A 72,089-nucleotide genomic window follows, 5' to 3' on the forward strand; every position below is an offset into this window, starting at 1 on the left:
TTCACTCCATAGCTCAAAACCCATGGCAAACAACCACCAATCCATCATCCAATCACGTTATTGAGCTTGAATCTCGGTGGGTTAAACTTGGAACGACGTATTTCTGTTGATTCTTGGAGATTTAGGGATTTTAAGTTCTAGGGCTTGATCGATCTCTTTGGGTTTGGCTTTGGTAATCGAGGTAGAGATTTCTTACTCTCTCTACATGTTTATGAGTTGATTATGTGCTTAAATCGTGCTCTAGTTGGTTGAAATTCGAAGTTATGCTCTTTCTCGATTTTCTGCAAATCGCGCACTGTAATGCAGTGGTACCGATACCTACTTTTTGAGGTACCGATACCTACTTTTTGAGGTACCGACACCTTGACTCTGATTGCTCACTGGATTGGTTTGGTACTGATACCTACTTTTTGAGGTATTGGTACCAATGACTCAGAAGACTGTTTTGAACTTTATTGATCATTCGTCGATTGTGTTGATCCCCGATCACTTCTAACACTCTCCAATCACATTCTAATCATCTCTAAACTTGATTGCTCGCATTCCAGTGATTCGTTGCTTGTCCCCACTCTTTCGGCTCTCGTTATAACAAAAAAAGTTGTAAAACTAGACGATTATGGTACTTGTTTCCTTGCCAATGCATTTGGGTCATCATGTGAGCATTGTGATGTGTTTTCATGAATGCTATGGACTTATAAACAACATATGTGATGACAAGGTTGATCGTTGAATAAAATGGTGGGTGAATCGTGAGCAAAAGCAATAAGTTGACACGTAATGCCATATAGTACAAGGAATGGGTCTGGATAACGAGTTTGGGATCGAAATGGAAATACGAGTTGGGACGTAAACCGTTTACTTAACATTAATGTCCCTCATTAACTACATTCTTGCAAACAAGAGTCCTAAAAACACTTATGGCGGAATGCAATACAAATGAACTTGAATCGGATGTAAGAGGTCATGAGCACCTGGAATGTAAAATGGATATACGGGGTCATGAGCACCCGAAAATGTTTTATGGGCATATGGAGCCCTAAGACCCGAAAGAATTTCTTAAGATCACTATTCGGTATGTTAATGGAGGAAGTGCTACTTGAGCTCATATTGGAGATCAATGGGAGATGTACGAGGTCCTTAAGACCTGGAATGTGAGACACTTAATGTAGAAGTGTGCAAAATGAAATCGAGAACACTTGACATAATGAAAGCGGAGAACTTAGAGATTGTTAAGCTTCTTGTATGAAAACGATGTCAGTTATCATGTCATATCTTCTTGCTCCGGTTCATGTGGAAAATCTTATTGTTGACATTGTTCTTTCCAGTGCACAAACCATCTCATATGCATATAGTTTGAGCAAAGATTTCTCTACTGGGCTAGTGTAGCTCAACCTATTATTATTTTCAGGTACTTCTCAAGGGCATTGATGTGGAGTGCTTGATGTGCATACGACTTCATCATTTTGGAAGCTAACATGGAAGAATTACCTTGACATCTTTGTAAAATTCTTTTGGGAGATATAATTGTAATTTTAAGCTAATCTTTTGACTTAAAAATCATATAATATCTAAACTTATCGTCTTTTGCTTAACTATGAAATTTGGGGCCGGAGTGCCATTATTGTAAACTTGATTGTTCTATCGGATGAATTATGGGAAGTATTTTGGGGTATTATGATGTACTATTGCGAAAGATTTTTATTGGAAATGCTATTATTATTATGTTGAAAATTCAGGGCGTGACAGTGTGTATAACAGGTCAGAGAGAGAGAGAGAGAGAGAAGGCATTGCTTGTATATAATAGGTCTGGAGGGTTTACATTTAGGTTAGGACGAGAAGGGACGGAGAACAACAGGTCTAGGGTTTTTTTTTCTTTTTATACTAAAAGTCGGTCAGGTTGGTCGGGTTAGGAAAATAATTAGGTGTTTCCGACACCGGATTGACGTGGTGAAAAATCTTTGATTTGGACCCGAATCCGACCGATCCATTTGATTTGAACCGTCCATTGTGTGTGTTTCGGGTCGGGTCGGGTGGTTGTAGACACCCAATCTGACTTCCCGATCGTTTTCTTTCTTCTTCGGTTTCTTGATTCCCCGATGATGAATCAGGTCGAAAATAGTCTCGAGAACTTGGAATGGCTTGAGTTTGGCATGTGAGGAACCCATCCTTAGCCCTAAAACCCTTGAATCAGAACCTGGACCTTGGGTTTGATAGTCGCGCGACATACTGGGATCCTCGCGCGATGATCCACTTGCCAGGTGGTGGTCAAAGTCAAAGCTTTGACCACTGACCCTCGCGAGGTTGGCTGGACCCTCGCGCGATGCTCTCACTTCATCGCGCGATGGTCAACACCTGTCACTTTCACCCAGATTGCGTGGTGGTCAGGGGGCTACAGGCCTATGTGACCCCGTTTTCGTCGGCTGAACAGCGTTCTGGGGGGCTCCCTTTGCACCACCTCACCCCCCATTCTCCCATCACCTTTGCCACCCCACTTCTCCACCAAGCAATTGTAACCAGCATTGTTGGCTGGTTACAAGGCCTTGGCTAGCCACCAACCAACCCATTCTTCTATAAACCCCCCCCCCCCCCCCCCCCCCCCCCCATGCTTCATTTCAAAGGGTTACAAAATTCTCTCTAAGAAAGAAGAAGCAAAAGCTCAAGCACAAACATCTCATACCACATTCTCTCCTACATAGTCACCTCCCAAGCCTCACCACCTCATTTAAGCCATCTCCAAGGAACTCAAGCAAAGGTATAATATCTTTCTGCTCGCTGTTCGAACCCCTGAGGGGGGCTAGCAGGGTCAAGGCTGGTAATCGATACCAGTTTTGGCCCTAAAGCTAGCAGGGTTTCAAGAGCCGTTACCTGGAACACCCTCGCGCGATGATCCCATACACTCGCGCGACACTTCTGTCTGCGTGAGATTGGACCACGTGGGGAAGGGATCCTAGTCTTTAAGTTCATTGTTGTGTTCATAGTCTTTTTAAAGTCTTTTAAGGAGCTTTAGCTCCCTGCTTTGCAAGTTTGCATGTTAAAAATCATTGTTTAAGCCTAGTTCATAACTCCTCTTGATTTGGAATGCTCTTGGGATGCTCTTGAATATGTCTCAGAGCCCTGAGTATGCAAAGCAATTCCTGGAAATCCAGTCTGAACAATCGCGCGCCTGTATGACTCTGTCGCGCGATGGTTCTGGGTTTTCCAGGGATTGCCCTTGCATGAGCAGCGTGGCCTTGGCCTCTGTTTAGATACCCCCACTGTTTAAGGGTCGTGTTTTCACAATATTTCTATCTGCTTGCTGTAATATTGTTTACTTTCAAGTACTTATAAACTGCTTGGTTTACACCTGGGTGAGCACTGGTCCTTCCAGAGCCCAGAAGGGGGTAAAATCCAAAACATTGGTGGAACGTCAACACTCGCACGAGTGTATGGTAGTGTCGCGCGATGGTTGGCTTGCATGTAGATGGATTCACGCATGCAAGCTGGCTGTTTGTTCGTGCCAAAATCATACACAGCGCTGCTTTGATGTATGATCAATGTTTTGAACTTTATTCCATTTATTATGTGTCATCTCACTAATCCATGCCATATCTTATCACATCCTGCAAGTTGTTACAGTTTTAATCCCCGATTAACTGTTCCCCTGCCCTAATTGGCTAAAAATTGATTAATGAAACAGAATCGCAAACAAACATTTTTCGCAAATGCCTAAGTAGAGACCGATCTCCGGATTGGGCGAGAGGGGTGCCATAAAACCCTTCCCCTCTCTTAACCTGGCTCCCGAACCCAGATATGGTTATGACGGACTGGTTCCTTAAACTTTTTCAAATCGAACAGCGCGACAAGTGCTTCGAAATACGGCTCCTCGGGTGTCGGACCTTCAAAACCCGAGTGGCGACTCTGTATTTTCGCGAGCGCTTGCTTCCCCGCTCGCGCTCCCTCGACCCGGGCCCCTCGCGCCTCGGAATCCGGAAATTCCGAAGGGCACGCATGCCCACAGTGGCGACTCTGTTGGGGATCGAACCAATATTGGTCTATGTTTAGATTTCAATACACTTGAAGAACGATCCCACAAAAGTTTGTCAAAACGGTGAGCTTCGCGCTGCCGAAGGTTGGAATGGTGATTTAACGGGACTTCGTGTCCGGCCAATCCAATCTGGGACTTTTCCGATCGTTCTCTCGTGTAGTTTCTTCTAAGCATTGACTAAATAAAGTGAGCCAAATTTGAAAAGGGCATTTGCGAAATTGTGATTCTATTCCATTAAATCAATCTTTAGCATTCTCATTTGCATCGATGTGGGATAAGCCCCGTTGGATCGTTTTGGCAATCCGGCACGGTTTACTGGAGCTCGGGGACCCCGAATGACCAACAACCTTCGACGATGATGAGTCATTCTACTGTTTGACTGTTGCTCTGCGATTACGCGGGCAGCGGGAGGTATATCTTGGCTCTAGTCCGAGGAACCCGTTACAAGCCAAAACCAGCCTTTGCATATATAAAGCATTAGAACTCTCCAAACTAGGACAGGTACCTGCAGGGTAAGATCTACTTGCATCTAACCCCCATATACTGTCTATGTGTTACTGCTTTCCCTATCGCATGCACTGTACATACATACCGTTTTGCGTAGGGGCATGTTTAGGGCGGCTTCTAGGTTGTCTCTCTTTCGAGTCTGTCTTATGTTTATTAGGACACTGCTAGACCCGATGAAGAGTCACGCATCTTTGCGGTGCGTGTTATCAGATTTTCAAAAGTCCTAGGATCAGCAAGACTTTGGGAAATCAAAACTTTCTAAGTCCTTGTCTATATCCCAATTGAAGTTTCAAACAGAAAACAAGGAACGACGGAGAGGATGCCGTGATGCTCATACCACCCTGGTTATTGTGCGCAGCACGTACACCGCTCAGGCTATGGCACCGTGTCGCCTACGCCGCCCTGGTTAAGGTATCACGTCATCCACCCCGAGTTATTCTGAGTTCAAAGTTGAAACTTCAAGAACGGAAAAGGCAAAGGCTTAGACTATTTTTGACATCCCTTGGTATTATTCGATTCAAACGAGGATACACTCTCGAAAAGAAATCCGAGGATTTTGGCAGCATCCGAACATCATGAGACAGACTCGTCTGTAGTCTTAGAGTCTAAGGGCGACACTAACGACGATGGCTGTGTTATCACTTTAAAGTCTTTTGTTTAGAGTAAGGTTGCTGCAGGGCCCTTATCGAACCTTTTCTTACAGCAAAGCAAAGCAGAATTCTGAACCATTGCGCCACCAAGGAAAGTATCGAGGAAGAAAGCCAAACCCACTTGGGAACGTCTGCATCAGAATTTCGTTCAAAGGCTAGTCAGGTTGCAAGCTCAGTCAGTCACATTGGAAGACTCTCCGTGCTCCCTGTTGGCCGCTTTACGATCAGGATCACCGTCAGTCATCCAGGAAATTGAATTTCCGGCGTCACCAACCTCCCCGTCCTCGTCGAGTTCATCCGGAACCTCCATTATGGCAGATCATCCGCAACCACTGAGTCTCGAAACCATGCTCATGAACATCCAGAACAGCATCGCCACCATGCAGCAAAGGGGTGCTCAGACTGATGCGAATCTCACTAGGCTCAATGACCTTATCAACACTCGTCTTCCGCCAGCTGCAGAAGTGGGAGGCGAGGTCGATGAGGACGACCATGCGGAACCAATCTTTGTTGAAGACCCTAACCATGCAGGGCGGATCATAATTCAGGCCAACCCGAGAGAGGCTCACCCGGAGGCTGCGAATCTGAATCTCGCTGTGGCAAGACCCGTTCTGGATCCTAACATGACTGCTCTCATGGCAAAGATCGTCAAGCTGGAGGAATCTGTGTCCAAATCCGAGAAGATCAGCGTTGGGGGAATTGACCTAGATCGCCTCTGCTTGTATCCCAATGCTAAGCTCCCCGACAAGTTCAAGATGCCTGACCTCGCCAAGTTTGATGGGAGTGGTGACCCAAAGACTCATCTCTATGGCTATCATGCCGCCATGAAACTCTTGGCTGTTGAACCCGAGGCTATGTCCCAGCTGTTCCCTCGGACTCTCTCAGGACCCACTTTTCACTGGTTTTTGTCGCTTGACATTGCTAAAAGGAGGACGTGGGAGGACATCGGTGCTGCATTTATTTCGCAGTATAGTTACAATTCCCAGCTCAAGATGACAACCCGAGAGCTTGAGTCCACGAAAATGGAAGCTAAGGAATCCTTCGCGAATTTTGTCAAAAGATGGAGGACGAAGGCTGCTCAAATGACCGATCGCCCGAGTGAGAGAGATCAGCTCCAAATCATCTCTCGCAATCTTCAGCCTGATTATGCTAGGCATTTGGTTCTTGTCCAAGCCTCCTCGAACTTTGATACTTTCTTCGAATCTGGTATGGCTATCGAGGATGCGCTACAAAGTGGGATTCTGTCCAGAGGGGAGTCCTCTAACCCTTCGAAACCAAAGCCCCGGGTCTACTCAGGAAACACCAATGCGTTGTTTGGCAGTGGGACATCTTCCAACACGGCAACCAGAGGCAATAACGCCTCCTCTTCCAATGCAACCAATCGCGTCGCTGAGATTAACCAGGTGCAAACCCCTCAAAATAACCGGCCCCGCAGTCAGCCCCGCAGTTTCTCCGCGTTTGAAGCTCCACTGTCATCTGTTATGGAAAAGTTAATCCAGTCAGGGCATCTGAAACCCCTTGACCCAACTCCTCTACCTAAGAACCCTTCACCTAACTTCAAAGCCAATCTTTATTGCGCCTACCACCAAGGGGCTGGACATCTTACGGACTCCTGTTTCCGTCTCCGACATGCGATTCAGGATCTTATAGATGAAGGGACTCTCCACGCTCCACCTCCACCAACCCAAAAACCAAACATCCTTTCCAACTCCCTACCAAAGCACAATGTTGCTCCCCGTATCAACCAAATATCCATCAGCTCCACTTATATCAACCCTAGCTCCACTATATTCAACCCCACTGACCATATAACCTCAACAGACCAACCCAAGCCGGTCGTGCCCATGCCTTCTCAGCCCGAAGCCGAGATCTTCTATATCCATCTTGAAGAAGGACAATCGTCCAATCCCGATGTGCCCCACGCACGCCGACAGAATGGAATGTTTGTGTTCAACGCCTCCATCAGCGACCTGTTTCACCAATCCATCCCTTCCGTGCAGCTCAACTCTGCTTCTTCCTTGGACAGCCCGTATTTTGATGTGACGGATCCAAACTCCTCTCCGAATTTGATAAGCCGTTTTAGGCCTGCTGTCCCTCTTCTACCGGAACGGCAGGTTGATATGCAAGCGGTGGGGTGGGCTATTGCCGATAATGATGACTATGCAGCCCCCATAATCAATGAGTGGACGGAGCTAGAATTAGACGGCTTCCCCCAGAACCCTGAATACGTCCCATTTAACCATGCTTGGTATGACGCCTGGATGGCTAATTATGAAGCAGACATGCTTGACCCTTTGGATGGATTCTCTTCGGGCATGCTATTTCAACAGCCTGAACCTGTTCTGCCCGAGGAGGAGTACTATTGGGATCCCGAGCCCGCGTGGCAGTTTCCATTGGAGTTTGACCTCAATCCTCTCCAAGGATACGCTCTACCCAATCATGAGATTCAATTCATAGAAGAGGAACTCGTTCAGGGGGAAACTCGCCTCTTGGGGGAATGCTTTCTCCCTTCTACTCTTGACAGGCTGGTTGGCTCTGTAACTAACACTGAGTACGACCCTACATTCTACATCATTAGCGAGGAACTCTCACGCCCCGCACCGCCTTATCCGACCGAGGAAGATCGTAGCATTATGGTTACAGACCTTATTCTGCCGGCTGACCTCTGGGACGTTGATGATGTGGTTAATATCCAAGTTGGGTCCGAGGTCTGGACTGTCAACCGCTCTCTTGCCGATGGGGGACTCTGGGACGTCCCATTTATTGCTAACACGGAGCCTGTTGAGGAGGCTGTAACTGTTAAGGATCCAGATTTCTGGGAGTCGTTGCTGTTCAACGATTTGGCTCAAGACCTCGATCTAGGCATGGAAGCACCTATAACCCCATCGCCTTCTGACAAAGGAAAACGCAAATTGGGGGAAGTCCCTGCTGATCTTTGGAATGACAGTCAAGGCCTTCAAGTGATACCCTCTCTAGAGAACGTTCTCAACGTTACGAGGAGTGGACGAATTTTTCAGCCTTCCAATCTGCAGGCCGGGAGCTCATCCAACTCTTCTAACAAAAGGAACGAACCTTCTGCATTCTCAAGGTCTGCACCGTTTGAGGTACCTCCTAGCTCCCCGAATGATGACATGATTCAGAGGCAGTTGGAGCGAATCCCTGCCGCTATATCACTCTGGGGACTAATCTGTTCCTCCCGCGAGCATGGTCAGAAGTTCTGCCACACCCTCTTCCGCCTTCAGATTCAACCGAATGTCACGCCTGAAGCAATGATATCTATAATTCTCCCGCCTACTTCTAAACACACCGTGGTCTTCACTGACAAGGATCTACCGATCGAAGGGGTTGATCACAATCGCCCCTTGCACATCACTGTTAAGTGTAAGGGACTCTGGATTCCAACTATTCTGATCGACAACGGATCGGTAATCAATGTTTGCCCGTTGAGAGTGGCTTACCGTTTGGGGCTAGCCAAGAAGGACTTTGCACCTTCCAATCTGGCTATTAAGGCATACGACAGCACTCGTCGCGTGGTCGAGGGCACGCTTGTGCTTAAGCTTGACGCTGAAGGTTTTGAGATGGACGTCGAGTTTCATGTGGTTGATATCCTGGCCACCTTTAATCTCCTGCTAGGAAGGCCATGGCTTCACCGATCTGACATCATGGCTGTACCGTCTACTCTTCACCAAAAGGTTATGTTGGGACTCCCTACTGGAACTTTGACTATCTGCGGGGACTCGGGCATTCGCCCGCTTAAGGAAGATGGCACGCCTGTTTTGGGGATTGCGCACGGCGATGAAGATGTTGATCTCGGAGGTTTCTCTTTCGACACTTCTGGGTCGGTTTTGGCTATCAACGTGGATGGGGACTTCATCATAAGCTCTGTTGCTTTAGACATCATGAGGAGGATGTCCTATCTACCTGGTCTTGGCCTTGGGATTCACCAACAAGGGATCCCGGAGTTCCCTGCCTTTCCTTCCTGCGAGGGCCGCTTTGGTCTGGGGTACTCCTCCTCTACCAAGGATGCCAAAAGAAGGAAATGCGCGGGAAAACCTCGATCTCTTTATGGTGAGCCCGACAGCTACTTTATGCGCGAAGTGGGGAATGACGTCTACACCGGGCAGCCTGAGCCTTTTATCGATTCAGTCACTGGGGAATTGCTGCCAGGGTTCGAGGTTTTCGCTGATGACACTTGGTCCTCTAGTGATGAAGAGCCAGCAAGGGCGGAGTTCAAAAGGAAGCTTAGCTAGCCTAAGCTGAAGACTGATTGGCTGATGTCTTTTGATCAAGGGAGCTTGGATCAGCTGTTTTATGAGTTCTCCCAAGTGGGTTTGGCCAAGGAAGCTGAAGAGGCCGAGGTGTTCATGCTTGGTTCCGACGACCTCAAGGATCCCATCTCCCTCATCACAGAAGCAAAGGGTAGCCTTAAAAATTGCATTTTCAAACCACGCCTTACTTGCATTGATGATGTATCGGAGCCTGACACTGAGTCTGTTGAGTCGTCTGAGTCTAAGTCTAGCTCTGAGTCGGAGTTTGTGCCTCTTGGCCCTCCATGTCATGGCTTTTACTTTGAGTTTGATTCCCTTGCACTTGGCGACCCTGCAGGGTCTTATGAAATGAAGGAATCCTCTTCTGACTACTTGAATGATCTTTATATAAACTGTGTCGACCCCGACGATGAAGGGATAGATTTCGATGGGGACATTCCCAAGGAAATCCGTGCCCTCATCGAAAGGGAAGATGAAAGGCATGCTCAGCCGCTAAAAGAAGAAATAGTCTTAATAAACTTGAAAGACGAGAATGATCCCCGAATGGTTCAGGTGGGCTCCACTTTATCCCCAGAGGAACATCATGATTTCAAAGAGCTGCTCTCAGAATTCAGTGACATATTTGCGTGGTCTCATCAAGACATGCCCGGCATCGACCTAGAAATAGTGGACCTTACTACCAAATGCCAAACCTGTGAAGCAGAAGTTGAGGCGAATGAGGCCAGATTGGGTGTAGAGGATCAAGGAAGAGGTCATTAAGCAGATCGACGTCGGTTTTCTCATGGTTTCTCAATACCCCACATGGGTTGCCAACATTGTTCCAGTTCCTAAAAAGAATGGGCAAATTCGAGTGTGCGTGGATTTCAGGGATTTGAACAAGGCAAGCCCCAAGGACGATTTTCCCCTGCCACATATCGATGTACTGGTTGACAATACGGCGGGCCATGCCCTACTTTCATTCATGGATGGTTTCTTTGGATATAACCAGATTCTTATGGCACCAGAAGACCGTGAGAAAACGACTTTCATCACTGAATGGGGGACTTATTGTTACTTGGTCATGCCGTTTGGTTTGAAAAATGCTTGTCCTACCTACCAGAGAGCCGTTACGACCATTCTGCACGACATGATGCACAAAGAAGTTGAGGTCTACGTGGACGACATGATTGCTAAGTTAAAAACTCGGGAAGGGCATGTTCCTGTATTGAGGAAGTTTTTCGAGAGGCTCCGAAAGTTCCGCATGCGTCTCAATCCACAGAAATGCACCTTTGGGGTCACGGCAGGCAAGATGCTCGGTTTCATGATCACTTCGCGTGGAATTGAGGTCGATCCATCAAAGATCAAAGCGGTGCTTGAAATGAAACCACCGGAGACTGAAAAGGGAGTGCGAAGCTTTTTGGGGAAGGTTCAGTTCATCAGCAGATTCATCGCCAAGTTAACCTTAACTTACGAGCCGATGTTTCGTCTACTCAAGAAGGACACCCAGTTCGTATGGTCGGACAGATGTCAGGCGGCCTTCATGTCCATTCAGAGCTATCTGCAAAACCCGCCTGTCTTGATGCCACCGGTGCCCGGAAAGCCCTTGATTCTATACTTATCTGTGAGTTCTACATCCATGGGATGCTTGCTAGCTCAAGAGGGTGACCAGGGAGTGGAGAAGGCCATTTACTACTTAAGTAAGAAAATGGTTGGGTCCGAAGAACGCTACACCGCCTTGGAAAAAACGTGTTAGGCTTTGGTTTGGGCCTCTAAGAAGTTGAGACACTACATGCTGGCTTACCCAGTGAAGTTGATTTCTCGAATGGATCCACTCAAGTATCTGTTTGAGAAACCGGCTCTCACTGGTAAGTTAGCACGCTGGTTGCTCCTTCTGGCAGAATTCGATCTCGAATACGTCACGAGGAAGTCGGTGAAGGGACGAGCAATTGCTGAATTTTTGGCTGATCACCCTGTGGATGGACCGGAAGATGCAGATTTTGTGTTCCCAGATGAAGAAGTGCTAATAGTTGTCGAGGACGTCTGGACTCTGTACTTCGATGGGGCGGCCAACCAGAAAGGATTTGGGATCGGGGTCTTGCTAGTCGCCCCCGATGGTTCTCATATTCCGCTTGCATTCAAACTCAACTTCAATGTTACAAACAACCAAGCTGAATATGAGGCCTGTATCGTGGGTATGGAGGCTGCACTCACGCTCGGCGTTGAATGACTCGAAGTCATCGGGGACTCCAATCTCGTTGTATCTCAAGCCAATGGGGACTGGAAGGTGCGTAAAGAGGGGTTGAAACCTTATCATCAGGATTTGGAGGGGCTAATTCCTCGCTTTAACAAAGTGACTTTCACCCACATCACCCGTTTGAAGAACCGGTTTGCCGATGCCCTCGCAACCTTGGCTTCCATGGTCGAATTACCCTTCGGAGTCAAACTCCGCCCAGTCTTAATTGAACAACGGGACCGCCCCGCTTATCAATATGTCAACACCATCGATGATGTCGATGATGGCCTACCCTGGTACCATGACATATGGAACTTCGTCGAGAATGGCACGTATTCGGCTGAGGCCTCTAAGAAGGATCAGACTGCATTGCGGAGGATAGCCGCCCAGTACATCATTTGTGGGGGAAAGTTATATAGGAGGTCTCATTGCGGAATGCACAAGCTCTGTGTCAACGGGACCGAGGCCGTCAGAATCATGGAGTAGATCCACGAGGGGGTCTGTGACCCTCACATGAGCGGCGTCATGCTGGCTAGGAAAATCTTGCGCCAAGGCTATTTCTGGTCTACTATGGAATCTCAGTGTGTGGATTATGTACGGCGATGTCACAAATGCCAAATTCATGCTAATCTAATGCATGTTCCACCCTCTAACCTGTTTGGCATGGCTTCGCCTTGGCCTTTCTCTGTATAGGGCATCGATGTCATCGGCATGGTCATAGGTTCATCCTCGTGGCCATAGATTATTTTACCAAATGGGTGGAGGCCGAATCTTATAAAACCCTAACGGCGGTTCAAGTCGCTCACTTCATCAGGAAAAACATCATCTACCGATATGGGGTTCCGCAAGCGTTCGTATCAGACAATGGGAGTCATTTCAAAGGCAGGGTCCTGGAGCTCTTCGAAGAATTCAAGATCCAAGTCCATCACTCAACGGTCTATCGTCCCCAAACAAATGGTGCGGTTGAAGCAGCCAACAAAAATGTCGAGACAATCATCAAGAAGCCTGCAGAGTCCGCCAGGGACTGGCACGAGCAACTGCCTTTAGCTCTTTGGGGTTATCGAACGTCGATTCGAACATCAACGGGGGCAACCCCCTATTCCTTGGTCTACGGGATGGAAGTAGTTCTCCCTATAGAGCTTGAGGTGCCATCTTTGAAAATCATGGTGGAATCGGAACTCTCAGAATCTGAATGGCTCAGTGGGAGATTTGTTGAACTCATGCTTTTTGATGAGAGGAGGCTCCGGGCTTTATATCATGTTCAGGGGTATCAGCGGAGAATCGCATGGGCATTCAACAAAAAGGTGAAGTCTAGAGACTTAGTCGAAGGAGACATGGTCACAAAAGAGATTCGGCCGCCAGTCTTTGACCCCCATGGCAAGTTTCGACCCAAGCGTTCCGGACCTTACATCATCAAGACCATCCTTTCTGGGGGTGCGGCTCAGCTCATCGATCTCAACGGCAACGAATTCAGCTCTCTGGTTAACCTGGATCAACTCAAACGATACTATCCCTGAGAGAAGCTCGTTGGGCCGAAAACCACAAGGGTGGGCGGTTCCAAGCAAAAATTAAAGCAAGCCTGCTAGACCGAAAACCTGAGAAGGCGGTTTAGGCAAAAATAAATAGGCATCAATCAAAGCTCGCTAGGCTGAAAACCCGAAGTGGCAGCACTAGGCAAAATTTAGAGCGTAAAAGGAGAGCTAAAATACTCGAGTAAACCCTAGCCTGAACTACGTGCTGACCTGATTCCCTGAAAAGGGATACGTAGGCAATCTCTCTGTGAGATTCGGTCACAATCCATCAACTTGATCCACGGTTTCCCGTTACCAAAAGTTGACTTGATACTTGGGTGACACGGCGGTTCAACATTTGGATCAAAATGGGAAAACTCTCGAACTTTCATTTTTATTCAAATTATAACTTATATTACACAGGCTGAGCAGTCTTAAAAAGAGTAAAGCATAAAAACAGAATAAAGTGCTCGAGGCCTTAACAGGCTCACGGTTTATTCTAGATCATCAGGGTTCGTCAGAAGTCAATTGTTGTTTTGCCTGCTTATGATTTCCCTTCTTAGCCATGTTTGATATCGGTGCGTAAGTTCCGTACTGAAGTCTGGGTCAGCTCCTCCGAGTTGCCACAGGCCCCAGTTGTGCTCATATCCTCTCAGATTCTGGGCAGTGAAAGCAGGGACTTGAAAATCTTCAGTCCCAGCTCGGTGGAGTCCTTGGCTCATACCTAGCTGACGAAGGATACGTCCGGGGATGTAGAACGTGAAAGCGGTCAGCCCGGCTATCACTACTCTCTCGAAACCTGCAGAACTTAGGGCCATGTCTGGAATGTTTAAGGCTTCGTGCCGCCATGTGATCTCGTTCGGTAGCATTTCTCTCATAAACGTGCGCCATTGATGCACAGACATTTCCGGATAGATCATACCCCGCTGATGCATTCGGCCGGGCAAATGAAGCCAATTTGCTTCCGGTGCGGTAAGCAATCCCAACTTGTCAGATAGCCAGAGCTGCATGAGTGGAAAAACAAGTGAAAAGTTACATAAAGCTTGAGAGAAAAGACAAGTAAGAAGCTTCGATATAGCCTTAGCTGAGACATGAAGTAAAAACAGAACGTGCGAAAGCCCGAAAAAGGTGAGCTAAGTGAGAACTAAGCTAACCTGCAGTAGTAGTGGACTACCGCCGAACACGTCTGTTTGGCCGGAAGAAACCAAATCCAAACCTATGAGTGTCTCTGCCAGAACCAGTGGTATCACATTTCTTCGGGCACCCATTTGAGCGGCAACGCTCACCAGCATGGGGTTGACTTGCCCATTTGGAGATACCAACAAATAGGCAGCCAGCACGCCGATTGCCAAGGCAAATCGACGTCGAGCCTGCACGACTATATTCTCTACGTCCCCTTCTGGCCCATACCACTCCATTAGGCGCATGATGTTGATTTCCCTCCAGTTAGCAAACTTTCGGCCGCTCCTCTAGTAATATCAAGACTTGACTGTAAGAGCTTCGGCATGCTTTTCCTATAAGGCGGCACGACAATCACGCTCGAGGCGACTCCTTGGAGGTATGCTTGGAATTCCTCCACGGTCGGGCACAGCTCATTAACCCCAAACCTGAACACGTGAACCTCTGGGTCCCAGAATTGTAGGGCTGCCCTCAGAAACTCGGGACGGACCCTCACGTTGCGAAGGAAACGAAATGCGGCCAGCCCGTGAAACCGGAATGACAGCCAATCTCCAGCAACAAAGGCCATGAGCCACAGGCTAATTAAGGCCGGAAGATTATTTGCCATTCTGCTTTCTCGTGGGACTCTCAAACTGTGGGAGGAATGCCTTTCATTTGCAGAATATTGGCCTCTTTATAGGCAGAATGCATAGAGTGTCGTCCTTTCCCAGTACAAACATCCATGCCATGTGGCATTCACTCCTCCAAAGTGAAGGCGTCCCTGCACTGCGCCCCCCCCCCCCCCCCCCCCCCCCCCTCCCCCTCTGAAGTACTCTGAGCAGTTAAAGGTTGATGACGAGGCTTGGTCGTCCAAAAAATCTGAGATGGTCAAATAAAGGTGGCCTGGCACGGCCCAACCATCGCGCGATGGTCTCATTCCATCGCGCGAGTGTGAAACATCCACTCCATCGCGTGACATACTCACTCCCTCGCGCGACGGTTCAACCTGCATTTTGACAGATTCCACCACTTACTGTCCAATTTTGGTCGCTTCCTATTCCAAGGGTACTTTTGCAACTTTTATGGTTCCGGCAAGTCACTATGAGCTTATGCAACCATATCCGAGCATCGGATTCGAGATATTGCGTTTAACGAGGTTTTTGAACCCTCGGTGGCTCGTTTCAAGGCCAAATGAGCATTTCGGGAGGTCGAAACTCGGTCCCGAGGGTCGTGTCCTTTTCTCTCAGGCCGTACGGGTCATAGTGACCTAATGTGACCGTACGGAGGTGTCGGTTTCAGTCCGGGACATAATAGAGTCATGTTTTTCCATCTCGTGTCCCTTTTGTGTCCTTCGTAAGGTTTTTGGGCAATTTTGCGTTTCGGGAGGTGTTTCTCGAATCCATCGGCTCTCGTAGGTCATTTTGTATATGCATGACCTCACGGAAGCGTCCCTTTTATCCGAGTTCGGGTATTTTGGGTTTTGGCTTTTAAATGTCCAATATTCCATTCCCTCGTTTCCTGACCGTATCCTGGGGTACATTTTCGTTTTTCTCTGAGATTAGTACTGTCTATACGTATGTGTGCGTTTGTGAACAGTCTCGGTACATTAGCAATGCAAGCATGGTATTAGTGGCGAGCGTTTATTTATTCTAAGATCATTGCAAGAGTAAAATGAACTGAAAATGCAAATTTTATAGCTAATCCATATCTATCCATGTCAAAGTAAAGAAGACTACTGTGCATGCGGCGCTTCGGCCAGTCAAAAGTCATCATGTCAGCTCGGGCACACTCGCCCATCAAGTCAAAAAGGCACACAGGCCCCAAAAACATGTATCAAGTATCAACTAAGGCACTCCGGCCTTCCATCTATCTACGTGGGCGCGCAGGCCCAGAAGCAAAAAAAAAAATCAAAGATGTGGAAAGAGAAATGAAGCTTCTTAGTAGCCCTCACTCCTCTCCGAACCAATCACCATCTCCGTCGTCGTCGTTGTCGTCATCGTCTCTCTCTCTTGGATCCTGTCTAAAACCAGGGTCGTCCGCTGAGTCGTCAGAACCACTGCTGCCGGACGCCTCCTCGTCTTCTTCTTCTTCTTCTCCCTCCTCTTCCTCTTCCTCCTCAGAATCCTCGGGCAGGATCAGCCGCTTCTTGCGGACCGGCTCGTCTTGCGAGGGCCTTTGGCGCATCTTCAGTTGATACCTCTCCTCTACGCGTGCCACGGCCTCTCGGGCTGCCTCCTCACTCGCAGCGGGTGGCTGTACGCCCCGTGTCTGTGGTCTAGTAGTAGGTGGAGGAGCAGGGGTCCTGCTGGCTAGCTTCTTTTGTGGAGGCTCTCTCGCGCTTTTCCTCCTAGGAGCCGCCCGTCCCTGTGTCTGCATTGTAAAATTTTGCACATTTAGTATACATTCTATGCATTATATGTTTGCAAGCAGGTACAATCAATTTCAAAGTTGACGGCAATTATAGTATACTCTGAATCGAGCAAAGCATGCATATGTCAAGTATCGAATGCAGGAATGTATCGTTTCTCTGAAGGATATACCTGAGATCTCTGAGCTGCCGGTGATGGATAGCGCAAGTCCAAAGGCAGGCCATTTGCCGCCCGCCTTATCACGTTCTCCAGTGCAAGCATACGCCGAACGGCCTCGTTCGCCCACTCATTGGGCACCTGCAAGAATAATTTGAATATGAGCAATGGAGCAATGTTTCAAGGTTTTATGGAAGTACAATAATGAAAGCTATAATGTCTTACCGGCACGGTGACGGGCGCTGGCTCAACTCTCGCAGGAACAAGGTGTAGCTCGGCCGGATTGCCCTGAGAATCCACCACAGCTATATGCCATGTCAACTCTGGCGGCCCACCTCTCACAGGTCCACTCGGACCCCGCCTCGCGCGACTTTCACCACTGCTCTGCCTCGCAGTGACAGCTCTCCTCTCCTCAGCAGCTCCACGGGCCTAACTCCGGACTTCCCTGAACTCTCGTACTCTCAATGGCCCCGCCAAACGCTCCCTCTGGTAGACTGCATAGTCCATGCCGGGACGCACGTAGCGTGTCAAGTCGGTGTCAGGCCGCGTGAAGACCTCTAGCTCGGCCAACGTGTACTCCCCTGTGTGTGAGGCCCGTGGTGGAAGCGGCCCGGGCACCTGAACCCTGCATGGCCAAGTGATTGGCGTGTCACTCGGTCGCCCAAGTACCACTGCCAACCAAAAGCCGACTTCAGCAGCACTCTGCTCGCCGTCACGGCCCTGCTCCTGGCCAAGTACTCAGGCTCTGACTCTGCCACCCTCCAGGGATCCCACTCTACCTGCACGAGCAAGCAATGCAAACGTCGGTCAGCGACAGCATTAAAGCAATAAAAGGGATGCATATTTCTATTTGATAAAGTCATGTCATACCTGTGAGGGTCGGAGCTCGTCTAGGTATATCCTGAAGCCGTTCAGGTCCCCTCTCCCTCTTTTCTCTCCCATGTTCTTCTTGCTCCAGATATGAGCACGCGGGAGGATTCCCAAGTCCAAGCTCTTCGTCAATGGACGGCACATGTTCAAAACCTCATAGGCCCAGAGCTGCACAGTTATTAAAGTTCAAATCATTAGTACAATGCAGGAATATTTTTGAGCAGTTCGTGTATTCAAACAGATAAGTATATAATGAAAATGTACTTTACTCTATTATGATCTTACCTCCCAAATCCGCCAGTAGCCAGCAGTGCTCATCTCAGTCCTCGACGAGTCCTCCATAAAGCCATAAGCCCCTCCCCAATCAAAGCGCGAGGCCGTCCTCAGATCCCTCAGTGCAGGTAAGTACGATAGGTGGACCTTGCTACGCTTGTTCGGATACAGGGTAGCACCAAAAAGATACAGCAAGTACGCCCGGGCCATCTGCTCCGCCTCTTGCTCCGTCGCCACCTCCTTTGCAAGGTATCTTGTGAACTGGCCATATCTCGCCATCCCCTCCTCAACCTTGGGCACCTCTCCCAAGAACCACTCCAGGGCCGCCTCGTCCTCCTGGATGCCCGAGTCAAACGGGATGGGGTCGCCTCCAACCCTCAAACCAGTGATCGCTGCAAAGTCCGTGGGCGTCACTGTCATCTCCCCGAGCGGCAGGTGGAAGGTGTTGGTGGTATCCCTCCACCTCTCTGCAAGCGCAACCAAGACCGCGTGGTCATTCCTGGCCCGAGTCAGGGTCTGTATGAACTCCCCAAAACCTGCCATATCCACCAACTGCCTCACCCTCTCCGGCAAACCCTGGTACAACGCCAAGGAGCTACAGGCGCCCCCGAAACCCCGGATGTCCCTCTGTCTCGCTCTCTCCTGCATTAGACACGGAAACAAGCAACAGGGGATATATCAGCATGTGAGGCTTTCATTCTCAAGTTCTAGGTAATCAATACAACTTGGCAGTAGATGGTTGGTTTAAGTTATTATGTCTCATGCATGGCATTCAACGTGAACTATAGTGTCACTATTTGGATCTGCTTCAAAGGATTACACTACGTTCCTCGGCACTTAAGCACATGCATTGTATTGAATTTGCAATCACGAAAGGAAATGAAGGAATTTCAGAAATTTACCTCAGCCCAGCTGCTCGAAATGTGGGTATCGGGGTCTAGCAGAACAAGCTCGGGGTCATACTTCGCTTGCCGTGGCCTGTACGCCGCGAGACCTGATGGTACGAACAGGTGTGGAACCGGTGGCCTGTATTCCTCTGCTGAAAATGGAGCACGAGTCAAGCTCTCTGCCTCGGACACCGCTATCACCCTGGGTCCCTGCCCCCTCGCTCCAACCCGCTCCTCGGCCTCCGCATCCCTCAAAACCTCCTCCTCAGCGGCCCTCGCCCTCTCGGCCCTCGCCGTAGCCTCTGAAGCGACTATCTCCCGCTCTCGCTCCTCTCGAGCCTCCAACACGGCGGCCCCAATCATGGGATCCTCTTCCAGAAGTCGGGCTAATCTCTCGTCACTCAGGAACTCCGCAAGATCCTGTCTTGTGATCGGCCTGTGGCCCGATGACGTGGCCCCCGGTCGAAACAGTACCTCCTCCTCAGGAACCTCCGTGGCCTCCTCCTCCTCAGTTGCCACGCCCTTGCCTTTCGCCGGGTCCCTCGGCGGGGTCTCACTCGGCCCGGTGCCATCACCACTACCGCCGGCGTCTCTGCCAAAACCACCACCAATCACCACCGAGCCTTCTACTGCCATGCTCAGATCCAATGGCTGAACAACAGGCCCCGTCGCCCCGGCCTCCTCCGTCGCGCGATGATCTGACACCGTCGCGCGATGGTCACCTTCGCCACCCACCTCTTGCTCGTGACCCTGTTCGCCATCGCCGCCGCTAGTTGGCTCTGCACTGGCGTCCGCAGCGACCCCCGCTCGCGGCCGATTCTCTGTTTCGACCTCCATTGGTCCTCCCTCGTCCTCCGGACGATCAACCACTTGTTCACTACCTCGGATATCGCTATGATCCACCATGGATGATGATACGCACGTGGGTTTGCTTGGTTTTTGGATGAAATCAAGGGTTTGGAGAGGAAGAGTTTGAGAGAGAATAGTGTTGGAGGGAGTTCGAAACTGCTGTGAGCGGTTTTCGAACGTCCCCGTCGATTGTATGGAAGAAAACAGGTCCGGGCCGGGTCTGGGCTCTTAACAGACCCAGGCCTGAACGGATAACCCTCGCGCGACGATGTGACTATGTCGCGCGATGGTTGGGTTGGGCCTCCAGGCCCAATGCAGCTTCTGGACAGGCCCAATCATGCTTATCCACCCTCAAGAGCCCATAGGTTCTCACTTAGGCGCCGCAACAATTTTGAGGTTTATTGTGAGTTGATGGCTTTTAAAATCCAAGGCGCATTTATATCCCCAGCAGTGTTCTGCCCGTGTAAAGTCCAATTGCAAAACAGCGACGATCTATCCGTCCGATTATCAAATCAACGACGATCCATCCGTTCGATTTCAATCAGCGACGATCCATCCGTCCGATAATCAGTCAACGACGATCCATCCGTCCAATTTCAACAGCGACAATCCATCCGTCCAATTATCAATCAGCGACGATCCATCCGTCCGATAATCAGTCAACGACGATCCATCCGTCCAATTTCAACAGCGACGATCCATCCGTCCAATTATCAATCAGCGACGATCCATCCGTCCAATTTCAATAGCGACGATCCATCCGTCCAATTTCAAGTCAGCGACGATCCATCCGTCCAATTATCAATCAACGACGATCCATCCGTCCAATTTCAACAGCGACGATCCATCCGTCCAATTTCAAGTCAGCGACGATCTATCCGTCCAATTATCAATCAGCGACGATCCATCCGTCCAATTTCAACAGCGACGATCCATCCGTCCAATTTCAAGTCAGCGATGATCTATCCGTCCAATTATCAATCAGCGACGATCTATCCGTCCGGTTATCAAATCAGCGACGATCTATCCGTCCGATTATCAAATCAACGACGATCCATCCGTCCGATTTCAATCAGCGACGATCCATCCGTCCGATAATCAGTCAACGACGATCCATCCGTCCGATTATCAATCAGCGACGATCCATCCGTCCAATTATCAATCGGCGACGATCTATCCGTCCAATTTCGAATCAGCAACGATCTATCCGTCCGATTTCGAGTCAGCGACGATCTATCCGTCCGATTTCGGATCAGCAATCAATTTGCTCACCGATCCGTTGGTGCATGGTATTTGTATATACTTGCTAGCACTTTTCGTTTAAATCAGCTTTTGGTTGGATTGGATTGGTGTCTAGAAATCTTTGACGTTACCCGTACCAGCCAATGGTGCTCCGCGTGCCGTCAAAGAGGGACTACTGTAGACACCCCAATCTGACTTCCCGATCGTTTTACTTTCTTCTTCGGTTTCTTGATTCCCCGATGATGAATCAGGTCGAAAACAGTCTCGAGAACTTGGAATGGCTTGAGTTTGGCATGTGAGGAACCCATCCTTAGCCCTAAAACCCTTGAATCAGAACCTGGACCTTGGGTTTGATAGTCGTGCGACATACTGGGATCCTCGCGCGATGGTCCACTTGCCAGGTGGTGGTCAAAGTCAAAGCTTTGACCACTGACCCTTGCGGGGTTGGCTGGACCCTCGCGCGATGCTCTCACTTCATCGCGCGATGGTCAACACCTGTCACTTTCACCCAGATTGCATGGTGGTCAGGGGGCTACAGGCCTATGTGACCCCGTTTTCGTCGGCTGAACAGCGTTCTGGGGGGCTCCCCTTGCACCACCTCACCCCCCATTCTCCCATCACCTTTGCCACCCCACTTCTCCACCAAGCAATTGTAACCAGCATTGTTGGCTGGTTACAAGGCCTTGGCTAGCCACCAACCAACCCATTCTTCTATAAAACCCCCCCATGCTTCATTTCAAAGGGTTACAAAATTCTCTCTAAGAAAGAAGAAGCAAAAGCTCAAGCACAAACATCTCATACCACACTCTCTCCTACATAGTCACCTCCCAAGCCTCACCACCTCATTTAAGCCATCTCCAAGGAACTCAAGCAAAGGTATAATATCTTTCTGCTCGCTGTTCGAACCCCTGAGGGGGGCTGGCAGGGTCAAGGCTGGTAATCGATACCAGTTCTGGCCCTAAAGCTAGTAGGGTTTCAAGAGCCGTTACCTGGAACACCCTCGCGCGATGGTCCCATACACTCGCGCGACACTTCTGTCTGCGTGAGATTGGACCACGTGGGGAAGGGATCCTGGTCTTTAAGTTCATTGTTGTGTTCATAGTCTTTTTAAAGTCTTTTAAGGAGCTTTAGCTCCCTGCTTTGCAAGTTTGCATGTTAAAAATCATTGTTTAAGCCTAGTTCATAACTCCTCTTGATTTGGAATGCTCTTGGGATGCTCTTGAATATGTCTCAGAGCCCTGAGTATGCAAAGCAATTCCTGAAAATCCAGTCTGAACAATTGCGCGCCTGTATGACTCTGTCGCGCGATGGTTCTGGGTTTTCCAGGGATTGCCCTTGCATGAGCAGCGTGGCCTTGGCCTCTGTTTAGATATCCCCACTGTTTAGGGGTCGTGTTTTCACAATATTTCTATTTGCTTGTTGTAATATTGTTTACTTTCAAGTACTTATAAATTGCTTGGTTTACACCTGGGTGAGCACTGGTCCTTCCAGAGCCCAGAAGGGGGTAAAATCCAAAACATTGGTGGAACGTCAACACTCGCGCGAGTGTATGGTAGTGTCGCGCGATGGTTGGCTTGCATGTAGATGGATTCACGCATGCAAGCTGGCTGTTTGTTCGTGCCAAAATCATACACAGCGCTGCTTTGATGTATGATCAATGTTTTGAACTTTATTCCATTTATTATGTGTCATCTCACTAATCCATGCCATATCTTATCACATCTTGCAAGTTGTTACAGTTTTAATCCCCGATTAACTGTTCCCCTGCCCTAATTGGCTAAAAATTGATTAATGAAACAGAATCGCAAACAAACATTTTTCGCAAATGCCTAAGTAGAGACCGATCTCCGGATTGGGCGAGAGGGGTGCCATAAAACCCTTCCCCTCTCGTAACCTGGCTCCCGAACCCAGATATGGTTATGACGGACTGGTTCCTTAAACTTTTTCAAATCGAACAACGCGACAAGTGCTTCGAAATACGGTTCCTCGGGTGTCGGACCTTCAAAACCTGAGTGGCGACTCTGTATTTTTGCGAGCGCTTGCTTCCCCGCTCGCGCTCCCTCGACCCGGGCCCCTCGCGTCTCGGAATCCGGAAATTCCGAAGGGCACGCATGCCCACAGTGGTCAGGTGAGTCGGTTTGGTGGATAGCCCTACAAGTAAGTTTATTTGTTATGAATGCCTTTAACTATTATTTATCGTTGAGTTTGTGTTCATTTTTACATCTATTTATATTTTCTTTGCGCTTTATACTATAATGCCCTAACGCTCTTAGAGGTTGCCATGTTGGCGTATCGAACACGGAGACATGTGGGGGACACAGAATGCCGAGTGACGTGTCCAACAATTTAATTTAATTTTCGGAGGGGGACGCAGAATGCTGAGTTGGAACACGGATGGGGTGTCCAATAACACAGTTCGGGACACGGGATGACCGGGGGGGTCTGTCATTTCTTTATTTTTTTGGAGGTAAATATGGTATCACTCAAAATGTTGGGTCAAAATGTAATTATGTACCCATACAAAAACATACTATCTCGACCGAAAAAGCCCTAATCGGCATCCTAAGATATATATACATCGACAGCTCCTCTCTCACGATCGAAATCTCTCTCACGATCGCCACTCTCGGTCTCTCTCTCTCGCGGTATGTATGTCTTTCTCTCTCTTTCGGTAGTATACTGTATATGGTGGATAAAATAAAGTAGAAGTATCTGTGCGAAGTTTGAAATTTCATGAAAAATGCCCACCTGCAGTTTCGAATCATCCTGTGATGGAATAGAGATCACTGATTCACCTAACTTTTCAGCTATTACAGTAGTTAGAAGGAAATTTAGAAGAAAATAGTAGATATTAGCCTCTGGAGATTAGTTACTCAGTTTGTTTCTTTGGCTTATCATTATGGAACTATGGATGTTTTCTTTTCAAATTGGGTTGTATTGAATTTAGATGTTTTGTTTGTTTGAATGGTATTGGTACTCATCAATTTTGTTTTGTTCACATTTGGCAATTTAAACTTGGGATTTTATTTATTTATTAATATCTAGAATCTCTAGATACATGCATGTGGCGTGTCCCCGCCGTGTCTGATACGCTTTTTTTTAGCATTCCCATGTCTCTGTGTGTGTCTGTGTCCCTGCAACATAGGCTTCACATATGTCAATGTTCTACATTCTTTCCTTTTTTTCCCCTATTCATTGTTTAATTGTCTAATCATATTTATGTTGAATGAGTTAAGGGAGAGAACATGCCTCCACTTACCGTGGATGATGTAGTCCGAAGATGTCTGATGTTTGTAAGTACCTTAAAAAAACTGCTTGATAGGCAGTTTGTTATGTATTTGTGGAGCTGATTATTTCCTCATAACTTATACTGGAGATTCTATTGGCTTTGGTTCATCTACTTCGAGGTGTTCTAATAGAGATTTCATCATACGTTATTCTGGTTTGTTTGAATTGGCACTATAAACCAACTGCTGTCTTTGTTCACCTGGAAGATATACCGAAGGAAAGCAATTTTGAACCTGTACCAAAAAAAAAAAAAAAAAGTGGAGGAATACAGTGATATACTACTTTATTGGCATTTAGTATTATTCATGTCTGCATTGTTCCATTTTGAATTTTAATTTCTCGTTTGTTAATTCATTATCTTTTGATTAGATCAATGACGCCGAGGGGTGGATGAGACCGGGTGACCAACCTACTTAAGTTTTAAAATTTCTTTAGAATTATAGTTATTTTTGTCTTGAAATTGTAAAATTAAATTAGTTCGCGTGCCCAATGGTTTTAAAAGAAAATCTATCATCCGTCATTTCAGGGTTTTTTTCAAAAGTTTCATAAGCTTCCTAAGATTGTATGCATCTATAAATTTTTTTTATTACTGTTCATGTTTGATAAGTGTGTTGGATTAGATGGGATTAGTAAGGAGATGAGATTGGTAAGAATATGGGATTAGTAATCTCGAGTGTAATCCCAAGTGGGTGTTTGATTGTGTAAGGATTAAATCATGAGATTGTGATTACCAATCCCAATCCCTTGTTTGATTGGAATACCAAGGATAGGATAACACGAGAGAATCCTAGACTGTTATAGAATAGTTTAGACTATTCTCCATTTTGGAAGGTTCTAGAAGGAAGTTAGAGTTTCAAACAATTCTAGATGATTTTGGAATGTTCTAAAAGATTGTAGAAAACTCTACCATATGCTAGACTTGTGTGGAGAGTTATGAAATATTGTGGAGATGTGAAGAAGGAAAGATATCTTCTAGGAGGATTTTAGGAGAATGTAGGCCGTTGGAATGAAAATAATCCTAGCCGTTCAATGAGGAGGTGGATGGCTATAAAAAGAAATATTGTGCTCCTTTGTGATTGTCCATCCTTGGTTGGAATTTTAATGTTATAGGCTTATAGCTCTAGGTCTGGTTTTCTGATGTCAGGACTAAGGAGAAAATGATTGTTTTTTGTTTGGAAAACATCTATATACGTATTGCGGAATGACATTCTGTGAGGGGAGCCCTCAATGCGACAAGTGGCTACAATTGATTGGGCAAAAAATTCTTTTTTCCAATTCTTTTTGAATGTTTGAAAGATTTATTTTGGGTTAACAAATCCTTAATTTGTGAGATAATTGTTTGAAACATGGAGAACATTTAGAAGGATCGTATTTGATTTGTCAATGAAGGAAATGTAATTATACTTATGGTATCAGTTTATTCTTCCTATCCGGTACCCCATTTGATTTTACCTAAGAAGTTCAAATCTAAATTTCTCAACTTAGGAGATTTTATTTATAAGATTACAGATCCTCTTGTGTTTGTGTATTCCAAAATAAGGTTATTTACGTATCTTATGATGTTCATGTCTCTCTACTCTTATTATTATCTCCTAATTTTATTTCATTGCCACCAAATATCTCTTTAAGATTTATCTCATGCATGCAATTTCTTTATTATTCTTAGAAATTTAATGAAAATCGGCCTGTATGTAGGAAGTTATGAGCGGTGAATGAAGAATAAAGAGGATAATGGTACTTGCATTGGGTATTATGTGCCCACTAAATTAATGAATCTGCAGATGCAAACTACTTGAATCACCCGTCATATCGAACAACAGTGATTCTACCGGTACTTTTTCTGTTTCTCCCTCATGTTAGCATCTACATAATTGAGACATTTTTTTTTTTTTTTCCCCTTACATCAAAATGTTTGGTGACACTACTAGAGGTGATTGGACAAGGCCCAGGTTTGAGTCTTCATAGCCCTTTATTGATTGGGGCTAAACATATTCCAAATACCACTCACACATGGTGAGACTTTAGCTTCATTCATGACATTAGTGCAGTGGGATCCCTAACGTAAAAGTTAATAGTGTGGTGTGCGTGGTAATACCGTAATACTCCCGGGAGAAGGTGACATGGTATCATACATGCACTTTCATTTGTTGCACCAAATAAAGATAATGACACTCCACAACGTGATAATTACTCACATTATTTTCTTAACTATTTCATCTTATATATGTCAAAAGTCAGAGTCATGCATGATGGATTAGCATTGGAGTCATAATGATGACAAATTGGCGAATGATATTTGATTGATTCCGTGAATTATGTATATTTTGACAATTTAGAATACAAATATATTTTTTCGTTTTGGATTTAATTTAACCGAGTATATTTTAAATCATTCCATGCATAGCACGGGTTAATGCTGGTATACATACATTGGAAATTCAATTTTCCATGTTCTTCAGAAGTCTGCAATAGAGATGCTTAAACAGAAAGCTATTCTTTCATTTTCAATCCATGAGCACAAGACTTTGTGCGTGCGCGGAGCCTCCCCTAGTAAGCCAATAAACCAAATGAATTTTTAAGTTTTTTGTCAAAAGGGGCAATATTGCCCATAGCTGCGGGAAGAAGCTAGACGCTACGCGGTAAAACAGAAGACAAAGCGTCTCTCTCTCTCTCTGGAGAAAGAATTGATGATCGAAAGCGAGGGTTGAGACAGTAGACATCTATTTCTTGCTTTTCATATGCAAATCATCTCATTTATATATCGTTCTGTTAAGACGTCGTATAGTTTTCTTTTTGCAGTCTACACTGTCTATAGACGACTACTGTTGGTAGAATTTTTGGTCTTGGCAATCATCATCAATCATGCTATCACTGCAAAGCGATCCCCGTCAACACCACCAAATGCAACAACAGCAACAATTCCCGCTGCAGGGGGGGCATCAGGTTCCTACTAGGGTTTTGTTCAGTGGCGATCATTGTGACCCAGAGTCGTCCTTGGCGGCTCCTTCGAATCTCAAGCTCTCACAGGCGGTCAACACCACCCTTGAAGGTTTGATTTTTTCCGTCTTTGGCATTGAATGTTTATTAGTTGTAGGACTTTTTTTAAGAACTCAGGCGTCCGGGCTAGCTTACACACTCCTCGACTAATCTTGGGGAGCCAATCCAACTATCGCCAACAGGGCCGCAGTTAAAGCAATTAAGCCTTGATCACTAGGCCAACTCTTGGGGTTATTGGGTAGCAGGACTTGATAGGCAGTTTCTCACTAAGTGATTTCTTTTCATTTTTGTTGTTTGGATTTCTGTTCAGTGCAGAGCTACATGTATCAATGCTAAAGAATGGTGCTTAGATTAAATGTGTGTTTGCAGAAAAAAAGGCCTCTATGTATTCGCTTACGTATGCTGGCTAACCCTAACCTTTTCTTGTCCAAAACAGCCGAACGGGTTCAACGTTTTCTAATAAAAAAGAAATATCTTGACTGTCACCATTATAGGAATAAACCAACTTCAAATCCTATTTGTAGTACGCCCATTCTGGTAACCTCTTGCAACTCCATCCAAAATATTGAAATCTACCTTCTATATCACAGTTTCTGGAAACTTGATCTATGGCTACCAGCAACAGGTATCGCGGTGGATTTCATAAGAAGAGAGGTTATAGGTTAAGAGTTCCAGTGTTCTAAAACAAGGAATTAATCGGCGATTAATCACCGATTAATAGCTGGCGGGGCCTATCCGATTAGATTCGAGTAACGATTAATCGCCAATTACTATTTAATATGCACCGATTAATTGCCGATTAATCCGATTAATCGCTCGAAGTTGGCCGACCGCCCGACTAGCGCCGAGCGACTTTTAGAACATTGAAGAGTTCTATATTTTGTGAAAACCAAAATTTGTTTTGGCTTGATTTGTGAAAGATGTAGGTTGCAAGGTTTCAAAATGAAAAAATTGGTTTTGGAATTGATGTTTTTTGGCTGGAAAGGAAACACCTTTGGGGTATGGATCTGACCTAAAATTGCTAAAGATTTGCCCCAAACGGTATGGCTGTGATTGTGTTGTTTTTGTAACACTTTTTTTTTTGGGTAAAATCTTGATTTTACTACTAGTACTTCATAGAACCGTGGCTAAGACTGAGTATTGTTCTTCAGGGATTGAATGGCTAAGTTACATTAAATTCAATTAATTCCTAAATTAATTAAAAAAAAGAGATTTGTATCTAAAGCTATAACTAGATGAATTAAAACCATAAGAGTGAGGAAAATCTAAGAAAGAAAGGGCTAGGGTTTCGAATTCACCACCACCTATAACAAGGTTTCGAATAAACGCAGTTTACTATTCAAATCAAGGTGAAATTACACGGAGATCCCCTCATCTATACGTTTTGGACTCGAACACTCGCTAACCTTTAAAAATGCCCAAAAGCACCCTCATATCTATAACCTTTAACCAATCAATACCTTTCTGTCAAAAGATCCTTAAGATAAAGGGTCAGCAAGACAATTTTTTATAGATGAGGGGGTCAGTGTGGGCGAGTTTAAGGGGTAGAATTGTCATTTTCCCTTATCCCGTTAAAAGAGTGAGCCAATTTTTTAATTCATATAGGTGAGGGGGTCTGAATGAGCGGTTTTAAACGTTAAGGGGTCTTCGTGTCCAAAACATATAGATTAGGGGGTCTTGTGTATTTTCACCTCAAATCAATTAAAATTACTGTTAGGGCTTGCAATCCTTATCAATAATTGCGTCCAAAACACATAGATTAGGGGGTCTCGTGTATTTTCACCTCAAATCAATTTAAATTACTGTTAGGGCTTGCAATCCTTATCAATAATTGCCGAGGAGATTATTACGATTCGTCAATGGGCATAGACTATCTTAGGCTCGAATCATCTGAGCACGAATCTTCTCTCCTAGCATAATCTATCTCAGTCACCAAAATTGCAAACTAAGAAAATCATTGCATGACTGTATCAAATATTGCGAATATAAATATAAAGATAGGTAGGAAATATTCAAACCAACTCATATAATGGAAAAAATCCTTGTTGATTGCAAATTTATACAGGAACAATGTTACTTGAATGATAGCTTTCATCTACACCCTAGAGATCAGTTTAGCCCCTCTTTCTGATGTAAATGCTTCTTTCCATAGTTTTAACAAGTCCCAAGCAAACTAGGAAACTCCAAACCAAAAGGGCAATTCGGATGGAAGTTTACCCCGCATATTGACTTTGCTTGTGGGCCTGTTTTGACCTACTTCAAAAATTCGTATTTCTTGCAATGTTGTAGCATTGAACTTAACTTTTCAACCCAATTTGAACCTCCTCAATTGGATTAGCGAGTAGAAAGTTATGGTCAAAATAGCAAAGCTGTGCGATTTGAGTCCGAATTCGGCATGGAATTAAACTCTTGATTTCTCCTTCCAAATTAGATTAGTCTAGATTTCCTCGCATGATTGCAAGTATCCAAGACTTCTATAACCTTCTAGGATTGTAGTTCTTCCTTTATTTCTCACTTGGGCTTTCTTAACTTGCAACCTGGTCCGTCTCTGTGTCCTTAACCCTCCAAATTAAAGCCCAATTCATGCAATTGGCTCTAGTAACATTCAATCACGAAATAGACTTGACAAGTATAATTTAAGGGGCTTCCATGTATACGCGTATGTGTTTATTGAGCTTTCTTCAGTTCAGCGCCATGCGCTTTGCTTCGCTTTGTAGAAGATAGTGACCGTTATCTTGAGAGTGTTACGCATTTATCACGCTGTATACATCATCGTATACTATTGGAAGAGCATAGTGCAAGCTCACATAAGCCCCTTGTATACCTGATATAAAAGAGAATAGATGATTGGTCTTGCGCATGGAAAATGACTATTGTACCCTTACTATCTTCAGGACTCTCAATTCGTAATATGAAATTATATATTAAAAACATGGGACCCACAATAGTGAAACTCTAGATGCATTGTCAATTTTTAGTGGCAATGTTGGACCCGGGACATTTAATTTAGAGTGATCAATAAGAAGAAAGCACAGAACTGATGTTGAAGCTTACAAAATATGGTGATAAATCTCAGCCGCTGATGATGGAGGCGACATATAGTAATGGGAGCCTAAATATTGATAGGTTATTGCATAAAAAACAACAACAATAGTCCAACTTAGATACTTAGTAGATTGTTTAGTAATAAAAAATTCAAGATACGATGAAGGCATACCAGCGATGTTACTTGAGAAGATTGACAACTATGATGCACAGATTATGCATATAAGCGATGATGCTGATACAAAAATAAACGCAATTACAGCGAAAATAACATCTATGGTGCTTTCCACAAAGTGGCAATTAGACCAGATGATAGCTACAAGGAATCTACATCCATCTTTCTCTTAATTGTCAATGATGGAGGATATCAATGGCCATCAATCGTGAATAACGACTTCATCAATTGTGAAGGATAAAAGGTTATTGATGGTTGCATTTAATAACATATGATGACCCGTATTTGGCACTTGCCGACACTAGTAACAAGACAAGGGCCAAAGAGGCAAGCAAAAGCCTACTCGTAACAAGTTGCTGGCTTTTGTCAGTCATTGCGTCTGACGCTTATGTTTTCTGCACACTTCATTGTGTTTATTATATGTGAGAAACATGAATGTAGGGGTTGTTGCTATAAGTAGCTAGTTATTAGCTCGCTATGGTTCTCCTTAACTAATGAAGTGGAGGAATTGATGTCAAACAAAGAGTGCCTGTTGTGGGACTATGCCCCCTCTTGTGTTTTTGTCGATTTTGTTAAGTCCTAACTTAATGATGAAAGTGAAAGAACATTGCAGCATTTTCTTTTCATGCTTGGCTGAAATTGCATGTACTAAACAAAAGAAGCCTAGTTAAGGTGACGCTCTTCACCTGGCACCAAGGGGCCTCATAAAGCCTTTGGTCAGGGGTTTGACTTGCACTCGCGTGTTATTAATTCCTGTGAGAGCCAGTCTATACAGGGCTTTATATCGGCTTTAAATGGTCACTGTTAGTGGACGGTAGGATTTGTCGTTTACGAAGGGTTTTGCACGTGCACATTATCCTTTGATGTTCTCTTACTATTACTTTCCATTTTGCTACATATATTGAGTCAATGACGTATTGATGTCAGATTGTCACTTATTACCCCCATCGCTTTCATTCATTATCACTGGCCCCTTTCATTTTGCTACTAATTACGAGCATTTTCTCTCTCTAATATCATGATTGATAGCCTTTGTGGTTATTACCATCAGTCTTCTCCATGGTTGTAGCCGATTGGCTCCCTTACCAATGATACTTTTCATTCAGCTGAAGGATTGATTGTATTTTCTTCTTAGATTTGGTGATGTGAGTTATCACCCTCATTTCCACTATACTACAGATCAGGACCTACTTTCGTCTTGCTCCCTTGCAGTTGGGTCCTGAGTGGACTTAATTTCTTGTCCCTATGCAGTTTCAAGAAGTTCTTTGTCTGGCGAGTCTATCCTTGCAAAAATACTTTGGTCTCTAATATCTCCTTGATCACTTGATTTACTTCCTTAGTATACAAAGAAGGGAAATTTATTTACTCCAGCAATCAATATAGTATAAAGCAAGTGTCGAATTTAGCCATAATAAAATGTAAAGAGCTACCAATAAAAATTGGGGGTAGCTAATAGTTTGACAATACCTTAGAATGTTAGATAGAGGATATACTTGTAAATTGTCCTTGTTCAAGGTAAACCGCGACTCAGGAAATTTAATCAGTCTAAGGTTCAGGCCCTTAAATCTGTACTTAAACAAGCACATGGAAGGCGGTAATGGGTAGTTTTCTTTCTTAGGGTGGCTGATTTGCAAGAAGATGGAGTGGTGGGGCAGTGGTAGGGCTGATTGGTTGATTTGGGTGAGGCGGCCATGACTTTTCACCGGTAAAGGTGTAGCAAATTGGTTGATTTTGTGTGCCTGCTCTTTGATTAGGCTGTGGTTCCAGTATATATATATCAAATTGACAGAAATAGATGTAAGTAACCATGCTTCCTATTGTTTAGTGTTCGGGATGGTATGGTACATTGGATAGTCGGCCATTGAACAAGAGGAACGAGGGAGTGTGGAAGAGAAAAGCGTGAGTGAACATGATAGGTGGTTGATCTATTGATGTCTTTGTTGAGAGAAGCTTTTATGGAGGGCAATTGACAGGTGATTCGTAAAAATTGCGGTGATTTAAGTCAAGGCCTGGTCCAGCCACGCCTTGCGTACATTTCACGACTCCATTTATGAGTTAACCTCATTAGACTCGTGATTTTTACATTCCAATGGGCGCTTATTGGATTTTGTAAGCAAGTTGTAGAACTTTGGGTTGAGTGGTGATCATTTCAAAACAACCAAATTAGATTGGTGTATGCTGTGATTTAGAGGAGAATGAAGGCTGCTTCTTATGATCTATGCTGATTCTTTGTGAGGAATGTACTGTCTTCCATCAAACATGTTTCAATTCTTATTCGCTACATGAATTATCAGCCCTTCCTTTGGAAGAGAATGATCTTTAATGTTCTTTGATTAGATTTTTAACCCTTTGTTTTTTTTTTCTTTCTTTACAGATGATGAGGACGTGCTTTTGGCCCTTGCTCATCAAAATTACAAAGCTGGTAACTACAAGCAGGCATTAGAACATAGCAACGCTGTTTATGAGAGGAATCCACGGCGTACTGATAACCTTCTTCTTTCGGGTGCCATTTATTATCAGGTTAGTATACCAAGAAATACATGTTTTTAACTAGAGATCCCAAATTTGCTAGTCTGGCTGACTATAGTTCACCTTTGCTAGAGTGTTGAGCCTATAAAGGAAGTAGCCGTCCCTCTCTCACAGCTTAAGATTTCTGATGAGTTTGTAATGGGATATTTAACATGGACTATGAGACTACGGCTTTTGGATTTCAGCACAAAACCAAATTTTTTTCTACTTGCATGTGTTGACGCGCTTATGAGGAGAGTTTTCTCATATGTGGTCGGGCGTGGTTGAGGATATGAATATTAAGTTGCCCTTCGTAGCAACTTCAGCTTTTAGGCGAGTTGGTGGTTAGCAATTTAACAAACAGTATGGGTGGTTGTTTGCTTGTAGTTGCAAGATTTTGATATATGTGTTGCAAAGAATGAAGAAGCTCTTCGAATTGACCCACATTTTGCTGAGTGCTATGGGAACATGGCAAATGCTTGGAAGGTAAAATGCAAGTTGCTTTGGTGGCTTGTGTAGTCCTTCTGCGAGTTCATCAAACTAATATTGTATCTATGTGTTTTTGTTTCCTGCAGGAAAAAGGCAACATTGATTTGGCTATCCGCTATTATTTGTTTGCGATTGAGGTTCGTGGACAGTTGTCAACTATTTGTTCATATTCAGTTCATTTCTTGAACACTAATAGAATTTCCAGTACATGCTTAAGTTGTAGGTATTGTTATTACTTCATATTATTTTTGACTGTCTAAAGTTGTGTTAGCATCTTCAGTTAATTTTTGAGGTTCATTTCTTGTCTATGATAGAAGGGAGTTGTAGTTATTGATAGGTTTTTTAGTGCTACTGGTCTCAGCGTTTGGTTCTTCCATTTATGTTTAGCTTCCAAAAATAAGAGGTATTTAGTGGTCACTGGTCTGCATCAATGCATCTTGTTTTTAACATGGGGACATGTATGCGTAGCCATAACTGAAAGTACACCAACAGAGGACAGAGAATTGAACAGTAACATCCCATTCTTGAACTGCGACCTTGTAATTTTCCTGAAGGACAAGATCTTTGGTTACCGAAATAAGGGGACATTTCAATATCATCATGACCACTTGGTAACCACCAGAAGTTACCATTTCTGGTGGTTTGATTCTATGTGGTCGCATCGTTTGTCTCTTTGTGCTTGTTCACTGGAACTGATCATGGTGATTTTTTAAATTGTCATTGTCGCAGGATCATAGTGATTTCTTAACATTAACAGAAACCCGGTACACTTATGCTGTATAGCCCTGCATGTTAACTGCTGATGTCAAGGAAGAAGTGGCACTTGAAGGAGTAAATGACATCTTCCTATATTTGCACAAATGCCGATGTGAAATTTTTAAATTTGAATTTTTGGTTGTAGTGGATGTTTGAAGCTCCGTATTGGTTTATCAGTATGTTGAAACCGCAATGAACACAGTTATCGGTGAGTTGGTCTGCTCCCAAACTAAAAGAGTAAAAGATAAACAAAACGGCAGCTTTTATTCTTTAATCGATTACATTCTGATACTCCTGATACCTGTTGTGAGTCCTGTGACAATGTTTAAGTTATAATTGAGGTCTATAAGATATTCTAGCTGCTAGTTGTTGACCAAGCTCCATGGTGTGCATCATTGCATGCTGAAGAGTGAGGACATAAATTTTCAGCGAGGTAAATATATATGGGTGTCTGATGATTTTCTTCCCTACTCTACACTTGCTTTGTCTCTTGTTCGGAATTGTCATTACTATGCCTCCCCTATTTTTAAATTGCTGAGATTCTAAGATGTCTCTTTTTTAGTGAGTGTGATTGGCTTTGGTTGTACTTTTTTTCTATTGCAGCTTCGTCCCAATTTTGCTGATGCATGGTCTAACTTGGCTAGTGCATATATGCGGAAAGGAAGGCTTACTGAGGCAGCTCAGTGTTGTCGCCAGGCTCTTGCGCTAAACCCTCATTTGGTTGATGCCCACAGTAACCTTGGGAATCTGATGAAAGCTCAAGGTTTAGTGCAAGAGGTGAGAAATTCTCCTTTATGCCAAGTATCGGAGTAGGTGGGGGGTGGGTCAGCTTAGGGATCCAAACATCTGAGTGTTGGGGTGGTGTTGATCTGTTTTGGAGCACATGATGGCAATTGGTGTGAGACAACAGCTCGCTTATCAGAAGCGATGATGGCTGGTTGTGGTGGTGTTCGAAACAGATTCTTGACATTTCTAATACTCTTAATTCTTCACCTATATTTCCGTTATGAGCTGTTATGATGTTGGCCGGAAGTGGTATGCCAGAGGAATCCTGCGTGGTTTTCATTTGCGATCTTGCTTTTGCCCAAATTTCATTGCAGATTCTGCAGATTGATTATTATTATTTTTACATGCTTTCTGTTTTTCAGTACTCTTATGTTTTAAAATGCGTTGAGTTATGCTTGCTAGGCATATAATTGCTACGCTGAAGCTCTACGTTTGCAACCAACTTTTGCTATAGCATGGTCCAACCTTGGCGGTCTTTTCATGGAAGCAGGTGATCTAAACAGGGCTCTCCAGTATTACAAGGTAAATTAATAATATTAGGTGGTTTAAATATTTACTCTGGTTTCTGTGATTTGGTTTTTAATTCATGCACCCTCATTCATGTAGCTTGCTGAATGTGGTTTTTGATGTTTGCAGGAAGCAGTAAAGCTTAAACCCACATTTTCTGATGCCTACCTGAACCTGGGTGGTGTTTATAAGGTAAGCTCTTATGTTCCGTGCCAATAAGATCAGGTAGATGCAAATGCAAGGACAGGAATCCGGAGAAAACAAGCTATTTCTTCTGCATTTTCCAGGCTTTGGGAATGCCTCAAGAAGCAATTGTGTGTTACCAGCGTGCTCTTCAATCGCGTCCAGACTATGCTGTGGCTTTTGGTAAGCACAATTTTCTGTATTGTATGATTGCATGTGAGTATTCTAAGTTCTAACATACGAACAGTGATACTTTAATTAAAATAATCCATGTGCCAGATTAGTGGTTGCCCGTTGAAACTTATGGTCATTGGGTTGGAGTTGTTGGACCCACAATGATTATTAGATATATTCTTACTTATCCTTGCTGAGGTCAGATCTAAAGCAAGTTGACCTTTGGAAGATAGAGTCAACCAATTGTGGCCAGAGTTGCAAACGAACTAAATTGAGCCGTTTGCAAACAGTTGTATTCGTCTATTAAACGAACCAAACTTGGGCCTCAATTGTAGGCTCGTCTAATAAATGTGCCGAGCTCAAGCCTAAAAGTATCCATCTCTTTTTTTGCCTTAAGATATATTCAAGACCCTATTTAGTGGTACTGATCATTGAGAATGGAAAATGATTCTTTTAAAAACCTTCGTCTTTTTTATAATACTTATCATGTAGAGTTTTTGTAGGTTGAGCACCCTTTGCTCTTGATCAGCCTTTCCCTGGCCCATTCTCGTTTTTTTGTTTTACGCCCAGTAACCTATGAAGCATGGGTAGTTGATACTGATACGCGATACAGACACGATACAGGATACTGATACGACAAAACAAGAAAATTCAAAGGAAATAGGATGCATATATGGCTAGGATACGTTAGATTGAAAGACATTTTTTAGGTTTTTAGCATTGTATGGGCGTGTTTGTGATAGCTGTGGATACAGATTTTAGATTTTAGCTTCAAAGTCTTGATTTCAAATTTTAGATTTCAGTTTGTTGTAGCTGCGAGATCATGAGAATTTCATTCATTTTTTTTGAGAATTTGTGTTGCAGAATCCCCAAAGCTACCCAAACCCAGCTTTGGGATTTTGAGAAGTTCATTCCTTTTTTAGCTTTTCACAATCTGTAGAATCCGAGAATCCTTTATCTAGAATTTTTGAAAAGCTAGAATTTCAAAATTTGCAAAAAAAATTTATTGCAAACAAGCACTATTACCCATAAAACTACTGTATTTTTCTCATGCAATATTGTTGTATGCAAGTCTACTTGGTTACTTGCTCAATTATTGAAGTTTAATTTTATTGAACATGTACTCTGATACGACAAAATGTTCAGAAAACATTAAAAAAGTGGGATACTTCATTGAATCTCAGTACGTCTCTCCTTGTAGAAAGTAAGTTAAGTACTTCAAGTCTATCATTTTCATTATTTCTTAACAATTTTACTGTACTACTATGCAAGAAGTTACACAATCTTAATTTGATGGAAGTTTGGATGCGTGTCTTAAAGTGTCCTATACTTTGTAGAATTGAAAAATTGTTTTTATTATCGTGGATACTTCTAGGATATGTATCCACGAGTATCGGAACAACCCACATCTAGAAGTATTTGTGCTTCATAGCCTGTAACTCTTCCTCTGCACGATGCTTGTATTGCTCTCCCACAACCCTGTCCTTAACACAGTAAGATCAGGAAGAATTAACAAGAGTTGAGGAAAAAAAATCCAGAGGTTCTTTTATTGCATGATGGACTCCCTTGGAAAACATATCTCACTCAAGGGGTGCTGAGTTGGAATCCAGAGGATTAGAGCACATTGCTACTACAAAACAGAAGTTCCTCCTGGACAATTAGACACAAGTACTTTCACAGAAACGAAAAAGGATGGAAATATTATGTGGCTCTCATTCGGGTCCCAAATGGATTGGCTTGTTCGGAAAAGGTAGCTTACTTTTGTGTGATTCTTGTTGAAGCATATATTCGGGAGGGAGGGTGTGTGTGTGCAGGGCGGGGCCTTGACATGCCATGAATCCTCTTGGAAGAGGGGTGCGACATTGAGAGACAAAAGCTAGGGGAGCGAGTGGGATTAATCCAAGGCCCTGAAAACCCAAGGGTTCCTCATCGAGCCTCCTCTCACTCTCCATCTCCACATCCAAGCCTCTTCTCCACATGGAAATTTTATTTGCAGCCTAGACCCGTGTGCTGAGCATAAATGTATTTTACATTGTTATTTTTTGGCTCGTTAAGTTTTGTGAACAAGCTCCTCGACTAAAATCTAGGCCATGCTCGGCTCAAGCTTGGATTGCCAAAGTTTCATTGGGCTGGAAGCTTGTGCTTTCTAAAAACATAACAAACACACTTGAGCATGCTATAATTCGGCTATGAAGCCTCGGGTCGGGTTGCTTGCATTGTAGTCATATCTCTGAGGGCACAACAGCCCATGACTCATTAGTCTAATGTAGCCATAGTTCTAGTTTGAATGACTGATTACTTGTATTATTCCGTCAAAATCTTGCTTAATAGTACTAAGAGTGCAGCATTTAGTTCTATTGGGAATGCATTGTACTGATTTTGTAGTATGCACTTCAAGACTCAAACTTCGAGTTCTGTGATTTTTCTAAACTTGTTATAATAGCTTGAGGTAAAACAAACTGTGCAGGTAATTTGGCTAGCATATATTATGAGCAGGGGAAGCTGGATATGGCGGTGCTCCATTATAAGCGAGCCATTGCTTGTGATGCTGGATTCTTGGAGGCATATAATAATTTGGTTGGCTCTCATTATCTTGGTCTATCTAATGCATTATGAAGTTCTAGTGTTCTACGATATAGATTTCCTTTGTGTTTGGACTATCTAAATTTCGTGTTTCCATTCTCACTATTACAAGGGCAATGCACTTAAAGATGCTGGCAGAGTCGATGAAGCAATTCAATGCTACCGTGTAAGCTTTATTTTGCTGAAAGGCCATCCGTTTTTGTTTCTCCTTTATTTTTTGTTTCTCCTATTCTTTTTGTTTCTTTGTGAATTTTGTCTGATTAGGGTTCTTTGTTTTATGAAGCAATGCCTGGCTTTGCAACCCAGCCATCCACAAGCACTTACTAACCTTGGGAATATTTACATGGAATGGTTCGTACTCTTCAAGATCTATTACTTAGTTTCTTTTGATTTCCGATGTTTATTCTTTATCTGGTGAATGGAAGCATTGTGACTGGACTTCTGATCTTGCAGGAACATGATGAGTGCTGCTGCACAATGTTACAAGGCAACATTAACTGTGACAACAGGACTGTCTGCACCTTTCAATAACTTGGCAATAATCTACAAACAACAGGTAGTGTCAGTTCTATGGTTTCTCTCTCTTTGCCAACACCCTCTCTTGGAAATTTGTTCAAGGATGACACGCACAAATCGAGAAATGGTTCAAATTTTTTACTTATAAAAAAATCATTTGGGGAATAAAATATGGGGTTATTATTCATTTAGAAGGGATCCTGTTTAGTTTAGAAATCACTATAACATTTCCTTGCACAGGTTTTATGTTGACCGCTGTCTTGGTTTCCCGTTTCCTCCTCTCTTTTTTTCAATGCAGGGTAATTATACAGATGCTATATCTTGCTATAATGAAGTTCTGCGCATTGACCCATTGGCAGCTGATGGCCTTGTCAATAGGGGAAACACGTACAAGGAGATTAGTAGGGTCAATGAAGCAATTCAAGATTATTTGCGTGCTATTGCCATTCGGCCAACCATGGCTGAAGCTCATGCAAATTTGGCTTCAGCTTATAAGGACAGGTATACATTGTTTTGAATGCTGTGGAACTTTGTCTTTGATCCATGCTTATTATTTATCTTTGGCATTCTTGGATTTGGATAATTTGTAGTGGGCATGTAGAAGCAGCTATAAAAAGTTACAAGCAAGCATTAGCTTTGCGCCCTGATTTTCCAGAAGCAACTTGTAATCTTCTACATACCTTACAGGTACATATTGATTTGATATATAATTTACGATACGATGTTGGTGCTTCAATTCAGTCATGTATTTAATGTTAGAATGACGTCTCACGGATGGAGCTACCCAACAGATAATGATTTGTTTGTGGAGTTTCCTGTGGTTTTTGTTCTCACTCTTTCACTATTGTTTCCATAAATCATTTTCGGTGTATCCAATGCAATTCTCTTTTATTTACTCTTCTTTCTTGAGTTTGTGTACTGTGTGACCTTCACAATGCTCTCTTATCAGGGTATTTACCCTATCGTTAACCTCCAGAACAGTGGTGTAATCTTAATGGTCCATATGTTTTGAGGTTTATGGTCCATCAAATGGTTGGGTTTGATCATCGCAGAGGAGAGGACGCCAGAGAGGTATGAGGCGAGATTTTGTTGCGCCTCACGCCTCATGACTAGTTGAGCCGAATCGCGACTAGTTGGTAGCCTAGTCTCAATTTTTTAATCACTGGGGGTGATAGTGTGGGATATTAGGTTGTGAAGGGAAGTGCATGAAAGGGAAGAGGAGTATTTGACGACTTTGTTGAATAGAGTATGACATATGTTGTTTAGGGGAAGGGGACGACGAGATGTGGTGGAATCTTTCAAAATCAGTATTGGTTCAGGTGAGATTTTTCTGTTTAGACGAGATGTGGTGGAGTCGTTTCCATGGCAAGCTATTTGGAAAACTCTGGCACCACTCAAGGTTAGTTTTTTGTTTGGTGTGCGGTGAAAGGCAAGATTCTCACTGTTGATAATTTGATTTGTAGGAGAATTATTGTGGATTGGTGTTGCATGTGCAAAATGGATGTGGAGACAGTTGACCACCTCCGTATTCATTGACCGGTGGCTTGGGTGCTTTGGACCTGTTAAGGAAATAGAGTCCCACATTGCTTATTTAAGCCACCAAAGGTTGGTTAATATGTTCTAGAGCTCCACCTATAGCCAATTGGTTTTAGGTTGGAACCCTCTCAGAAATCTAACATGGTATCAGAGCTAGGTCTTGGGTGGCCTCACCTCTCGTGAGAAAAGTTTGTCATCTTTGTCGCCTGAGTCAATCACTCAGCTTCTGGTTTGTCACCTCCACGTGCATCCAGGCTGTGTTAGACTTGTCCCTGATATTTCATTGGTTTGGTATGCAGTGGGCTTTGTCAAAGAATTTTATGGAACTCCTAATTGCTTTGAGAGGTACTAGAGTGGGAAAGAGAAGGAAGCTAGTTTGGGCCATGATTTCGCTTTGTTTGATGTGGGTTATATTGGCGGGAAAGAAACTCGAGATATTTTGAAGTGAACGGAAAGCTGTTATTTAGAATTAAAAGTTTTTTTGGTGAATAACCTGTATAGTTGGGAAGAGAGAATGTAATTCTTCTATTGCCCAATTTTAAGATTGGTTTGAGCTTTTCTTCATACGAGAGTGTATTGAGCCTTTTTGTCTTGTGGCCTTTATTGTATACGGGCATTCCCTTTATCCTTTTTTGTTACTCCATCCGTCCCAATTTAAGTGTCCACGCTTCTATTTTGGGATGTCCCAAAATAAGTGTCCACTTTCTAAAAATAACTATCAAAATATGTTAAACTTCCAATTTTACCCCTAAAAAGTACCATTTCCTTCATAATTGATTTGATAGCTTTTTATATTTGTCTCATTTTTAGATTGACAATATCTTAAAATTTGTAATATTTTTCATGATTTTGAAAACTTTGTATAGTAAAACTAATTGAGATCTATCAAACAAGATCTATATTACATATTTTTTGAGATTCGTATTGAAAGATATAAGCGATTTCAATACATATAATCAACTTCACAGTTTTAAGGTTAATTTTGGAAGTTTAGAGCCAAAATTTTGACTTCTTAAATAGCACGATTTTCTGTAGAGGACACTTAAATTGGGATGGAGGGAGTAATAAATTAATTCCTTATATAAAAAAAACGCTCTCCATTTTTATCGGAGGTATGCAATGGTTGTCTTCTTTCTAAAATGTGTATTTGACAAAAAATTATTGTGTGTAAGAAGGAAACTCCTACACCAGGTTATAGTTGATACTGATTTTAGCTGTAAAAACATGTATCTAGGAAAATAAATGCGTCTGATCAGTAATTGTGTTTGATCAATATATGAGAACTTTCGAACACAGATGCATATGTCGATATATATTTTTATCTTAGTGTTACTGTTTTGTTGCCTGGTTTTCTGGGACCATTCGAGTTTGACATTCATTTGATTTTTTTTCATTCTTTGAAGAGTGTGTGTGTGATGCCTCTTAGGATTTTACGGCTTCCTCCATCTAACCAATACTAGTAAGAAGTTTTGAAAGTTAAATATTCTACATCAATCCCCGGGAGCATGAATTACTATCGCATTTTAATATTGCTATTCTCTCATTGAATGTTTATTAGTTGGATGCTTTTCCAAAGTTGGTTGTGCTTTTGTTCTCACTATAAATACTTGCAATTTGTGGCAGAAAAATTTATTAGAAGTGTTCTATTGCAGTAATGCACTCTACTGTTGTTATGTGGGCACATATAATTTCCTCCCATGCGTTGCTTTAGGTTGACATTATTAATGAATGCTGATGCCAGTTGAATTAGGGTCATGATCTCTTGTTTTAATGTAGTTTGCATACGCCAGTCTGTTATACCAAGTTTTAGATTGCGATATATTGGAAGGCTAAGAGTTTGATGAAATGACTTTTGTATTTTGATTTTGTGTAGTGTGTTTGTGAGTGGGATCATCGGGATAAGATGTTCGCTGAAGTTGAAGGGATACTTCGGAGACAGATAAAGGTGTCGAGAATTTATTTGATTTCTTCTTTTTCATTTTAAGGAGGGCTGTATGTTGTTTCATCTTATTCTAGGCTGACTGACTGACTACAACTAAATCTTCTTCCAGATGTCACTTATTCCAAGTGTACAGCCGTTCCATGCAATTGCGTATCCCCTTGATCCAATTCTGGCATTGGAAATTAGGTGACTACTATGTTTGGTTGGTGCAAGATCAAATAGTGACTTTTTATACTCCTTAATCATTTCTTGTTCTTGTAGTCGTAAATATGCAGCACATTGCTCCATGATTGCTGCCCGTTACTCGCTTCCTCCCTTCAATCATCCTTCAGCGGTACCCATAAGAGGTGGAGGTCGGAACGGCCGACTAAGGGTTGGGTAAGTTTTTAAGACTCATGTCTTTTATTTTCTTCAGTTATTATAAAGGACTCTGACGTGGAATGGCTCTCCTGAATACAGATATGTCAGCAGTGACTTTGGTAACCATCCATTATCACATCTTATGGGCTCAGTATTTGGCATGCATAATAGGGAAAATGTTGAGGTTTGCAAATCCAAATTGCTTTCAAAGCCATTGTTCTGCTTAAAACTTTATAATTTCTGTCTCTTTGGTGATTTGCCCACTTTGAAGATACCATATGTTGTAGGTTTTCTGCTATGCTTTAAGTCCAAATGATGGCACTGAGTGGAGGCTGCGTATCCAATCTGAGGCAGAGCACTTTGTAGATGTGTCTTCCATGCCATCTGATATGGTTGCTAGGATGATTAATGATGATCAAATACAAATCCTCATCAACCTCAATGGGTATACCAAGGTATTTGACTGTATGCAATCTATCTGTGTTATCATGTATTTGATTCTTTTAGTTGTAGATTATTATGTTTTTATCTGGATTATTGTGTGAATATACTCTCTTCCTCTTACTAAGTTCTGGATTGATCTTGTTGCATCATTTGTTGATTGTGCAGGGGGCTAGAAATGAAATATTTGCCATGCAGCCTGCTCCCATCCAGGTTTCATATATGGGATTTCCGGGAACAACAGGAGCATCTTATATTCAATATTTGGTCACTGATGAGGTTAGAAACTGGAATTTCTCCTATTATGATCATTCATTATGAATCTTGGTCTTTAATTAGCTCAGTGTTTTGGCAGTTTGTTTCACCTACATGCTTCTCACATATCTACTCAGAGAAGCTTGTCCATCTTCCTCATTGTTACTTTGTGAACGATTATAAGCAGGTTTGTATGTGTACCTTCAAACCTGTTCCATTTCAGTTTTGGTGTGATGGTACACTCAAATCTTTCACGCTTGCTGTCAGAAAAATCGGGATGTATTGGATCCAAGTTGCCAACCCAGGCGTTCAGATTATGGACTTGCAGAGGACAAGTTTATATTTGCCTGTTTCAATCAGCTGTACAAGATGGACCCTGAAATTTTTTCAACTTGGTAATGTATGGGTTGGTTTTATAATTGTTTACTTTGTCTACTATCTGGCACTGTACTTAGCCCAAGCCGTTTGATTGTATCAGGTGCAATATACTTAGGCGTGTACCCAATAGTGCACTTTGGCTTCTCAGATTTCCAGCTGCAGGCGAAATGAGACTTCGGACATGTATGTAACTTACATTGTGCTATATACATTATTTGAGCATGTGGTGGACTTTTCTTTCCCTCATTAAGACAGTTTATTAGTATTTGTCATTTTGCTTCTCTTCCGATATAGCTTTGGTGTTATTTAAATGTATGGTTTCGTTTTGTCCAGATGCTGCTCTACAGGGAGTGCAACCAGACCAAATTATTTTCACTGACGTTGCCATGAAAAGCGAACATATCAGACGAAGTTCTTTGGCAGATCTTTTCCTTGACACGTATGCAATATAATGCCTGTTGTCTCATTTCTAGATTTCTTAAGCTGCAGTTTATTGACTGCTGGGAAAGACCTCTTCTGTGTTGGTTTTAGCTGTTATATTATACCTACCTAAGTTCTACGTACTTAATTTTTCTTATTTGGCGTAGGCCATTGTGCAATGCGCACACAACTGGAACTGATGTACTTTGGGCTGGTCTTCCTATGGTGACTCACCCCCTCGACAAAATGGCAACTAGGGTTGCTGGTTCACTTTGTTTGGCCACTGGAGTTGGGGAGGAGATGATTGCCGACAGGTAGGTTACAAGGTCCTTTTGTTATGCAACCACGTAAGAACAGAGGATATGTGTTTTTATATGCTTTATTGAGAAAAATTGTTGCAAGTGGATCGGTCTTATGTGTTTTATCAGAGACTAAGACCAAAGTTGTGGCCACTTCAACCCAAAGAAGGGCGACTCCCTAGTCAAACAGAAAGAAGTACCTCACCTTACTTACGAAGAAGTAGCAGCAGCTATGCTGCATACTTTTTCTTTTTGTGGTGATGAGATGGTGGTTGAAGCAGATTCCATGCGTTCGAACATCTTGCATAGTCCAGTGATGCCTTAATGATCCTGTACTTTACCCATCTCTGGCTAACCTGTTTGCACATGTTGCATCTGAATTGTAGTTGACAGTACCCTAAAAAAGGTGCATAGGGGAAAGGACATTAAAAGAATTATGCACATGGTAAAACTGAAAGATGTAAGTTGTTACCCAACTGGCTTGCATTAGAGTTCTTATGATCATAAATAGCTTGACCTGCTAGTGAGAGCTTTCCTCTATTTGCATTGGAATTTGGTCTCCTATTTTCTTGCACTTTGTCTCTTTTTGAGAGGTGGTGTGATCTACCTTTGATCAAAATGTATTTGTGGACTTGATCTGTTTTAGCTCTGGGGTCTATTGATTGCTAACTTGATGTGGTTCACTTTTATTGAAGTATGAAAGAGTATGAAGAAAAGGCAGTGTCACTGGCACTAAATCGCTCAAAGCTTCAGGATCTTACTGACAGACTCAAAGCAGCCCGGTTGACATGCCCTCTGTTTGATACTGCCCGCTGGGTGAGTCGAGCTATATTCATGTTGCTTTGTCTATTTAATTGTCTCTCTCTCTCTCTCTCTCTCTCTCTCTCCCCGTGTGTGTATGTGTTCAAGGGAACAATGTTTAACTTTTATGTTGGCATATTTGCTCACTTACGATATACATCACTTATGTGTTGCCTGAATGCTGTGCTTGGATCTTAGATTTACAGAAGTTTGTGGAGGGAAAGGAAAGTAACTTTTGCAGCATTTTTTGTTCACCTTCCCCTAGCTTTACTTTTCCCTCCAGGAGACCAAGATCCAAAGGCAGCCTTAATGTATTTTGGTTCTGGATGCATACTTACATTTACCTTCCATGACAATCTCCAGGTGAGGAATCTAGAACGGTCATATTTCAAGATGTGGAATCTATACTGCTCGGGTCAGCACCCTCAGCCCTTTAAAGTGACTGAGAATGATGTAGAATTTCCATACGATAGATCATAGATAGGCCTAAGAGAGACGGATTGTTGAAAAAGCAAAGAGAAGGTAAAGCTGTTACTTGAAGGTTATCTATTCTTTGTTTATCAAAGGGAAGAGGTTCTTGTCCTTCAAGATGGTAGTCTAAAGTGGATTGGGTTAAATTTACTCACTTAGATACAACTGTTAACATAATGCAATTCGCATTGTTGATGTTATATACCTATGCCAATTGCAATTCAGCTGCGTGTCGTTCCATTGACATTCTTTGGGAGAGTTGTTGCTTCCAGTATTTGAGCTATTTCTGGCACTTAATTAGACACACAAATGGTGGGTGGGCCCGGTGGAAATGGAGTGTTGATCTTACTATTTGCATTCCAAATGGGCTGAGCAATCGTTAACATGACGTGCATTTTGCTCATCAAAATAGATTTGTGGTGGTTGTAAAAAAGCATGGGCAAAATAACTTTGATATGGATGTTTTTGGCAGTCGTTTAAAAATGCGCTTGAGCCCGTGTATGTTGGGGAAGCGAAACGAGAAGCAGGTATTGTGCTTCAGTAGTTGTGCAGGTACTGTGCTTCAATTCACTGAAGTGAGGTTGACAAAGTGCGGTTGAGGGACAAAAGTGCGCACCTCGGGGCTAAGCGCAACGTGCATGAAGTGCGCATTAAAGCATAGACTCTGCAAAGTCTTTCTGTTCAATTTTTTTTACGTTTATCGGACACTTGGTGAGGTTGAATGTCCCAGATCAAAGCTTGGTTTGTCATTTCTGTTTCTGTTTCTCTGTTTATTCTCTCTTTTTCCATTCTACTATTTTACTGTTTCATATTTGCTGATGAATGTCATGATGATGATGTTCAAACTTGTAGGATTTTTATGTACGGTTCTTGTCCCATGATATATGTTGATTTACAATATGGATGTCACATTTTATGGTTTTGGATATCACTTTATGAAGCATATCTACTTTTCTTAACGTGCCTACTTTTTCTCAACATGTTCCTCCGGCCTTTTAAAACCCTGAGATTTGTTTCTGTGGCTACACTGGGTGTCGGTTTGTTTTGAGCTGCGTTCTGTTGTGGAAGTTGTTTTATAACATGTCGTTTTACATTTGCTGATTTTTAATTGAAGGGAATCCTTTCGTGTATAGGCAGAGTAGGGCTATAAACGAACCGAATCGAGCCAAACTCTGTTAAGTTCGGCTCGGGTTCGTTAAGGTATGAGTTCGGCTCGGGTTCGGCTCGGTTGGGTTCGTTAAGATACTAGTCTGGCTTGAGTTCGGCTCGGATTCGGCTCGAGTTCGATTCGACCTTGAACATCTTGGCTCGAGTTTGGTTTGTTAAACTCAAATGAATCAAGCCGAGCCGAATCTAAGCTCGAATTGACATCGTCAAGACTCAGGTTTGATTTGGCTCAGCTCATTAAACTCAAGCGAATCCAAACTCTCTCATTGATCGTATAGAATTTGGGAGAAAAATAAATATTGAATTATATATACAACCTTAAAATTTTTTACATTTACAAATAGACCCTTATTGAATTATTAATTAAATTTAAGTATAGGTTCGCGAACCTAACCGAGCCGAATACCGTTAGGCTCAGGTTCGGCTCATTTACGGAACGAGCCTAGAATTGAGATTCAGGTTCAGTTCGTTTAGCAGACGAATCGAACTCGAATGAGCTCTTACCAAACCGAGCCTCGAACAGTTCGCGAATAGCTCGGTTCATTTACAGCCCTAGGCAGACCTTTCCGCGACAGTTTTTTTTTTTTTTGTTTGGTATAGATTTTCGGAATTCTCTCTCTCTCTCTCTCTCTCTCTCTCTCTCTCTCTCTCTCTCTCCATATATTCAAGTCCTGGATCTTATGAACGTCCGTAAGAATCTCGTAGAGTTGGACTCCGTTGTGGAAAGGATTGCATGGGCAATCAAGCAATGTCAGATTCTATTTCGGATATATTCTAATGATTGGATTTGTTCATGTTATAGAGCGTTGGAGAGAAATAATTACATGCACAATTATTTATAATCGATACAGATTACGAATTGAATGAATCACATCCCCTTTGAAAAAAGGTTGGTTCTTTGAGTTGTAATTACGTGTGCTTAACTCATTTCTTTTCCAAAAAAGTGTACTATGATCAGATAATTTTTGTTGTTTTGGTCATAACTATGATCAGATAATGATCATCATATAAACCAAATGAATTTTTACGAGGTGGTTCTGCTCGATAAAATTTACATGATGAATGAGTTGGATCCAAAATTGCTGGACCCTCTAATAAATGGAGACAGGCCGTCTCCTTCATACATAACACTGTAAGTATATACTATATACTATAACAGTATGCAAACAATCTTGTGATGGGTACAAAAATTCGCATATTAATTTTATTCATCTCAAACGAAATGAGATGAGAGAAAGTAGCCCACACCCCAATATATAGTCTGTTTGCCTCTGTTTATTGTCCCGTCGATTAGATCCAAGCAAAAAAGCATCGATCGTTCAAACCCAGCTGAACTGAACCAAACCAACCAAACTGCTCTTGAGGTTTAAAATCTGTTCTATTACCATGCTCACTGAAAATCCTCGATTTCGCAGTCCAAAACATTCTTCTTCCTTCCGCAACTTTTGTTTGAGAGAAAAAATTCTTTCCACCTTAGGTGGAAACCATGGGTTTTCACCACGCATTGCAGGTCCCGCTGTGTATTTTTTTCAGTAACCTGAACCGTTCATCTTATACGGCTCGCATAGTAGTACATTAACACAAAAAATCATATTTATCGGATATCGATAGGTATATTAAAAATTAAATCTTAGTTTATAAAATAGATGGTTATGGATAGTTTAACTTTAAACTTATCTACCGTCGATTTTTTAAACCAAACTTCAATTTTTTATATACCTATCCATGTCCGATAAATCTAATTTTTTTGTGAAGATGAACCACTTTGCGAGCCCTAAAAAATGAACGGCTCAGATTACTATAATATACGCACGGTTGGTGGTGGAAAACCCAATTTTCCAACCTAAGGTGGATGGAATTTACACTCCTCATTTGAAGCCTAGATTTCATTTAGGCTCCGTTTGTTTCGATGCTTGTAAAATATTTTACATGTAAAATATTTTTTCCTGAAAACAAATTTCAAACTTTTATTTTCTCGTATTTGGTTGGCACTTAAAAATATTTTTAGAAATTGACAAAATAATGTAGAGGGAGAGACATGGGACTTAAACTGTGGAGAGATATGAGATTATTAGAATTGAACGTGGGTCAAGAATAACAATCGAGAAAACTGAGCAGTGAGAATTGCAGAAGAGGGCAGCGGGTTTATTTTGAAAAAATAACTTAGAGAAAATTTAAGGGTAAGTCATTTTCATCTAATTAATGAAAAATGTTTGACATGTTAAATGTTTTCCTCATTTGTTACACAACCAAACACCGAAAAATAGGTAAAATATTTTACGCTCAAACAAACGGAGCCTTAACGTCAAACTCTCACACAAAGTGAGAAATCCCTCCTTTTAACAAGGACGTATTGTTCATATGTGTCCATATGTGTGTGTAAGGCGTACTGAAAGATTCCAAAGTGTTTGTATTGGTGTGTTACAATAATTGGTCACAAGTGTAATAGTTGTTTGTAGTAGTTCTTTAAGGCTCTATTTTCCCCTATAAAAGGAGGAGGCCTCCACATTTGTATGAACAGATTTAAGCAATAATACATTCCTTGTGTTGTGTTCTCTCTATTCTTGATCCTAACCTACTTTGTGTTTGTATCTACTTTGTGTTTGATTAATTTGGTATTAGAGTCGATGTTGTCCATTCTAGCTTAAAACCCATATGGGAACTTCTTTTCCAAAACTACTCCAAATCTTTTTTAAAAGAAAATTGAAACGTATGCTCTGTGGTTGTCTTCTAAGGATCCTCCACATCAAAAACTTCATTAACTATTTTGGTTAAAGAATTTTGTATCAGTAGGTTAAAAATACCTTGAGACTTTGGCCTTTGTGTAAGCAGTGTGTCTCGATTTATCTACCCTAATATACAAAATTTCATTGATCCAAATAAGTTAAAGATCTTACATTGGAAATAAAAAGATTTGTTGTATGAGGAAACGAAGAACCCAGATTTTTACCTAAAAATGAAATATTTGTTTTCTACCCATTCTTCCGCCACCTCATCTCTTGTTTCTTCACGATCGTCTTCCAGCAGAAATTCCTCCGCCTCTTTTTCTAATCTTGAGTACTTGTACGAATTTGAATATCTTCATGATGATAGTAAGGTTTCCCTTACTGATCTTCCTTTCCTAAATCCCTATAATGCCTTTGTTAGACCACAAAACGATCAACTTCTGTAAAAGATTATGTCCAAGCCTCCAAGTTTGATCAGTGTTTCATACCAACTACAGAAGTTGAACTTTTACCCTTGGCAATCCTAGTTGATTTACCTTGCATTTGGCAACAATAAGGATTTACTCATCTTCACTTTGGAGCAATCAGATTGTCTATCACTTTCCATGGCAGAAAAGGTTTACCTGTTACTTCCAGACTAGCTCTAGTAGACACCAGGTTTATACAGTACCAACATGCATGTATTGCTACGGCTCAAACCACTTTAAATGCTGGAATTGTAGTCTATACCTTTTATCCTACTTTTAACATGCCACTAGCAGATCCTCATCTACTAACAGCTCTAAATGTGCAAGTTCAAATTGGTGGTGCCTCCCAAATTTCCACCACATACGCAGCAACCCTCCACTACCAAGTGGCTTATCGCCTTCAAAATCATGCGTTAGACATGTCATTACCTTCCTCCACAGATGAAGCCATTTTTCTAACTGTCAACGCACCTCACAAAGCTTCATGTCCATATTTCACGACAGATTTCTCGATATGAGCTTCTCAAGCTTCTCCCAAAATCTTTGGTTATAGCTTATGAAAAGAACCAACGAAAGCCCATACCTGTTCAGTCCTCAAATCCATTTTTCATTCCAAAACCTGATGGTACAGAAGAGATTTCGTTCTCAAAAGAAATTTCTGCTTCATCCTTCACCCATCCTCTCATTTTTCCCTCAAGGATTGATATGTTTATAGATGGTTTTGGATCTGACCCTCCAATAAAATATTTTGGACCTAGTGGCCTCCTAGTTTTCTATTTCAAAAATCCAGAAACAGGCCATTGTTATTTTGATGCTTGTGACTGTGATGAATGTTTCGAAGATAGTCTTCTAGAAGATGAGGAAGATTCTGAAGATCCATGTCTACTACGTTCTCCTTTAACTCTCACTCATTGTAAATATCCACCACCTCCTCTACCTCTATCTAATGATGGTCCTTCGCCTCAACCTAGTGGGTGTTTTATGTTCACCACATCTTCTTCCTGGACTGAAGCAGATTTTCCTCCTTTGGAGTTTCATAATTCTCTTGAAAGGACAACCCACCATCATAAAATTCCAAACTCTACTACCATTCTCCCTGATGATAGCACCAAAGCAGTGTTAGCAGTAGAAGCAGCAATAAATTGGCAGTCAGCAAATTCTCTAACTCAAAATAAAATTCTCCGGAAAATTGCTAACTCTCAGCAAAATTTAGAAAATGTTGTCCATAAGAAATTATCATCTTTGAAACTTCTTATCAGAGATTTGCAGCAGAAGATTCAAAATGTTTATCAGGAACTTCTCCAGATGGCATATGCCAACCAGGCATTTTAAGCAGTTTTTTACCAAAAGGATGTTGAACTGAAGCATCTAAAGAATCAGCTTCAATCATTTCAAGCTCAGCAGTATTTTTAGCAAAAAGGCCCATTTGACATGTTTGCATCTTCCTCTCAACAAAGTTTTTTTAGGTATCCTCAAATGTCACAACCTTTACCCATAAACCCAACCTCAGAATTTGGTGAATCAAGCTCCAATATCTTTGGGAGCTCATCAACTTTACTTCCTCCACTAAAAAACCATCTCCACCAAAGCTTCTATTCCCAAAGCCCTAGATAAAACTTATCCGACCTCCAACAGTTCCATCTCCACCATCCACCTCTACCTCTGCTCCAACTACCTCTACTCCTTTTAAACCATCTGATCCAAATTCAAGTCACCCCAGTTAATGGTCCAGCTAACCTCTAGCCCTTCCAAAAATCTAATCTCCACTCTTCTATATACCTTAGCCACTATACCTGAAACCCCATCTCCTGAACCAACCATTGAGTTTAATTCGGACATTGAATCCACTGATTCTATGCCAATTCCTCATGTTTTCATGATGAACCCAGAAAACCCAGAACATTCTCCAAAGGAACATGTTGAAGATCCTATCATTGAAGAAGGCCCTGAGTTTGACACACCTCATAAAATTCCAACATTTGATTCCTTCTTACATTCCAATATCCAAACCCAAGGTTTCTATTTTGAAAATATTTCCCTATCAAAATGGTTGGATAAGCTTTATGAAATTCATGTTTGGTGCACTGCTGCTATGCTCTCCCCAAACGCTACACTGAGTATTGTCATTACTAAGTGTACAACAAAATTTCTTGGCCATCTTCGTCAATGGTACATGGCACTTGGTGAGTACCGACAACTACAGCTTAAACAATTGCCAACTCTTGATCAATTCATCTCAATCTTACATACTAAGTTTCTTGGAGATCATAACAATACTAAGGAATTTGTTCGAGAGGAATATCTTAGCATGACGTGCTGTTCATTCAAAAGAAAAGACTTAGAGATTCATTATGACCGTATGTCTCAAAGATTTTATCTTCTTAACGGCATGGATGATGTCAACCTCAAGCAAGCTTTTCTCAATTCCCTTCGTGAACCATTAGGAAATGAAACAACAAGGTTACTTCAAATAAAAGGGTTGAAGTTGAATGCAACATCTCTTGGCGGTATTTACAAGCACTCTTTGATTGCCTTGGAAAAGTTGTGCAATCACTAGAAATTCCTCAGAACTCTTGAAGAATAGAGAAAGCTTCTTGGTAAAGCATGTGACCGGCTAGACTTATCTATAAAGCGTAAAGGCAAGAAGTGTACTAGCCGTCCTTCATATTGGAAATCCAAACACTTTCAGAAATGAAAGTTCCAATCTCTTGGCAAGTTTCCAATGTTTTCCAAATCTGGCAAGTTTTCACACCCGAAAAAATGGAAAATTTTCAAGAAGAAAAAGTTCAGAGGGCAGCGAAAGTCTGATCGCTGCTACATATGCAGAAAGAAGGGGCGCTATGCCAAACAGTGTCCAAATAAAGCAGCAAGAGACAAAATAGTGAGTTCTTTGGCTCTCATTGACGATGATCTTGAAGATGCTGATGTCGAATCCCTATTTTCTTTTGATGATGAAGCAACAGTCGAAGCAGTCCTAGTATTTACTTTTGATGATTCAGATGATTCGTCAGAATCAGATGATTCTTCTAATGATTTTGACTCATTCCCCTATGAAATCCAAATATTTGAATTCTCAAATATCATGTTGGCTCAACCCTTAGCCAAGGACAAAATCTTGCTTGGAAAATATGAAAAACCCATATCAGTTATCGCCTTCTTCCATACTGGTGCTACAGCCTCCATCCTCGACTGAGCAATTCTCACCAGATCCTACTGGCAGTCATGTTTCAGACCCTTTACAGCAGCCACTGGAGAAACTTTTGTCATCACTCTAATCAGTAAGCCTAATACCATCCAACTTTTCCCTGGATACACCATAAAACACCAAGTCAATGGTTCTTGTAGGTGGAGAAAAACGATTGGTGCTTAGAACAGCACTAGATTACAATGGCTTACTCATGCATCTTCTCCAGAACCCTAATGCCTTCGCCGGAACCTTAATCTACAAAACAGACAGGGGGTGAGTGCACCTTTGCCTTTCGTGGCAAAGGCCTTCCGATGCCTAAGTTAGTATCACGTACCAAATCAAACCCTAATTTTCAGTAGGAGAACAATATAAATGCAACGTATTGCGTACCTTTTACCTCTAGGTTTACCTTGTATTTATAGATTCATAGATGCTTGCTGCCCAAACATCCCTGTTGCCCTAGGATTCCTATCTCATATAGGAAACCCAAGATATCTTTGGATTCTCGTTCCCTTATCAGTTCATTATCTCAGTCCTTTTAGGACTCTTTTCCATAAGAGGTCGAACATCTCATTCCCGTTGGGTATCTTTCCCAGATCCTACATTCTCGGGATCCCATTCCTTTACGAAACACCACTGTTCTGGAACCTCATAGAGTATTCCCTCTGCTCCAACACTTGATTGGAGTTCTTTCCTTGTTCGGTTATCTCATGGCCAAATAGTCTGCCTGGACCAGTCACTTCACATGTAACTAGTCTTTATCAACTACTTGGACCAACGTCTTCTCAGGAGCTTTCATCATGTTCGGCCCTCTTGTTGCCGAACAGACTACTTGGACCAGTGACTTCACATGTCACTTTACCTATATCAATCTCTTGGTCCAACAACTTCTCATGTTTGCTGGATCTTGACCCCGTACAGACTTCCTAGACCAATGACTTCTCATGTCGTTGGTCCTCATTGCCGACCACCGTATTGCATGGCGACTTATCCTATCTTAATCAAACCATCGTCCCACGTACCACGTGTTCGGGCCTTATTTGTACTTGTTCGGGAATACCTCCCTATAATTGTCCCCTAGCTTTGCCCTTTGCCATTGTTTGGGGGCAACTGGTAAAGCTTAGAAACAAATTTTTAGGCCGAACTCTTCAGGTTCTATGTACATATAGTATTTATACCCGTTGATGTTTTTTGGCGGCTTGGTCATTACTTTTCTTGAGGTAATGACTCAACATGGCATGTTTCGTATTTCGTACACTTTGCATTTAATTTCGACTGACGTCCTATCAGAACGGCATTACTATGGCTCTCTCTCTCTCAAGCCCTTACTCCGTTACTTTTCATGTAACGGGATCTGAGGCGTCGTTTCGCCTCCGTCTGTTCCCTTTGAACCCCTAAAAAAGAGATCTTTTGGTTTTTACTCAAAAAACCAAATCTTGTCTTTCTCTCTGTAAAAATCAGGAAAAAGAGCTCACCTCATCTCCACCATTGCCGCCGTCTGTAAACCCGACTATATTCTAGGCGACTTCTGCAACGTCCTCGTAAGACTCTCATTCTCTTTTCTTTTACCATTTCATTCTGAGATTTCTTTCTCAAATCTTTCTGTACTTTAGGGTTTCGTTCGATCCCACCTCCTGGTTTTGGTTTGTTTTGATTGCCTTCATTGTTAAATTTTTCGTTCTGTGCTAGTAGTTTCCTTAACAAAACCCATGGCGAATGAAAACGATAATCCCTCAAAACCCGATAAATTTAGGAAACTCTGTGAAACCTCTGCAGCCATGGTTGCTTTTAGGACCAAGTATAATGTTCCAGAGAATGTAGGGCTTGAACTCGCCCCTCTAGATGCAGATAGAGATGCGAGTTCCTGGGATAGAATGTGTATCCCAATTGTAGCTATCGTAGAGGGAGGAGTTCGTTTCCCCCTCCTCCCATTGCTTCGTCATGTTCTAAATTTGTATCGACTTACACCCATGCAAGTATCTACCAATGTTTTTTGATTAGGAATGGGGGTTGTAGCCCTGAATAGGATCCTGGGAACTCAACTTGGGATTTGGGATATCCAGTGGTGGTATAGCATCATGCTTAACCCTGAGTACAACACTTATTACTTCAAAGTTAGGAAAGCAGAGAAGCGTTTTGTGCTTAATTTGCCAGATTCTGCTCGTGATCATGAAATCGACTTTCTCTACATCACTGGAGGTTTCGAGCCAACGGGGGAAAATGGTCAAGTGGTGGGCTTTCATTGCCCCCACATATGGGGCTACCCACTTATGCTTCTGATTTTGTTTCATATTCTATCAAATCTTTGTTTTACCATTTCTTTGTACCTTCTAACCTTTATTTAGCTCTTAAATTTGCAGCTACGAATGCTAATAAACGTCCAAGACGAGAACCCAGCTATGTCCAAACATCAGAGATCAACAGGATCTTAAAGTACACAGGAGAGCCTGGTACTTTGACAGCTGGTCGGGGCCGTCACGCGAATGTTTTATTGGGCTACAACCCTACCTATAAAGGCTTTATTGACAGAAGGCTCAGCAACCCTAGCACCATGCTGCTTCAACCTCATCTGCTCCCCAGTCAAGAAACCTTAGATCCAGGGCTGGAGTAACAGTAGCCGGGCAAGTTGGTGAAGTACCCATCTCTGAGGGCATTCCATTGCCTCGTTTGATTCTTAGAAGGGCCTCCCGATGACAAGCCGAACAGCCAGATTCTGGGCGTGACACTAGCCAATCCTCCTCATATGGATATTCATCATCCCCACCAAATTCAGGTACAATGACTCTTCAACGTGTGAATCTAAGTTCTCTCCTCACTGTGTCTGCACGGGAGCGTGGTACCGGTCGTGCGGATTCAACTGGGCACGCCCCCCCGCCACCTTGTCGTAACAGGGGGGCGCTAATCGGTCCACCTCATCTCCTCGTGGGTCCGATACCATTCTCGAGGCTAGGGATGCCCACCGAGATAACCGCTCTAAGACTGAGGACCTGACTACTTCTGCCGTATAAGATGATACAAACACCCATCAGCCCCAATCACCATCCGCTCAAGTACTTCCCCAAACATGGGCTCCCCTACTCATTAAGGGGGATCGTCCCGTTCATGTTGGAGACAGTGGCACTTGCACTTGCACTTGCTCCAGGGCTACTGCTTCCAGTAGACATGCAAAAGGAATCTGAATCTCCACCTGATCGGCTTATCTCCACTGGTCTCGTCAGTGGGATAAAGGTAAAGTATTTCGATAACTTTTAGTCGAATCTTAACATCTCATGTTATTATATTATTTCCTCAGTTTATCCAAAAGATGGTTGCACTGGGCCAAAAGTTGCAGGAGATTGAACCTGAACGGAACAGGCTTCTAAGGGATAACACAAGGCTACTTCAAACAATAACAAGGCTGGAGAGAGAAAGAGATATGGCAAAACTAGAGGCGGATGGAACTAAGGTGAAGCTTGAAACTGCTGAGGAGAGTCTCAACCAAGCTTTGTCTGAAATTGACAACACCAAGAAGGCGTCTTATGACGATGGATATCAGAGGGGTTTTGATGTGGCAATGGCAAGTTATGTTGATCAAATGCCAGCAATTCAAGATCAAATCTGGGCAGCATGCTGGGAAGCGTGCCTAACAAAGGTTGGTGTCCCAAAAGATTCTCCCCTTTGGGTGAATAATGATCTTCCGAGCAGTCGGGTTCCTAATACTCAAGATTCCATAGGGCAGCATGAGGATGATGTGGAGCAACAGATTGATGACTTTGCTGATGCCGAAAAGGATGTACCAACTTGCTCTCATGATGCACATCCTGTTCAATCACCTGTTCGAGAAACAACTAATGAACCCATCAATCTGGAGGAGAATGCTGCTGATGATTCTACGGCTGAAATCAACACAGAGGTTCGATCCGAAACTCCTCTAGAAGTCCAAAATTTGGACTGAATGGTAAGTTCATGGTGTAACCTCTCAAACATTCTAGTCAGGTTTGCAGGTCCTGTGCGACCGTATTTTTCTTCTAGCCCTGTGTGGTACTAGTACTTTTGGATAATAAAGGTATTCAGCCCCTTTATGGCATGACAACATGTTTTGCTCGGCCCCTCATGGCCAAAAACTCTTGATTTGAAATGTTGTCTGCTATCTCATACCTCCATTTTGCATTGTGTCTGTGCCCAAGTATTTCTTACTTGGAAACATGTATTTCATATGTGTATAAGTTTCTCATACTTAAACTGAACCCTAAGTATTTCATACTTAGCCAAGTGTTTTGTACTTGCTTATGAGTTGCTTACAAGTTTTTATCGTACTTAGTAATTTATGCATATATGCATAGGTAATACAAGTTTTTTCATACTTGTACAGTCTAAGTTTCCCATACTTTAGACAGAAGCCTAAGTGTTCTCGTACTTTAGCCACATGATACGTATATTCGTAAGTATATAAGCATTCATGCCTATTCCCTGCTCCCCAATAAGAAAAAAAGGAATACAAGTTTGAAGTTCGTATTTACAGAAAAAAGAACTAGAGGTAGGTAGAACGGGAAACAAAATTTCTGAAAAATTGATATATTGCATGAAGATGATTTATTCATAATCCTTTGAACTCAAGGGGGCGTTATTCGTACCCCTTGCAACTAACAAGTAATAAAAACAAAAGAGTTTTATTCATAACTCCCACACAATCACGTAGTGCGTCCTAAAAAGAATAAAATAAAACTAAATTCTTTTAAATAAAGAATTTTCTTAGATTGTGGACATTCTAAGACCTTGGCACTGGGTTTCCGTCCAGATCTGCCAATCTATAAGCCCCTATGCCTACAATCTCAATTACTCGATGTGGGCCTTCCCAATTGGCCCCCAACTTGCCTTTGTTTGCTACCTTTGTATTGCCGAGCACCTTTTGTAGTACAAGGTCCCCAACACCAAATTCTTATGGGTTGACATGCTTGTTGTAGCTTTTCATCAAGTGTTCCTGATAAGAAGCCAAATGCACTAGAGCCCTCTCTCTCATTTCTTCGGCAAGGTCGAGCTCAATCTCCAGGGCCCTATCATTTCCCCCACTTTCAACCAACGCTGTTCTGTTGGTTGGTAGACCAATCTCCAAAGGTATTACTGCCTCTGTTCCATATGTCAAAGAATAGGGGGTCTCTCCCGTAAACCTCTTAGGCGTTGTTCGGTGCACCCACAGGACTAGGGGTAGCTCATCGGGCCATTTTCCCTTTGTCTTATCCAACCTCTTCTTGATCCCATCAAGAATGGTTTAATTGGATGCCTCTGCCTGACCATTACTCTGAGGGTAGGCTGGGGTCGAGTAATAATTTCTTATACCATATTGGGCACAAAAAGCCTTAAACTTCTTTTTGTAATCCAACTCCATTGCTTTTTCTTTATCCTTGGGATCTTCCTGGATAAATTCTTTAAGGTAGCCCCGAGAGACCAAATCATCAAGGCCTAGACCAGTCACTTCACATGTAACTGGTCCTTTATCAACTACTTGGACCAATGTCTTTTCAGGAGCTCTCGTCCTGTTCGGCCCTCTTGTTGTCGAACAGACTACTTGGACCAGTGACTTTACATGTCACTGTACCTATATCAATCTCTTGGTCCAACAACATCTCATGTTTGTTGGATCTTAACCTCGTACAGATTTCCTGGACCAATGACTTCTCATGTCGTTGGTCCTCATTGCCGATCACCGTATTGCATGGCGACTTATCATGTCTTAATCAAACCATGGTCCCATGTACCATGTGTTCGAGCCTTATTTGTACCTGTTCGGAAATACCTCCCTACAATTCTGACCTTCCAGGAAAATATTTATTGTTAGGTTTTGATAATCTCCAAAATCTCAACAAAGTTTCCTGGCTCAAAAAAGGCTTGAAATACAAAAATTACCTGTTATCCTGACCATTCAACCAAATCTCTTTTCCATAGAAAATTTCTTCTCTATCAAAGAAGCCATAATCCAAACTTCTTGTGTCGAATCCCATTTCCAGTTTCTCACCAAATGCTCCAACCCACTATGAAAAAACTCAAAATTCTTCATTTTTCGTCCCTTTAAGAAATCTGAAGATATCAACCCCACCAAAGCTACCCGTCATGGAATGAACCCAGAACACTACTAGATTGCGCTTCAAGAACTCCAGCAACTTCAGTCAGAAGGTTTGATCGAGCCCACAACCTCTCAGTGGGCATGTGAAGCATTTTATGTAAACAAAAGGACAGAGTAGATAAGAGGAAAGCTTCACCTGGTTATCAATTACCAGCCTCTTAATCATTTTCTGCAGGATAACAAATTTCCTCTTCCTCGGCGAAGTGTTCTTTTTGCAAACTTGCCTAAAGCTCAAATTTTCTCAAAATTTAACTTGAAAGCAGGTTTTTAGCAACTAGGCATTCATCTAGAGGATTGTCCCAAAACTGATTTTTGCATTCCAAATCACCATTTTTAGTGGTCAGTCATGCCTTTTGGATTAAAAACAGCTCCATTATTATTTCAAAAGACCATGATTCGGGTATTTGCCCCCATTCTATCCTCATCACTTGTCTACATTGATGATGTTTTGTTTTTTTCTCCAAATATTGAGTCTCATGTTATCTTACTACAAACTTTTCATTCCCTGGTTCAAACTCATGGTATTAAGCTCTCAGAGAAAAAGATGCTTCTTGCCCAATTAGAAATTGATTTTTTAGGGATGCATATCTCTAAAGGTCAATATACCCTCCAGCCTCATATAGCTTCACAGCTTGATCATTTTCAAGATGAAAATCTCACAATCAAACAAGTTCAACAGTTCCTTGGAATTGTTAACTATATGGCTGATTTCATTCCCAACCTTGCCCAATACCGTACTTCTCTCTCAGCTCTACTAAAGAAAACCCTCCTCCTTGGTGTGCCCATTGTACCAAAGCTGTCAAAGATCTCAAAGCCATGGCCAAAACCCTTCCTCCATTAACCATACCTTCAGATGGAAAAAGAGTACTTCAGACAGATGCCTCTGATCTATATTAGGGAGTAGTTCTTTTGGAAGAAAATACAGATCAAAAGCGCAGAATCTGTGGATACAAGAGTGGCTTATTCTCTCCTCCGGAACTCCATTACCACTCTACTTACAAACAAATTCTGGAGATTAAAAGGAGTATTGAGAAGTTTGAATTTCATCTAATCGGTCATCATTTTTTAATTGAGACTGATATGATGAGTTTCCCCAGCATGCTCAAATTCAAACAAAAGTACCTCTCAAAGGCACAGTTGCTCAAATGGGCAAATTGGCTTTCCAATTGGAGTTTTAATGCTGTTCACATCAAGGGAAAAACAAATTTTCTCCCAGATTTTCTGTCAAGACTCAAAAGGGAAATTAACCAGTTTTCAAAAATAAGACCACATTCATTTGTTCCTAATTGTTTTCCAATGATTTCCTGTTTCCACCCAGTTAATCTTCCTGTCTCCCTCCAGTGTTATATTTTAGAGTTAACCCTTCTTTCCAAGTGTGTCCAAATGTGTCAAAATCTTCAACATCTCTGCATTTTCAAGTATGATCTTGATGAAGGTCCCATAGGAGGTTTACCTTTCCATCCTATTTACCCCTTTCTCACCCAATTTGAAATATATGATCGTAATGTCTTTTATTTCAAGAAGGAAGCCTACCTCCTTTTATGGTATTTAGTAGATATTTATACCATAAGTATCTGTTTTAATAAATCAACAGTATTGGTTTATCTGGCACATGCGTCTATTTTAATAAATCAATAGTATTGGTTTATCTGGCATGTGCGGCATTTAATCAGATTCATCCTCCAGAAGATTTCTTCTTGAAATTCCTCTTGCTCTTCAGAAGTATGTCCTTCTGGCAACAGAAGATCAAAGAAATCCCTAATAGCGCAGGCGGGAATCTCCAATTTGCTTTTTGGACAAGTGCAACAATAGGAGTCTTCCTAATCCAGATGATTCTATCACTTGGCGAAAGGAATATCACACTATATTCCTCTCTGCATATCCAGAGTCTCAAAGAATCTAGATCGACAGTGAGAATTATCTTGTCATGACTCAAACATTGTGTTCACTTAATGGATTGTGCCTACAGAAGTTCCCTCATCTCTCCTCCCTTATGAAACTGCAAATTGAAAATTCAATGATACATATCCGGAAGAGTGGTGCCAGAATATTCGCTATCTTTTGGACCAGTATTACTTGACCGACAAAACTGAAGGCAATACTGGAGAAAATGGTTCAGATGATCCAGAGTGACAACCATGTGCTCATGCCAATTGTCTCTTTTGTGTGGTGTATGTTTATTTACTTTTGTGTGATGTAATATAAAGTGTGAAATGAAATAAAGTAAAAATAGCAAGATAATTGTTGCTTTACTTTTAGTCATGTCATTCCTTTGGGAAGGGGTGAAGGACGTATTGTTCATATGTGTCCATATGTATGTGTAAGGCATACTGAAAGATTTCAAAGTGTTTGTATTGGTGTGTTACAATAATTGGTCACAAGTGTAATAGTTGTTTGTAGTAGTTCTTGAAGGCTCTCTTTTCCCCTATAAAAGGAGGAGGCCTCCACCTATGTATGAACAGACTTGAGCAATAATATATGCCTTGTGTTGTGTTTTCTCTATTCTTGATTCTAACCTACTTTGTGTTTGTATCCACTTTGTGTCTGGTTAATTTCTTTAGCATCAAGAGTTGATTTCTTTGATTGAATTTCTATACGCATGCATCATCAATTGACAAAAATGCATGTGATTGTTGGAGGGTTATCTATGTTTGCATAGAACCAATGGCAACTCAGTCGGCGAGGACTCTTACGTATACACCTCAATTTGTGATTATGAATTTGAATCTTCTCACGTGTGTGTGATTCTCTTTGTACTTGTTGGGATTATTTCTCCTCCTAATGAGGCTTGCAGTTTTTTTGTTCCGAACAACAAAAACTGCCCAAAAAAGCTACGAACGCCCAAAATCTAGAGCCCTTTGGTGGAAAAACCAATCCTCAACTTCTGAGTTATCCCTATGGATTGAGTAGGATCTCACTAAGTGTAGGGCAGAAATACCCACATAAGGTAGATAAAGTACCGGATAGGAACATAAATCTCCATAAGTGAAGATAAACAAGAGCAAACAAGAGTACTCTATCGTGACTTGTAAAACAAAAGCTATTATAAAGGGTAATGTTGGCAGCCAAGATGGTGCAATTGATGACACTAACAGAATCTAGGAAAGTTCTTCGAACTATGCAAAATTTTAATGCGTAGATTTTCATTGAGTAAGATAAAACACTATTAGGTAAGTAGAGTGAAATGCAATTGGAATCCCCCTTATATTTTCATGCACGTGGGCAAGGTTCGATTCTCGTAAGCATTCATCTCCCTTCTCAAGTCCCTTAGAATAGGGTAGATTATGTTTAACGAATAGCAAAAAAAAAAATAAAAAATAAAAAATAAAAAAAAAATATATATATATATATATATATATATATATATATATATATATATATATAAAATTATTACTAATTACAACTAAAGAGGTGCCCCTAAACATCATTAACTTCAAATTACATTGTTAATTGCTCCTAAGCAAATGCTCCAAGGGCACCTATTAACAGGACTGTTCCTTAATATACTCCTTATAGATAACTGAAAAGATAATAAATACTGTCTAATTACGTGTGGTTAAGAACTAGTACGTAATATATAGCATGTGATTTTGGTGTTTCCTGAAATAAATTTGTTGTGCTTATCATGGGCTGAAGATCACTTTTATTCCAAATTCATAATCAGTGGAAGACATGATTCTATTCCTTGCCATTTGGAATTCTATGCCTTGCGATTTGAGATTTGCTTTCTCTTTATTCTATTTGTTGTTCTTGATGCTTTAGATCCCGTTCCAGAAAACTTTCTTAAAAAATAAGTACTTATTTCACATTTTCAAACTCAAAAATAATGTAAATGAAAAATAATAAATTTTCAATTTTTTTTTGCACCGTATAAAAGATCTCAATGAAATCTATCAAACTAGATCCATATTGATAGAAAAATTATTTGTGTAAGTACATAATTTTTTAGCTTAAAATTACATTCTTAAAAAATAAGCACTTATTTCCCTTTTGAGAACGGGGCCTCAATGTATCTATAGCTTTCTTTTTGCCCTCCATTGGCTTTTTGCCTACCTTCCTTGCTGATAAAAAGGCATATCGTTGGCGGGAGAGTGGACGATACCATAGTTGGAAATTGGAAAACACTTCTCTTTTCAAAATGATGTCCATTTTCTATCCTTTTTAATTAATTCTTTGGAGATTAATTAATACGTTTATATATGATTTATCTTTCGCTTATAAAAGAAAATGGTGAACACTGATCAATAGAATACGGGGTACGTAGAATATTTTAAATGGAAACAAAGGGGGCCTTAAAATCAAATTAAAGATTTGCTGATATGTAATTTCCTCAAATGGTACACAGTATCTTCATGATTTCCATATGCAATGCTGAGGATCGCATCCTAGCTAATTTCAGCATAAACAGTTCGGTGGGGCACAACAGCTAGCAATATGTCCAATTTGGCAACTCCGATGAGAATTTGATCCTTCAACTTCAACAAACAGTAGTTGATGGAATATTGAGCAATTTTGGTTTTGGTGACTCTGGAAAATTCTCTCAATTTAACTTACCATATACGTATTGCACCTAAATATATGGTGGGAACTGGGAACCACACCTCTCTCTCTCTCTCTCTCTCTCTCTCTCTCTCTCATCTATATATCAAACTGTCAGATTCCTGCAAATAGTGCAAGTGCAATGTATTTTTATAAATACGTCGCCCGCACACCCTAGCTCTCACTTAATTAGTTCCCAACCTTAATTGAGTTTGCAAGAAATCAAATGCTGGGAAAGAAGAAGGACCAGAAATCATCACTTCCAAATTCACCTACATGTCCACCATACTCATCATCAACATCAGATTGTTTGCCTCCAAATAGGATTCATAATGATGCCAATAATGAAGTCGCAAGCTGCTGCAACATTCGCTTGGAGGAAGAAAACAAGGCGGCCGTATGCCAGTATGTCGTCGTCGTCGGCAACAATGGCACTCCCACTGATAATGATGATCATCTGTTTGTTTCAAGTGATCACAAGTCAAATGATGATCATGTCGATCCCGGTGCTAGTCACGTCAAGGCCAGTAGTTCTTTTGCTCATTCGGTCATCAACATGGTTGGCATGCTTATCGGTAAGCCAACCAGTTTTAAAACCCCTTTTACGATTTCCTGTTATTATCATTCAGCTAGCGTTATAGTGTAGTATTACGGGAGATATGGCCCATAATCCTAATTAGATTTTGTACTTTAACTAAATAGTTCTTCTGTTTATTACTACTAGCTACTTTCTAAGGCCAAAAGTACACATAGGGAAAAAAAATTCAAAAGACATAGGCAATTAAGGTGTCAATTTTTTTTTAATTATAAATCTGCATAATGTTTCAAAAGTAAGGGAGGTCAGAGTTTTTCCCAAAATTAGAGGGAAGGTCTTTTTTTTTTTTTGGTAAGTAAATTTTATTTCACCAAAAACTGCGCAAAAAGCTACAAAATCTCAAAGGGTATACCCTAGCCCAACTATACACCAAAACCAAAGAAAAACAAAAGCTCTCTATCTATAATTATTTATCCCAAAAATTCGAGAATCAAGAAGCCAATCCTCACACAACCCACTATTTTGGGCATGGAACGTCACCGTACTCCAAGAATTGAGCTTGGCACAAACAGCATCAAAAAATTTATTAGTAACCTCAATAACACTCTTGGACTTGCCTGGAATATGATGGCGTTACGTTCCCTCATAAGAAGGTCCTACGTATTAGTATTTGTCAAAAAAAAAAAAAAAAAACCCTTAAGAGACGTCATTTCAATTTACCCAACCCACAATGAAAGTGCTATAACTTATTTGTAATTTATGTATTTCAATAGTTATTCAACAACTAATTAACCCACAGTAACTAACTAACTAGCAATCTAATTAAATACGTATGGGTTTCTACTTAATTTCTACGCTGCAGGTCTCGGGCAATTATCAACCCCATATGCTTTACAGAACGGAGGATGGGCTTCTGCATTCCTTCTTGTAGGCCTAGGCTTAGGATGTGCATATAGTTCTCATTTATTGGGAATATGCTTGAAGAGGAATCCGAAATTGATGAACTACAGCGACATCGGGCAACATGCATTTGGAGCAAAGGGAAGAGTTTTAGCTATGTCTTTCATCTACATGGAAATCTTCATGGCTCTTGTGTCCTATACTATCTCACTCCATGACAACTTAACTATAGCCTTTTTGGGAACCGGGCTACACCTCAATCTCAAGCAGCAGCTGCCTTTAGCTACTAGTCTCCTATCAACATCTCAGCTCCTAACCGTGATCGCCATTTTTGTGGCGCTTCCGAGCTTGTGGCTCAGAGATCTCTCTTCGATATCATTCCTTTCAACTGGCGGTATTTTCATGTCACTTGTCATTTTAGCAACCGTGGCATGCGCCACCATTTTTGGAGGGGTGAGAGCTAACCACAGAATACCAGTTCTCCAACTCCACAACATTTCGGCAATATCTGGACTTTACATATTCAGTTTTGCAGGTCATATTGTTTTTCCTGACATATATAGGGGAATGAAAGATCCTTCAAACTTTACCAAGGTAGGCCGGCCATGTGGTTTTTTTTTTTATACTTAATTTAACCGCTTAAAAGTACATAAATAAATACACACACATATATATTGCCCTACTTTCTGTAAATTCTATCTAGTTCACAGATCAACATGTATTATATTAGTATTGTTTAATAATAGAAGCGATTTTAATTAGGTATTCATAAGTTGTAGCTGTCGGTACTCACCCAGAGCTAAATACCATTGACGGAGACGGCCAAGGAATTTCGCTGTACACTTAGTAATGACATCACTGAGTGTAGCATTAGGAGAGAGCATAGCAGCTGTGCACCAAGCATGAATTTCATAAAATTTATCCAACCATTTTGACTAGTACTGGTACTTTTAGCGTGGTACAATTATTAACAGATAATGTTTCTTGTAGAAAAGCACAATGCCGCTCGCAATAGTCCATATGTAACCTTTTGTCTTGTCTTCAAATAATAGAATGGTCTTGCTAACTTTCGCCCACTAGGCGGAGAATAATATGCCAATAATTTTAAACAAGTGCGAATATCAATACATATCTCATAGATATTAATACAATATTTTCACAAATATTAGTACATCTTTTTCGGTTATCAATACACGTTTTATCTATTATCCAAAACCCTTTGGATAGAGGTTAGAATAATCCATAATTAATAGAAATACTCCTCCACAATCGAATTTTGCTACACATATTTGAAATTAAGAGCTATTCGACGGGGCCTATGCTTTAATTAAAGTGGTTGGATTCAATTCAGACAAATCATTGCGTGCATGTACGATTAAACAATTATTTTTGTCTGGTTTGAGTAAAATTATTATTGGCTTATCTATAATTTATGCAATTCCAAAAATACAAAATTTTTATTTGTGGTTTTAAGTTATTTCGCAGGTATCTATCGTAAGCTTCACGCTAGTGACAGTGCTATATACAACCTCAGCATTTATGGGTGCCAAAATGTTTGGGCGTGAAGTAAATTCTCAAATCACTCTCAGCATGCCGCGAAACCTTATATTTACGAAGATTGCACTATGGGCAACTGTTATCACACCTATGACCAAATATGCACTAGAATTTGCGCCATTTGCGATGCAGCTTGAGCGTAACCTTCCTCTCTCAATGAATACAAGGACAAAGATGATGGTACGAGGTGGCATAGGATCATTATTGCTACTCGCAATCCTAGCGCTAGCTCTTTCTGTGCCATATTTTGAGTTCGTTCTCAGCCTCACTGGCTCCCTTGTCAGTATTGGAATTTGCATCATTTTTCCCTGTGCCTACCACACCAAGGTTTTTTGGTCTGAAATCTCAAAACCGTTGTTGATTCTGAATGTGATCCTGATTTTGGTAGGCTGCCTTCTTGGGTTATCAGGAACCATTTCGTCGTCACACCTACTTGTGAGGAACTTACATACAAGAATACGTCACTCACCGTGAATGCACCAGCCATTGGAGATTTGCAACAACTTTTCCTACTTTTGTATTATCTTCTATTATGGATGATACATATGAGAAAGTGTATTAGTTCAACATGGTGTATATGTGAAATAAACTATACAACATGATAATGTAAAACTGCATGATTAATTAGCAGTTGGCTGAATAACTAATATGCAGTAACCAATCATATAGTGTCACGTTCAAAAGTTGTGCAAATTATGACATACATTGTCGTGTTACTTGACATGTGTGTGTGTGTATTAATTCCTGCACCCATGAGTATGAATGTTGTTGCACTAACTAGTTCAATTTCCAATTGCATTTACTTTCTCACTTATCCCGTTTAGAAAGACTATACACGCTCAATGAAATCACACATGCACCTTCTTGGACGAAAATAATCTCACTAATTTTACGTTATGAACATGCATGTGAAATAAATCAAAAATATTTTCTCAATGAATACAATATCTGCTGAACGGTGTAGACACCTTAATTTAGCTTCGTAGATATTTTAAAGTCCCACAATGGGCGAATCCCAATGATGAATAAGTTTTCTATTGTTTTGGTTGACTTTACGCAAGACCGATGAACTTTGTGAGTCTTTGTAAACCCTTAGAGATCCCAAGTCAGTGTTAGAAAGCCCAGAACGCCAAAAACCCAACCTGTTAGTACAATCAATGTGCACGCCACCACTTAAGCCTTTCCCCCGTGGAATTTTTCAGTCCAAACTCCCAGTGAGATCCATCTCTCGTCCGCGAGAACAATACTCTGGCCGCCACATTGATTAACCAGCTGCCACTTCAATTTACCTGAGATTCTAGAAGCCCAAGCAGGAGTTCGATCTCGATCAGAACTCCTTCCACCAATCGGGGTAGCATGGCATACTCATTCAGGACTCTCGAAGATAGAGTTTTTCTTCTTTTTCACGTTGCCTTTTTATTTAAATGAACAGATGGTGCTAATTGATAACCGATTGATCCGTCTTCCCTAAAAAAACATCTCGCTGTAGAGATTTAGTGATAGGTTCACTATAGACATTTCAGAAGCCCACAAGTCACTACAAGAAAATCGGGATCTTGCAACAGTCAAAAGCGTCACTAAAGAACACAAAAACTGTCGCTAAAGGCTATACCAACTGTTCACCAACCGTCGGCCAAAGAGTCGCGGGATATCCGTCGCTGTAGAGGTATAGCGACGGTTTTGACGAGCATTGGTATAATTTTTTTTTTAGTAACGTTTTCTTTAGCAACGCTTATAACCATTGCTAAAGACAATTTTTTTTTTTAAAAATCACCATTTTGTGATTTAATGGTCACGTGTCCTCCATGTGATGCTGATGTGGCAATCCCAAGTCGCACGTGTGGCGCCCCAGCGTGGCAGCGCAACAAATATTGCTCCTCCTGGGAATCGAACCCCGGATCTCCTGCACTCGCGCGCGCGCGAACCAGCTAAGCTAGCAAAACATTTGTGTTACTTGAAGCACCTACTAATATTTATACTATACTAATCGAATTTTTCTTAATCCAATTTTTTAAATTCGGTTTATACTATACATGCAATGTCACTCTCTCGATTTTCAACATAAATAAACATAGCTTTTCATAAATAAATTCTTCACATTATCTTACATAATACCCCAAAAGAGTTCACCATGTCCTAGTCATTACAGATCCAACTCCAAGAGTTTAAACATATTATATCATTAAAAGAAATAGAGTTAGGATTCTATTACATTCACAAAACATGTTTTATCAAAATGTCAAAGTGTTTCCTTTGCCACCTCTTCCGAAGATATGCACTAGAATGCATGCACTTCATTGTTCTTGTTCCTATATTGAGATCATCCTAGTATTTTATTTGCATATAATGTTTGTGTAGAATTTTCTACTGGGCTAGTGTAGCTCAAACCTTATATCATTTTCAGGCACTAACCTGGGGCAATAGCTTGCATGCTTGGATGTGGACATTATTTTGAAAGCTAACCTAAAGGAGTTACTTGTCCATCTTTGTAACTTATCTTTTGAAAGATGTATTTGTAATTTTAATTGTAAATCTTTGACTATGGATTGTTGTAATCCTTAACTCTTTCAAAACTCTGTACTTAAGTTTATTTGGACCGTTGAGCCAACGATGTAATATATTAGAAACTTGAACTACAAAGCGCAATTATGGAAATGAAATGTTAAACTCTTTTGGGGTATCGTATGGTTTATTGTGAGATTTTATTTATGGAAATCCTCTATATTTATGTTGAAAATCGAGAGCGTGAAAAGAAAATTCAAGAGTCCATCCCATTCCTTAGAATTCAAGAGTCTGTCCCATTTCTATTCAAGACTTCAAAGGGCTCGTCCCGTCTTTAATTCCAAGAATTCCTTAGCATAGAGAATTTTGCCGCAAGGGTCCGTCCCACTTTCAATCTTCACCGCGACTTTTTTTTCAAACTCAATTTCTACTGCGAGGGTCCATCCCATTTCTAAGAATTCAAGAGTCTATCCTATTTCTAAAAAAATTCAAGGGTCCATCCCAACGACTTGCTTGCATCATAAACATCGTCATGAACATGATTCTGTTTATCCATTTGCATTTGCCCCAATGAACTACGCAAGTCTGATCCTTACAATGGGGAATGTAAGTAGCTCCTTGAGTGCGACCTCATGATTACTTATTTGCTATTCGGTCTAAGGGTTTTCAGGATGCTCTATTGGGATGTCCTGATCTTTGACGCATACTCGTATCTCGCCGTGGCACTCGAGTATTCGCCAAAGAGGGGCAACTGTAGACACCCCAAATTGAGACAACCCGAACTACCATAGATCTCCAATGATGATACAAGACAGAACCATAAATTTGAAAGCTTGATCAATGACTTTTGAGCATCCCAGAACCTGAACCCATCAACTGCCCAGCATAAGGCATCAAGTGCCTAGGGCAAAGTACCCACTACACAGCGCAAAATAGTCCAATACACTCTCTAGCGCCAAACACTCACTTTCTGGTGCTGGGAATAAAATTCTATTACTGACAGCTCTAACTGCAGCAGAAATCTCATCATGACCCTACAAAATATCGAGCCGACTCTAAGCCTGCAAATATTGAGCCGACTCTAAGCCTGCACAGATGTCTCCCCCCCTCATTTTTTCCTACAAATAGAGGTGCCTAGAGCCATTTCAATACACACATAATTACATACAACACCCACAGACACCCCCACTCCACTTTACTCCACAATACAACATCCCCATCCTTTCTCTCTCTAAAATATATACATATTTTGGCTTTTCCTCATACATACCTGAGAAAAAATCAAAAATGTCTTATATTTGAAAAGAAAAATCCCATTCCCATCCTAAAAACCTACATTTCTTCAACACTCCACCACAACAATTCTTCTTTGTCATTCATCAACCACCAAATGACCATCAAATCATCCAAATCAAAGCTCAAAGTCTCATTCAAGCACTCAAAAGGTAGTGAACTACCTGTATTTTTGGTTTCTGTCCATCTGAGGAAACCAAGAACCCAAAGCACATATATTAGCTAGCTAAGGCAATCGTGGGTCTCTGCTATGAAAAAAATGTGATCGCGTGTGCCTTGTGCTGGGCACTAACTCGTCAGCTCAAAGCACCTGTTCCTGGGCTAGCTAACTGCCTTGTGTTGGGCACCCACTCCCCAGCACAAAGCTCTTTCTCCTTTGCTCGCTAATTATTCCAATATTAGAAAGGTCTAGGGGCTTTTGCGTTCATTTCCAGTATTCATTATTTGTTTTTAATGCTTTTCAATGCAATCTTCTTACTGTCTCATCTAGAAATACCTCAAAATAACATCAAAAAGCTATATTCATGCATTTTACCAAGTAATCCACTATTTGGATTAAAATAAAAAATAAAACATTTTTCAGAAACTGATCTGGACTACTCTACGCTAGGCACTAAGACCCCAGCATAAAGGAGTTGTCCCAAAAGGTGCTTTGTGATGGGTACTAACTTCCCAGTGCAAAGGAGTTATCTCCATTTTCTGCAGATTTTCGACAATTTGCATTCATAATATCACTACAAAAAAATCGTTCTATAGCAACGGTCGAAAGCGTTGCCAAAAAACCCAAAAAAACGTTGGTAGAGACCCGTTTAGGCTATACCAACGGTTGGCGAACCGTCGGCCAAACCGTTGTAATATATCTGTTGCTGTAGAGGTATAGCAACGGTTTTAACGAGCGTTGGTACAGATTTTTTTTTTTACCAACAGTTTCATTAGCAACGCTTATAACCGTTGCTAAAGGCAATTTTCATTTTTTTAAAAACCAACCATTGTGTGACGTAAGCCTCCACGTGGCAATGACGTGGCAGCCACATGTCGCCTGCGTGGTGCTGACGTGGCACCAGTGGCAGCCTACATGGCGCCCACGTGGCATTGACATGGTGCCCGCATGGCGGGCGAAATATTCTTGCTCCTCCTGAGAATCGAACCGCTGACCTCGTGTGTGTGCGCAAACCAACTGTGTTAGCCTATAACTTGTGAAAAATCATACACCTTTTAATATTTATACTA

At 41.9% G+C, this 72,089-nt stretch overlaps 2 protein-coding genes across 5 annotated transcripts; both read left to right on the forward strand.

The window, feature by feature from the left end:
• The first annotated feature begins 25,963 nt into the window (after positions 1 to 25,963).
• Positions 25,964 to 46,110, forward strand: LOC131322302 (probable UDP-N-acetylglucosamine--peptide N-acetylglucosaminyltransferase SEC). 4 transcript variants are annotated; one of them, XM_058353572.1, is made up of 28 exons: positions 25,964 to 26,095; positions 27,050 to 27,313; positions 32,856 to 33,001; positions 33,377 to 33,475; positions 33,565 to 33,615; positions 34,838 to 35,011; positions 35,423 to 35,542; positions 35,657 to 35,719; positions 35,815 to 35,893; positions 38,352 to 38,461; positions 38,580 to 38,633; positions 38,751 to 38,818; positions 38,921 to 39,023; positions 39,282 to 39,484; positions 39,574 to 39,670; positions 42,393 to 42,464; positions 42,571 to 42,647; positions 42,723 to 42,839; positions 42,921 to 43,005; positions 43,109 to 43,276; positions 43,431 to 43,541; positions 43,618 to 43,704; positions 43,785 to 43,912; positions 43,996 to 44,078; positions 44,229 to 44,334; positions 44,483 to 44,629; positions 45,310 to 45,430; positions 45,779 to 46,110. In XM_058353572.1, exons 2-28 carry the CDS (start codon positions 27,127 to 27,129, stop codon positions 45,893 to 45,895), a joined length of 2,973 nt encoding a protein of 990 aa, XP_058209555.1. In that variant the 5' UTR covers positions 25,964 to 26,095; positions 27,050 to 27,126; the 3' UTR covers positions 45,896 to 46,110. The 4 variants fall into 4 exon arrangements, with proteins under 4 accessions (XP_058209555.1, XP_058209554.1, XP_058209557.1 ...); XM_058353571.1 differs by having other exon boundaries at positions 27,064 to 27,313; XM_058353574.1 differs by having other exon boundaries at positions 25,989 to 26,104; positions 27,071 to 27,313.
• Positions 46,111 to 63,576: 17,466 nt separating this feature from the next.
• LOC131322304 (amino acid transporter AVT1H) lies at positions 63,577 to 67,787 on the forward strand. Its single transcript, XM_058353577.1, has 3 exons — positions 63,577 to 64,647; positions 65,470 to 66,101; positions 66,993 to 67,787. Exons 1-3 carry the CDS (start codon positions 64,299 to 64,301, stop codon positions 67,536 to 67,538), a joined length of 1,527 nt encoding a protein of 508 aa, XP_058209560.1. The 5' UTR covers positions 63,577 to 64,298; the 3' UTR covers positions 67,539 to 67,787.
• Positions 67,788 to 72,089: the final 4,302 nt, after the last annotated feature.

Source organism: Rhododendron vialii, chromosome 4a, assembly GCF_030253575.1.
Source record: "Rhododendron vialii isolate Sample 1 chromosome 4a, ASM3025357v1".
NCBI classification, from domain to species: Eukaryota; Viridiplantae; Streptophyta; class Magnoliopsida; order Ericales; family Ericaceae; genus Rhododendron; species Rhododendron vialii.

What these genes read in the sequence shown, in the direction of transcription:
- LOC131322302 (XM_058353572.1), top strand. Translation starts at nt 27,127, where the DNA reads ATGCTATCACTGCAAAGCGATCCCCGTCAACACCACCAAATGCAACAA. An exon ending in CGGGTGCCATTTATTATCAG is followed by an intron (nt 33,002 to 33,376) that starts GTTAGTATACCA and finishes GTTTGCTTGTAG; the next exon opens with TTGCAAGATTTTGATATATG. An exon ending in ACATGGCAAATGCTTGGAAG is followed by an intron (nt 33,476 to 33,564) that starts GTAAAATGCAAG and finishes TGTTTCCTGCAG; the next exon opens with GAAAAAGGCAACATTGATTT.
- LOC131322304 (XM_058353577.1), top strand. Translation starts at nt 64,299, where the DNA reads ATGCTGGGAAAGAAGAAGGACCAGAAATCATCACTTCCAAATTCACCT. An exon ending in CATGGTTGGCATGCTTATCG is followed by an intron (nt 64,648 to 65,469) that starts GTAAGCCAACCA and finishes TCTACGCTGCAG; the next exon opens with GTCTCGGGCAATTATCAACC. An exon ending in ATCCTTCAAACTTTACCAAG is followed by an intron (nt 66,102 to 66,992) that starts GTAGGCCGGCCA and finishes GTTATTTCGCAG; the next exon opens with GTATCTATCGTAAGCTTCAC.